The sequence below is a fragment of the Borostomias antarcticus genome, assembly GCF_949987555.1.
Source record: "Borostomias antarcticus genome assembly, chromosome: 7".
In the NCBI taxonomy this organism is placed as follows: Eukaryota; Metazoa; Chordata; class Actinopteri; order Stomiiformes; family Stomiidae; genus Borostomias; species Borostomias antarcticus.
In genome coordinates, this window is record NC_140240.1 from 28778346 (window position 1) to 28847886 (window position 69541).

At 49.2% G+C, this 69541-nt stretch overlaps 6 protein-coding genes across 6 annotated transcripts; 3 read left to right on the forward strand and 3 right to left on the reverse strand.

Annotated features, from left to right (window-relative positions):
• Positions 1 to 10413: 10413 nt before the first annotated feature.
• Positions 10414 to 14733, forward strand: cwc25 (CWC25 spliceosome associated protein homolog). The gene is made up of 9 exons (XM_084440629.1): positions 10414 to 10555; positions 11560 to 11732; positions 11843 to 12079; positions 12198 to 12267; positions 12349 to 12521; positions 12936 to 13002; positions 13544 to 13806; positions 14124 to 14291; positions 14399 to 14733. Exons 1-9 carry the CDS (start codon positions 10538 to 10540, stop codon positions 14511 to 14513), a joined length of 1284 nt encoding a protein of 427 aa, XP_084296755.1. The 5' UTR covers positions 10414 to 10537; the 3' UTR covers positions 14514 to 14733.
• A 399-nt stretch (positions 14734 to 15132) lies between these two features.
• On the forward strand, positions 15133 to 17404 carry psmb3 (proteasome 20S subunit beta 3). The gene is made up of 6 exons (XM_084440636.1): positions 15133 to 15253; positions 15787 to 15971; positions 16242 to 16349; positions 16575 to 16752; positions 16950 to 17044; positions 17219 to 17404. Exons 1-6 carry the CDS (start codon positions 15251 to 15253, stop codon positions 17265 to 17267), a joined length of 618 nt encoding a protein of 205 aa, XP_084296762.1. The 5' UTR covers positions 15133 to 15250; the 3' UTR covers positions 17268 to 17404.
• Positions 17405 to 17727: 323 nt separating this feature from the next.
• LOC311311017 (phosphatidylinositol 5-phosphate 4-kinase type-2 beta) lies at positions 17728 to 27773 on the reverse strand. The gene is made up of 10 exons (XM_084440630.1): positions 27201 to 27773; positions 24603 to 24700; positions 23996 to 24092; positions 23576 to 23728; positions 22500 to 22646; positions 21837 to 21875; positions 21515 to 21628; positions 20809 to 21067; positions 20334 to 20437; positions 17728 to 18921 (listed from the first exon to the last, which is right to left on the reverse strand). The coding sequence occupies exons 1-10, from the start codon at positions 27342 to 27344 to the stop codon at positions 18841 to 18843; spliced, it is 1236 nt and encodes a 411-aa protein (XP_084296756.1). The 5' UTR covers positions 27345 to 27773; the 3' UTR covers positions 17728 to 18840.
• Positions 27774 to 28631: 858 nt separating this feature from the next.
• LOC311311019 (polycomb complex protein BMI-1-A-like) lies at positions 28632 to 33403 on the forward strand. Its single transcript, XM_084440632.1, has 9 exons — positions 28632 to 28740; positions 29390 to 29517; positions 29688 to 29781; positions 30682 to 30737; positions 30955 to 31084; positions 31374 to 31416; positions 31594 to 31692; positions 31782 to 31862; positions 32187 to 33403. Exons 2-9 carry the CDS (start codon positions 29400 to 29402, stop codon positions 32562 to 32564), a joined length of 999 nt encoding a protein of 332 aa, XP_084296758.1. The 5' UTR covers positions 28632 to 28740; positions 29390 to 29399; the 3' UTR covers positions 32565 to 33403.
• Positions 33404 to 33617: 214 nt separating this feature from the next.
• LOC311311021 (uncharacterized protein) lies at positions 33618 to 38404 on the reverse strand. Its single transcript, XM_084440634.1, has 6 exons — positions 38305 to 38404; positions 37690 to 37806; positions 36826 to 36911; positions 36025 to 36118; positions 34512 to 34625; positions 33618 to 34254 (listed from the first exon to the last, which is right to left on the reverse strand). Exons 1-6 carry the CDS (start codon positions 38374 to 38376, stop codon positions 34069 to 34071), a joined length of 669 nt encoding a protein of 222 aa, XP_084296760.1. The 5' UTR covers positions 38377 to 38404; the 3' UTR covers positions 33618 to 34068.
• A 6413-nt stretch (positions 38405 to 44817) lies between these two features.
• LOC311311698 (protein AF-17-like) lies at positions 44818 to 62942 on the reverse strand (the record flags this gene model as incomplete). The annotated part of the gene is made up of 19 exons (XM_084441452.1): positions 44818 to 45069; positions 45910 to 45997; positions 46277 to 46641; positions 48126 to 48202; positions 48967 to 49149; positions 50079 to 50227; positions 50796 to 50862; positions 51082 to 51190; positions 51313 to 51524; positions 52408 to 53241; positions 53907 to 54060; positions 54220 to 54306; positions 54550 to 54669; positions 55306 to 55399; positions 55658 to 55761; positions 60786 to 60895; positions 61194 to 61248; positions 61918 to 61997; positions 62834 to 62942. 19 exons carry the CDS (start codon positions 62940 to 62942, stop codon positions 44818 to 44820), a joined length of 3249 nt encoding a protein of 1082 aa, XP_084297578.1.
• Positions 62943 to 69541: the final 6599 nt, after the last annotated feature.

The window sequence follows — 69541 nt, forward strand, 5'->3', positions numbered from 1 at the left end:
CGTGGAGGAGATCCGCCTCTACGTTCTCCGTTCCCCTCTGACTCCCCTCATCCTGGGCCGGCCATGGCTCGAGCAACACGTCCCCCACATCAATTACGGCACCGGACGTATACTCAGCTGGAGCACGGCCTGTTATGCCCGGTGCCTGCGTGCCGCCCAGACGCCCTCACTCTCTGCCCGTCCGGCCCCTGCACCCCCGGACCTCTCCACCGTGCCGGAGGTGTACCACGACCTGGGAGAGGCGTTCAGTAGGGACCGGGCCTGCTCTCTCCCTCCTCACCGGCCCTACGACTACGCCATCGAGCTCCGCTCCGGTGCACAACTCCCCGCGAGCCGCCTTTACAGCCTCTCCCTTCCTGAGAGGGCGGCCATGGACAGCTACCTCAACGATTGCTTGGCCGAGGGTCTCATCCGTCCTTCACGTTCCCCGGTGGCAGCGGGGTTCTTCTTCGTGAAGAAGAAAGGAGGGGACCTGAGGCCATGCATCGATTATAGGCAGCTGAACGAGATCACCATCAGGAACAGGTATCCTCTCCCCCTCATGAGTGCGAACTTCGAACCCCTCCAAAAGGCGACCATCTTCACCAAACTGGACCTGCGGAGTGCGTACCACCTCGTTCGCATTCGTGAGGGGGATGAGTGGAAGACCGCGTTCAAGACCCCGAGAGGCCATTATGAGTACCTGGTCATGCCGTTTGGCCTCACCAACGCCCCCTCCGTCTTCCAGGAGGTGATGAATGACGTGCTCCGGGACATGTTGGACATCTTCGTTGTGCTCTACCTCGACGACATCCTGGTGTTCTCCAGGAGCGCTGTGGAACACGTCCAGCACGTCCGCCTCGTCATCCAGCGTCTCCTGGAGAATCGCCTCTTCATCAAGGCCGAGAAGTGCACCTTCCACGCTCCCTCTGTGGAGTTCCTGGGACTCATCGTGGAGGGTGGACAGACTCGGCCTGACCCTAAGAAGATCCAGGCTGTCGTCGAGTGGGGCCAGCCCACCTCCCGGAAGGCGCTGAGGGGGTTCCTTGGGTTCGCCAATTTCTACAGGCGTTTCATCCGGGACTACAGTCGGGTTGCCGCTCCCCTCACGGCTCTCACCTCCCCTCTGCGTCCCTTCATCTGGACACCTGAGGCCAGTGCCGCCTTCGCCGGCCTCAAGGGGCATTTCACCTCTGCACCCGTCCTCGTCCAGCCGGACCCGTCCAGGCCCTTCATCGTGGAGGTGGACGCCTCCGACACCGGGGTCGGCGGAGTCCTTTCACAGCAGTCAGCAGCGGACGGCAAGATGCACCCCTGTGCCTTCTTCTCCCGTCGTTACGCCCCTGCGGAGGCCAACTACGACATCGGCAACCGAGAGCTGCTGGCTGTTGTGGAGGCGTTCGAGGAGTGGCGGCACTGGCTGGAGGGCGCAGAGAATCCCGTCACCGTCTGGACCAACCACAAGAACCTGATGTACATCAGGTCGGCCAGGCGGTTGACTCCCCGACAGGCGCGCTGGGCCCAGTACCTCGGGCGGTTCGACTTCCACCTCACCTACCGCCCGGGGTCGAATAACATCAAGGCCGATGCACTGTCTCGCATTCACGACTCTGAGGAGGACCCCGAGCCTCCGGGGACCATCGTCCCCTCGTCTCGGATCATCGGGGCCATCGTCATGAATGTCGAGGCAGTGGTCAGGAGGGCTCAGCGCGTCCAACCCTGTCCCCGAGGAGGACCCCCCAACCGGCTGTACGTCCCGGACAGCGTGCGGGCCCAAGTGTTGGGGTGGGACCACGGCAGCCGGTTCGCCTGCCACCCAGGGACGCACCGGACCCTCTCCTTCCTGCGCCGGCGGTTCTGGTGGGCCTCCATGGCGGCGGACGTTCGGGAGTACGTCGCCGCCTGTCCGGTCTGTGCCAGGAGCAAGACCTCCCACCAACCGCCGGCAGGCCTGCTGCGTCCCCTCCCTGTGCCCAGCCGTCCCTGGAGCCACATCGCGCTCGACTTCGTCACCGGTCTCCCTCCGTCCCATGGTAACACCGTCATCCTGACCGTAGTGGACCGGTTTTCGAAGTCGGTGCACCTCGTGGCTCTCCCCAAGCTTCCCACCTCGGCAGAGACGGCTGGGCTGCTGGAGCAGCACGTCTTCCGCCTCCATGGTCTTCCCCTGGACATTGTGTCTGACCGTGGTTCCCAGTTCACTTCTGGGGTGTGGCGGGCCTTCTGTGAGGGACTTGGGGCCACGGTCAGCCTATCGTCTGGGTACCATCCCCAGACCAACGGGCAGGCGGAGAGGGCCAACCAGTGTATGGAGGCGGCCCTCAGGTGTGTGTCTTCCCTCCACCCGTCCTCCTGGAGCCGGGACCTACCCTGGGTTGAGTACTCGTTGAACGCCATGGTCAACTCCTCCACCGGCAGGTCGCCCTTCGAGTGCTCCCTGGGGTTCCAGCCACCCCTGTTCCCGCTCCAGGAGGTCGAGGTGGCGGTCCCGTCCGTCCAGGCCCATCTCCGCCGCTGTCGGGGGGTCTGGAGGTCCGCACGCGCAGCGCTGCTCCGGGCCGCTGAGCGCACCAGCCGCTGGGCCAACCGTCGACACACCCCGGCACCGGAGTACAAGGTCGGTCAGCGGGTCTGGCTCTCCACCGCCGACCTGCCTCTCAACACCGACTCCGGGAAGCTGTCGGCCCGCTTCATCGGTCCCTACCCTATCAACCGGGTCATCAACCCTGTCGCGGTCCGGCTGGACCTGCCCTCCTCCCTGCGGCGTGTCCACCCGGTCTTCCACGTCTCCCGGATCAAGCCCCACGTCACCAGCCCCCTCGTGCCCCCGGCGGCGACTCCCCCGGCTCCTCAACTGGTTGACGGCCACCCGCAGTGGTCTGTGAGGAGGCTGTTGAAGGTCCGTCGCCAGGGCCGGGGGTATGTTTACCTGGTGGACTGGGAGGGCTTCGGTCCGGAGGAGCGGTCGTGGGAGCCCCGCTCCCGCATCATGTCCCCAGCTCTCCTCCGGGACTTCTACCGGGAGTTCCCGGTTGCCCCGGGTAGGTCGCCCGGTGGCTCCCGCATGGGGGGGAGTCCTGTTACGGCTCCGCCTCCGCCTGGGCGCTCTCCAGCTCCCGCCACCGTTCCCGCAGCGCGCACGCCACGGCCTTCCACTTCAGCGCACGCTCTGCGCGCCCTCCGACGTAATCACCCCCGCACACCTGAACACGGTTCCGCTAACGAGCTCCGAGGGAGCGGCTCACCTGCTGCCACTACTCATCCAATCACCTCCCCTATAAGAACCCGGTCTTCCCAACGTTCATCGCCAGTTCTTCCCTAAGATTCCGTGTGGCAAGTTGTGGTTTTCTGAAGTTCCCGTGCTAGTAGTTGTCATAGTTGGTTTTTTCCCTTTTACTCATTCTACTCTCCACTCCTCCAGATTCCGGTTTGTTTGCTGCTCTTTTCCTGGACTGACACACGGCTTCCCCGACCCATTCTCCCCGGGCCTCGACCTCGGCATGGATTACGTTTTCTGGACTTTGTTTGTTGATCGATTGACCCCTGCCTGAACTTTACTACCCTTTTGCCTTGCCCTCTGTACTGCCGCTTTATATTAAACCGCCCTCTGGGCTTGGAACTGTCCGTCTGTGTCCGTGGTCCTGCGTTTGGGTCAGCTAGCCAACCAGCCCCCTTACAGAGCACATACACATCAAATGAACATGTTATGGAGGAGGGAGGGAGATGTCATGTATTAGAGATAAAGAGAGGTCGACAGAGAGAGAAAAGTAGTTTAAAGAGACAGACAAGATGTGTGTGTGTCTCTGAGAGGCCAATTCCAGAACGTGTGTCCTCGAATCTAGAATACGGCAGTTCTGGAATGTTCGTTCAAGGTTCCAAAATGGTCAAACTAAACCGGGAACCTACGAGGGAGGGGAAGAGAGAGACGGAAGAGAGAGATAAACAGAGAGAGGGGAGAGAGACTCCTCTCCTTCCATCCTGAAGCACTGCGCCGACCGGCTGTCTCCGGTGTTAACCGACATCATACACACGCCAGGGCCTCTCGCTCCCCCCTGTTTCTGTTCAGTCGGACTGAGGGCCCAAGAGGGGCGAAGGTGAAGGGTCGCTCGGTGCCGTGTTGTAGCTGAGAAAGCGCTGCTCCTACAGCCGTGTTGGAGGCGTCACTAAGCCTTCACTAAAGACAGTCGCAAGTTACAGCTCGGTGTCCCAGCATGGTTATTATTTAGCATATAACACTAGTATTTTAATCTTGTGATTAATCATGATTAACCTATTATGTTGATTAACTCGATTTTTTTTTAAAAATTGGTTGACAGCACTAGACTATACTGAGAGTAATGACTGGAAAACTTGACGAATCCTAAAATTGCTCCCAATGAGCAGGCTAGCGCCTTGCAAGGCAGCTGGCCGTCATCGGTGTGTGAGTGTGTGAATGAGAAGCCATTGTAAAGCGCTTTGTCCATTAGGGTAGAAAGACGCTTAATAAAGTGTCCGTTTACTATCATTTCAATCGGTGAAACGTACAAGTGTACGCTCACACAAACTCTACCCATCTCTGATTATACACCGACATATCACACACTCCCTCGCACAGACACACACACTATTCAAACAAAGGATCCACGAATATGCAGTATGTACTAGGGCTGGGTATTGATTCGAATTTCAAGAATCGATTCGATTCCGATTCACAAGGTTCAGAATCGATTATCTCGATTCGATTCAGTATCGATTCGGTTAGTATTACTAAAACCTTTTTTTATTTTTTTTATTTTTTGCTGTAACCTTAATTACATGACTGCCAAGTTATGCAACACATCAATACTAGGGCTGGGTATCGATACCGATTTCCAAAAATGAATGAATGAATGAATGAATGAATGAATGAATTATGAATTCCTTCATTTATTCATTCATTCATTAAATAAAAGATCGATTTTGGGATTCTTGAATCGATTCAGAATCATTTGATTCAGAATCGATTCAGAATCAATTAATCGATTTTTTAAACCCAGCCCTAGTATGTACTCCTCTGACAGTCGTCTATCTCACCTGAGGTTTGTGGTTTGTCCTGGGGGGCTGCAGGTCTCTCTGCCCCCCCTCCCTGAGTGATGCTGGACTCCGCTCCACTCCGACCCTCCTGAGCTGGGGTGTGTGTGTGCGAGGGTGTGTTGTGTGTCGGGGTGTGTGCGCATGGGGGGCCGTCTCTGGTGAGGGCCGGCTGTTCTTCTGTCAGCTCCTCCTCCAGGTGCAGCTGGGGGGGCGGCCTGTTCCCACTGGACCCTGCTACCTCACTGCTAGGGGGCTGGAGGGGCAGAGGTCTATTATTACTCACCTGTGCTGTTGTAACAGGTCTATTATAACTCACCTGTGCTGTTGTAACAGGTCTATTATAACTCACCTGTGCTGTTCTAACAGGTCTATTATAACTCACCTGTGCTGTTCTAACAGGTCTATTATAACTCACCTGTGCTGTTCTAACAGGTCTATTATAACTCCCCTGTGCTGTTGTAACAGGTCTATTATAACTCACCTGTGCTGTTCTAACAGGTCTATTATAACTCACTTGTGCTGTTGTATCAGGTCTATTATAACTCACCTGTGCTGTTGTAACAGGTCTATTATAACTCACCTGTGCTGTTGTAACAGGTCTATTATAACTCACCTGTGCTGTTGTAACAGGTCTATTATAACTCACCTGTGCTGTTGTAACAGGTCTATTATAACTCACCTGTGCTGTTGTAACAGGTCTATTATAACTCACCTGTGCTGTTCTAACAGGTCTATTATAACTCACCTGTGCTGTTCTAACAGGTCTATTATAACTCACCTGTGCTGTTCTAACAGGTCTATTATAACTCCCCTGTGCTGTTGTAACAGGTCTATTATAACTCACCTGTGCTGTTGTATCAGGTCTATTATAACTCACCTGTGCTGTTGTAACAGGTCTATTTTAACTCACCTGTGCTGTTGTATCAGGTCTATTATAACTCACCTGTGCTGTTGTAACAGGTCTATTATAACTCACCTGTGCTGTTGTATCAGGTCTATTATAACTCACTTGTGCTGTTGTAACAGGTCTATTATAACTCACCTGTGCTGTTGTAACAGGTCTATTATAACTCACTTGTGCTGTTGTAACAGGTCTATTATAACTCACTTGTGCTGTTGTAACAGGTCTATTATAACTCACTTGTGCTGTTGTAACAGGTCTATTATAACTCACTTGTGCCGTTGTAACAGGTCTATTATAACTCACCTGTGCTGTTGTATCAGGTCTATCTCACCTGTGCTGTTGTATCAGGTCTATTATAACTCACCTGTGCTGTTGTAACAGGTCTATTATAACTCACTTGTGCTGTTGTAACAGGTCTATTATAACTCACCTGTGCTGTTGTAAAAGGTCTATCTCACCTGTGCTGTTGTATCAGGTCTATTATAACTCACCTGTGCTGTTGTATCAGGTCTATCTCACCTGTGCTGTTGTATCAGGTCTATCTCACCTGTGCTGTTGTAACAGGTCTATTATAACTCACCTGTGCTGTTGTAACAGGTCTATTATAACTCACCTGTGCTGTTGTATCAGGTCTATTATAACTCACCTGTGCTGTTGTAACAGGTCTATTATAACTCACCTGTGCTGTTGTATCAGGTCTATTATAACTCACCTGTGCTGTTGTAAAAGGTCTATTATAACTCACCTGTGCTGTTGTAAAAGGTCTATCTCACCTGTGCTGTTGTAACAGGTCTATTATAACTCACCTGTGCTGTTGTATCAGGTCTATCTCACCTGTGCTGTTGTATCAGGTCTATCTCACCTGTGCTGTTGTAACAGGTTTATTATAACTCGAAGGTGGAGCCCATAGCATAGGCGGAGGGATCCACTCCTCCTCCTCCGAGTCACTGAGCTCAGGGGGGGGGGGGTTCAGGTTCACCATCTTGGCCCAATCTAGACGCTGGACTCCAGACCTGCGACACACAGGGAGGGGGGAGATGGTGGTTCAAGTAGTGTTTCCCCTGCTATCACCTTGGAGGTGCGGCTACGCAACCTAGTTTTCTGCCCAGTCCCATTCCCGGTCCCAGCCTCGTTCCCTGTCCCCTTCCCTTGTGTCCTAGTTCCTCTGTCCTTGTGTTGGTGTCTTGTTTGGAATCTCTCCTTGTCCTTGTCTGGGTGATTGTCTGCACCTGTGCCTCGTCAGGTCTTGTTGCACACCTGTACGTTGTTCCTTGATTGTTCTCCCTGAGTATATATGCCCTCCTATTTGCTTTGTTCTGGGTCAGTTCATTAGGTGGGCTAGCTTGTAGAAGCAAGCTATTCCACCTATTCACTATTTCTTTCTTTCTTTCTTATAGTTCTCCCCAGTTTTTTGGCCCTCAACTACTTCTTCATACTTTGTACTAGAAACTTCATTCAAACTTTAAAATGTTCAGGATGTTTAGCTGTTTCCCGGATCCATTCAGATTTTTTTTTTTTTTTTTTTAATAGTTTTGCAACTGAGGCTTAGGGGGCAAACAATACACTTGTTTCGTTTATGTGTTACCTGGCTGGTTAGCTGTCATCACTCGGGCACTCTGGATGGGGAAAGGGCAGTGGAGGAGTAGCGCGCCTCCGTTTGTGTCGCTTTTCGCGTTTACCGTTGACAACGGAAGAGAGTGAGGGGATGGGCACGGTGTGTGTGTGGGGGGGGTCTGGCTAAATTACAACACATTTTGGGGCATTATTATTACACGCTTTTAATCGAGAATCGATCGATGTCACCATGGGCCACATACAGTAGGCCTACACTGTTAAAGAAAAAAAAAAGTAACTTTCAAAAGGGAACTTGCCTTGTCCAGAGGGCAAAGGCAGGTGCTCTAGCACCACCTGGTGTCTATCTGCACGTCCCTGCCTAGATAGCTATCTAGCTAACCGTGAGTGGTGAGGTCTGTTGTCACTTAGTAGACTTAAGAGTAACTTAACCAAACAGGCTATAACTTTTAGAACAAAACGTAGGAGACTATTCTGGGAGTCTCTGTTTAACACATAAGTTGGCTTATTGTCGGCATTTTTCGCGAATCCCCTTCGCCCCAAATTTTTTTCCATAGGGATTTTGGCTTCACAACCTAATGCCAGTGATGCTAACCTTTCGGCCTATAAAATGACAACATCTCACCTCACTACAAGCTAATATGTTTCTCCTTATTAGACCAATCTTGAGTATAAAGTTGCCTACCTTTGAAAACGAGGCTCTTGTCTTCTCTTCATCCTCTGGGTCAAAGTGAAATAGATGAAGTGGAGCAACTCAGGAGTTATAATTTGCAGGACCCGCGATCCCCGAACGACCTTTCTGTGGCGGAAAAGTATAACGGCGGGAAGGTTTGTTGAAACGAGCTCTGATTCTAACCAGGGCCTAGCCAGCTATGAGGTGACCGAGGTCCGGACCTAGGTAATTATTCTGGAAAAACAAAATGTTTTTATACATTTTGATACAAAAATAAATAAAAAGCAATTTCATAGAAAGGTCACAATATAAATGTACAGTCGGGAGTTGAAAATGTCCGGTAGTAGTGTCTGATGTTTGGCAACGGTAGCCTACTCCCCCCTGCATACAGCACTTGGTCCCGTCTGCCCATGGACTTAGGCGGCTTTGCTTTGAACTAAAGTTTGACGTTACTTGTCCAAAGCATGATGTGCGCGCTAACCTGCCTGGTGACAGCAGTGATGAGCCTGTGCCGCCGTGAGGTAAGACATTTACGAAGTTATTGCTTTGATATTGATTGATATGATTGATATCAAGATGAAAATTAGAATACGGTAATTTGAAAAATATATTTTAGGGTAAGATACAGGTTTGTTCAAGGTTTAGCAAAGAAATGGTTTTGGTATGAAAAGGGTTTGGATTCTTGTAGAGAGGATATGCCTAACTTGTTAGCTTAGTGGACAGATCATGTCAAAACCCAGCCTTACACTTCTAAACATGTCAGTTCTGTGTATGGTTCGTGTTAAAAACTCTTCTTCTGAACTTATAAGTTGAGTTAGCAGTTTATTCTCAATAACTGCACTTCTAAATGTCTTTGTTCTCCCAGCTGGAGACTCTTCTCAGCACGTCTCTCAGCTCCCTGCTCCAGGGTCCAATAGAGGACAAGGGGAGGCGTTTGTGGCGCAGAAGACTCAGCTGGGATCCAGCCACACCATGGCCTCCAGCTTCCCTCCACCACAGCCTGCCACTGCTAGCTGCCCTCAACAACAGCACAGGCCAAGCATCTCCACCTGCCCCAAGCCTAGCACTTCTATCTGCCCTCCACAGCAGGCTGGCTGCTCCAGCTATCCCAGGTCGAGCAACTCTAGCTCCCCTTGGCCTGGCATGTCCATCTGCCCGCCACGCCACCCTCCACAATCTGCTAGGACCTACACCTACCCAAAGCCTAGCACCACTATCCACCCTGGTCCTAGCACCACTATCCACCCTGGTCCTAGCACCACTATCCACCCTGGTCCTAGCACCACTATCCACCCTGGTCCTAACACCACTATCCACCCTGGTCCTAGCACCACTATCCACCCTGGTCCTAGACCATCTGTCTGTGGCACATATGCTAGCACCTACATCCACCCTGGTCCTAGCGCTTCTGGATATTACCCTGGTCCTAGCGCCTCTGGATATTACCCTGGTCCTAGCGCCTCTGGATACAACCCTGGTCCTAGCGCTTCTGGATATTACCCCGGTCCTAGCGCCTCTGGATACAACCCTGGTCCTAGCGCCACTATCTACCCTGGTGTTAGCGCCTGTATTTGCCCTCCACAGCAGGCTGATCCTAGCACCCATACTACCCCAATGACGTGGAGATGGAGAGCCTCTCCGTTCCGGACAGCCCGATGATCATCGATCTTGTTGATGAGGATGAAGTGGAGGACATGGAAGTGGACGACGACAGCACCTACACCATCTCTGGCTCCAGCACCGGCTTCAGTTTCTAGGCCCCGACCTACACAGTCTCTGCTCTGATCCAGAACCAGTCTGTCCTCAGCAGCAGAAAGAGGAGCTGGGAGGAAACGGTGGACCCCCGCAACAGAGCCGAGGTGGATCCCATCCCCAAGAAGAGGAGGAAGACCAGCAGGGCCAGCCGTCCTCGCAGGCGCTGGAGAGCACGATGAGTCACCACACCAGGAGGCGCAGGGACTTGTAGTACTAGTATATGCGCCTACAAAAACGTTGCCACTAGCACAGTGTCATAAGACCATACTTCACTAAAAAAGTGCGCTGTTCCATATTCCGTACGTCCATAGTGGCCACACTAAAGTAGACCACATAAACATATTTATTTGTATTGATCCAGCGGAAAATGACAAGTAGTGCGTGTGGAACCATTGGTGAGGATCGTGGTGGGGTAGAACAGCAATCTGTGTAGAACGCTCCGACCGGAAATGAAAATACCATAGCAGAACCACAAAACAGCAGAGAAGAACTCGTTGTCGGTTTTTTATTGACCATTGAACGACTTTTAAGAGTGTAGTTACACTGTAGCTATTTTATTCATATTCAAATCTTGTTGGAACGAGAGGACAACCGTTGTCAAGATGGGAGGAGGTGATCTCGTAAGTATTATTTCGATAGACTAACATTGAGCTAGCATTAGCTAACTAGCTAACAAGCAGATATGTTAGGCGAGCTCAACACGCTGGTGATTTGATGATACTTACTAGTTAGCTAGACAATCTAGCTGTATAACTTATTCCTTTACTTTATGAAATATTACGCTCACACTAGCACTACCGTAAACGTGTCACGTCAGAACTGTATTCTCTATTTCTCTAGCAATAACGTCAACGTTAGGTCAGCTAGCTAAAGTAAACTAGCAAATCTGTTTACCTCACCAAAGTTGGATTTATGGGAATGAATGGGCATTAACGGGAGTAAACTAGGAAACATAATTTATTCCCGTTAATTCCCATACATTTCCAGTTTATTCCTGTTAATTCCCATTAATTCCCATAAATCCCCATTGGGAAGTTTGTGAATATTCCTGGAATTTTGCAACCCTAGTGATAAGTTGTTGCTAATGACGAGATGTTACTTAGGTCATCGCATACTCACGCTCACACACACACAGACATACACCAGTCCTGGGCTCAGATCCCCTCACCCTAACCCGGGTCCGTATCCTTTTCCTACCCCCTCCCTACCCCAACCCCTGCCTCTATCTGGGCCCAGGCACATTCACGCACACACAGACATACACCAGTGTTTGCCAGGTCTCTCCTATGATGTTTTTAGCCTCTCTTACTCTGAAATGTAATTTAATGTAATTTATTGCTTTATAAATGTTCTTAGCCGGTAGACAAACATACTCCAGGAGCTTGCTCGATCGCCTTGTTGAGAGGGGTCAGGGAAGAATTTTTACAGCTCACTTTTCTGGCCCCCGGGTGATACTGTTTTTTTTGCTTCCCTCTGGAATATGTAGGGGTGGGTCGTATGCCCACCTCCCTTGTTCTCTGTAAAGCGCATTGTGTTGCCTCTGGGTATGAAATGCGCTATACAAATAAAGCTTTGATTGATTGATTGATTGATTGATATTATATTTTCTCACCTGCTCTGACAGAACTTGAAGAAGAGCTGGCATCCCCAGACTATGAAAAACATTGAGCGCGTATGGAAAGCTGAACAGAAGCACGAGGCCGAGAGGAAGAAGATCGAGGAGCTTCAGAAGGAACTGAGGGAAGAACGAGCTCGAGAAGAAATAACGAAATTCGCACAGGAGACGGGGGCTCTGAAGTACGTCTCGCTAGCCTTAAAATACCTTTGCATCGATTATCCACTTGTTGCTGTGAGGTGAAAGGTGGAATTGTTGTTCTCGCTACATACTTGATGTGTTCCTGTTTCAGGAAGAAAGATGACCGGCTGGACTGGATGTATCAGGGCCCAGGTGGGCAGGTGTCCCGCGACGAGTACCTGATGGGCCGCCCAATCGACAAGCAGATCACTGAGCAGTATGAGGAGCAAGAGAGCGGACCGTCCACCCAGACGGGCCTCCTACCAGGCTCTATCTTCAATCCCACCACCCCGGCCTCCAACCTCGACATGGCCGCCAAGATCAGAGAGGATCCCCTGTTTGAAATCAGGTTAGCCATCCACTGTGGTTCTGCTCATGTATGCACAGTTATTCTACAACGAGGTCAACGTGATCAACTGTGTGATTAAAAAAAGAAAAGCTAAATACTTGCTGTTCCTGTTGTCAAGGAAACGCGAGGAGGAGAAAAAAAGGGAGGTGTTGACCAACCCAGTGAAAATGAGGAAGATCAAAGAGATGGTAAGCAATCAATTTGTGTAGATTTGAACATTGACCTGTAATACCGTTTACCATAGTCTAAATGTGAATTCCCTCCCACAGCTGCGACAGAACCTCGAAATGAAAGACAAGAAAAAGAAGAGGAAGAAGGACAAGAAAGAAAAGAAGGAGGAGAAAGAGAGGAGAAAGGAGGAGGAGAAAGAGAGGAGAAAGGAGAAGAAGCACAAGAGAAGAAGCAGGTCTTCAAGCTCTGATGAAGATGACAAAAAACACAGGTAAGGTTTCTCTGACGACATTGATTCTTGGTGTGTCTCTTCAGAAGCAAAAGTGATGTGAAAAATCTGATTTTATGACCCTTATTTTACGACGGTAGTTGACGGAAAAGCTTTGTTCTGTTGGAGCAACAACCACACAGGTCATAATCCCCCATACAGAATATATACATACGTACACAGCTGGGCACAGCTGGTTGACTGTGTAGCAGCCAGAACACAACCCACCCATCTGTCCCTCAGCAAACTGGGATATGAACCAGTGACCTTTCGGTTTCTGCCCCTCTTCTCTGGCTGCCTTGCATACTTATCTTTCTTACAGTACCAAATACACATATGAAATGATACTGAATCAGAATGAAGGATTGAACCTACCACAAGGACCTGAGGAAAATGTGTGACTGTGTCCTCTCTTAGGTCTGATTCAAAGGAGTTTTCCGCAACCAAATCCAAGTCCCACCACGGCCCTGGCTATGGGCTTCTGGTCAGTATTATTCTCAGTGTAGTATTGATATCTCAGTGTGCCATGAATGTTATACAGTTTCAGCAATCCAACAGTTTCACCTTCTTAATCCGATTACTCACCGTTAGTCTCTCTCCAGACTCAAATACTATGTTGAATTGCTGCACGCCACATGCTACATAATAGAGTCTGTTCTTCGCCGCTCAAGCTGGTGTTCTGAGGGCGTATCGACGGGTCAGAATTGAGAGTGACAGGTCGTAGCAGCAAATGAGAGATGCTAGCCCAGGTTAGATGGGCGGGGCATATCTATGGATGGGAGTGCCTGATCGCGAAAGTCGTTACTGATTGGTTTGGCAGGGATTCCTGCGAAGCCAATGAATTGCCAGGATTTCAGCGCCAGATTTTCGCATGAAGTGTCCCAGACCCAAAGAGAGATCTGCAGTAACGCAGATCTTACGTAGTTAGCGTAGCTTATGCAGTTAGCGTAGCTTACGTAGGGTGAAAGAGCTCTCACGGGTCTGGCGTTGAGACTAACTCACGGTTAACTTGCGTTTCCCCCTAGCTTCCGGCAGGGAGGCATTCCCAGTCCTCGGGAGCCCCCCGGCACTCGGGGCGCCGTTCCCAGGAGAGGAGCCGCTCCCGGTCACCCCAGAGGACGGACGGGGACAGCCACTCCTCCCAGAGGACGGACAGGGACAGCCACTCCTCCCAGAGGATGGACAGGGACAGCCACTCCTCCCACAGGGCGGACAGCAAGGTCCAGCGCAAAGCCCCCAGCCCCCAGAGAGATCGCCACCACAGACACCAGAGCAACAACAACTCCAAGTAAGCGGAGTCCAGTCCAGGAATACGACACTTCCTTAATCAGCAACACATCTTCACTATTTAGTTTCTTCAATTCTTTCTTTATACTTTATTTATACTCGTAAAGCACTGAGGTTTCCCTCATTTACAGTGTTGACAACAGAACAAATTATTAAATAATAATAATCATTATTATTATTATTATTATTACACAATCTCCCGTGTCTCAATATTTCCACCCTTTTATGGGTTTAAAAACGTGTGTGTGTGGGGGGGGGGGGCATGTTTGTGTAAGGCTGTTCATGACTGTAATACAGTGCGACTGTTTCTTTCACAAGACGCCTGTCTGCCGAAGAGCTGGAGAAGAAGAGGCAGCAGATGATGGACTTCGCCAAGCAGAGAGACGAGGAGAGAGAGAACAACGTCCAGACCTACAAACGGCAAGATGAGATCGAGAAGGAGAGGGAGGGAAGCAGAAAGCATGACCGCAACGCTGGCTTCATCCAGTAAGTGCGACGCAACACACACACACACACACACACACACACACACACACAGTTCATAGCAAAAGCATGCAACCCTGGTCATCTAATACTGTCCGTTCCTCCTACAGCAACATGAAGCTGGAGAGTGCCTCCACCTCATCCCTGGAGGACAGAGTGAAGAGGAAGATCCACTCCATACAGAGGACCACGGCCTCCCTGGAGAAGAACTTCATGAGGAGATGAGGACTGGAAGAAGGAGGATAGACAGAATGACTGAGATGAATGCACACTAGCTAGCAAGCTACCACTCTGCAATGTAGACACTGGTTGTTGGGACAGCCACAGCACACGTCAGTCACAGATACAATGTAAATGCTCTGTAATGATACGACCAAGCCACCAGGCTCATTCACCACCAGCAAACCTCGATCAGCGACGTAAGAACAGAAAATTGTACAGTATATTGTTTTCTCAGTAATGGTTGAAACTATTAGTACCTTTTATTACACACAATCTTTTTGTAAATTATGTTTCTTGAAGATGTTTTGTTTCTTGAAGATGGTTTATGTCTCTTAATAAAGTTCTGCAAGAGTTTGGGACTAACTAGATTGGTCTGAGTTATTTTTTACTGTGTTTAGATTAGGTATTCCTGCACTCAAAATGAAAGTGCTGAATTTAGTGAGCATTAGGGTCTGATTAGGGTAACATGCATTTGTTTCACTTTGGCACGCTCCAACCAAACTTAATATACTCTGACGTTCCTTGCAAAAAAATGGCCAATGACAGCTACTGGTGGGGGCGTTCGTTTTTTTAGTGAGCCAATCAATGTCTAGTATGGGATGACGTATGAGATATCAAGGTTGTCTGAGCTCGCTAGTCTCAAATCGTGTAGTCACCGTGGGATTGGGTTCTGCCGTCATTCAAAAGAACGATAAACCAGATAATTCAAAGGATTGGGAAGACACTTCAAGTCATTTACAATGGTAATATGAATATACTGACAAATGTGGTGTTGAAATGAATTTCATTTGCTCGTAAATTTCACAAGGGTTTGTAAAACTAAGCCGAGAGTTGCTAGCTAGCTCTCAACCGGCTAGCCACTAGCTAGGCTAGTCATATCTAGCTAACATTGCCTTTGAAATACTATGATCACTTCATTGAACTGGGAACTTTCATCTCAATCAGTTGCTATAGATAACTAGACACCCCCCAAACCCCAGAACGATCTATGGATTATGTTCCCTGAAGCTAAGATGGTCAACTATGAAGTGAGCTAGTCTAGCTAGCTTGCTAACGTTAGCATATTGTGCTAGTCACTGTAACTACTTCCAGTGCCTAATGTTGTCACTGATGGATGTGCCTGGTTTAGCAAGCTAGCATAGATTCATTGCATTAACCTGTCTTTTTCAAAACTATTAATGGACTGGGACAATACTCGGGCAATGGCAGGAGTCACAGATGGACTAGCCCTTTCCCAGCCATCTTGGGCTAACCTGTCTTTCTTCCCTCCTTGCAGTCTATTATGTCCTATAACGGGGGCGCCGTCATGGCGATGCGGGGGAAGCAATGCGTGGCCGTGGCAGCTGACAGGAGATTCGGTGTGCAGGCTCAGATGGTCACCACAGACTTCCAGAAGATCTTCCCCATGGGAGATAGGCTCTACATCGGCCTGGCTGGCCTGGCCACTGACGTACAGACAGTGTGAGTGGTCTCAGTCTGGGTTCGAATCTCTCAGGCTCGTGTTACTACCTGACTGGTCCCTTATGCCATGGCCGCAAAGTCGTCGGACTATTGTCAGTCCACCTGGTTAGAAACTCCTCAATACCAGCCAGATAGTAACACAGTCCCGAAAGGGGCTAAGTCTGGGTCTCACTCACTCCATATCCCCCCTCGGCAAAGGCCCCTGTGATGAACATTTAATTCAGAGTCCAAATGGATAAGTAAAGCATATTTGTCGTGTGTTCCCTTCAGATCCCAGAGGCTCAAGTTCAGGCTGAACCTGTATGAGCTGAAAGAGGGTCGCCAGATCAAGCCCAAGACCTTCATGTCCATGGTCTCCAACCTGCTGTATGAGAGGAGGTCAGCCTGCTGCCTGGACGCTCTCATTAGCTTGGGATCACTCACACAGACACACACACACATTCACACACACACTCACACACACACACTCACACACACACACACACATTCACACACCACTACAAATATGATGTAGTAACACACTTTTGTTTTACATGATAATATACTCTGCACAACTGTGAAACAATGTCTCATTTAATACCCGTCCTCCTATTCATGGATCAGGTTCGGACCGTACTTCATTGAACCCGTGATCGCCGGACTGGACCCCAAGACCTTCGAGCCGTTCATCTGCTCCCTCGACCTGATTGGTTGCCCCATGGTGACGGAGGACTTTGTCGTGAGCGGCACATGCTCAGAGCAGATGTACGGCATGTGTGAATCCCTGTGGGAGCCTGACATGGTAAGAGGCGAACAAACGTTTGACATGAGTCTTGCTCACTGGTAGCTCCTCCCCCATTCAATCACACTTTAATTATGTGTGTTGAAAACCCAACCTAATGAAACAAGTGTCTAGCGAAGTAGTACAGATGCGCAACATCTATAAGAACACTCTAACTCCTCATGGGGTGTGTGAACGACTGACCTTGACCCCTGCAGGAGCCCGAGGACCTGTTTGAGACCATCTCCCAGGCCATGCTGAATGCAGTGGACAGGGACGCAGTGTCAGGCATGGGAGTGATTGTTCATGTTGTGTAAGTCCCCATTTTGACAGTCATCTTTTTTCCGCATAGTATCCTTTTCTGATGTCTTTTTAGTCTGGGAAATGTTGATTTTCTGTTTTTTGTTGTTGTCTACTGCAGTCCAGGGTGTTAATATGTTACAAATGCATAGTATTTGATTTTCTTTTCTGACTTTCTTTCCGGCAGTGAGAAAGACAAGGTCACCACACGCACCCTCAAGGCCAGAATGGACTAGAGTTCTCTCCCCGACGTTGCTTCTTCATCCACTCTCCTGTACCAACACTTTTTTTGTATAAATTCTAAAACCAACAATTGTACTGTTCTTTTTCCTATTGAAACATTGTTGAATAAATGAATAGGTGTTATAATACCTCGGATGCGTCTTATCCTTTTTTTTATTGGTGGGTAATGAGTGAATTATGAAAGCGGGTTTGATTCATAAAAGCCAGATATGTCACAGGCGCCGACCTCAGCATGGCAGGTGTCCAAGTCATTTTGTGATGAGATGGGACACTTTACATAATGTAGTAGTTTAGAGGTAGAATTGATACCAATTAGCATCACAATCAAGAACAGGAAATTGTCCTATGCTATTCAGTATATCAAATTGTCTTCTCCATTAATTTACACTTCACACCTGCAATATTAACTATGGTATGTAATGTTTTGTCAATTAATTAATCCCAAAACACAAACAAGATAAAACTCCCTTTAATATGCAATGAATCATTTTCAAGTAACTTCTGTTCTAATGTCTGTTGGTAACAAAACAATACTGTATACAAACACAAAAATGCTACATTAATGTAAACAAGATATAAAAATGATTCTTATGGTAATAAAACAAGTATTTGCTTTAGAATTCCCCTTTTTTATGTGAATTTCTTTTTTTAACCAACCTCCAAGTTCACGGTTAAAATTTCAACAAAAAAATTCAAAACAATATGGCAACATAACATTCAAACACTTGTTTTTTTTAGTCACAATGCTCAGATGCTAAGTTCAGTGGTTTGACGTTTTGACTAACTGGTGGAGTCCTGTACATTTTCAGCCATGCATTTTTGATACTGCATTAATTTACCTAATAAACCCATATATATTAATTTACCTCCTGCGTTGTCCAATTATGTATTGTGTTAGTTGTAGTTCTCCTAGCTGTCCAGGAGGTGGAGTCCATCAAAGCCTGCTGGCCAAAGTTTAGAAATTCATGCGATTTAACCATAACCATCTGCATCTGTGCGAGAGAGGGAGGGAGAGTGTGTGTCTTGTCTTGTGTGTGTGTCTCTGATAAAATAATAATAACAACTACATCAACGTGAACGGAAATCGAACAGACGGTACTAACAGACTCTTACTGCTGAAGCCGACACACTCGTCCAAGGCATTAGTGAGACAGTTACCGTGCTGGCGTGAGGAGGAGAACGGGGAAGCAGAAGGGGGCGTGGGAGAGGAGAGGGGGCAGGTAGGGGGTTGTTCTTCTCTTTTCAGATATCGCGCCACGCTTCCTGTGTAGGACATTCAGATTGAAGAGGCAGGGGAGGAAGGGAGGACAGGTAACCATGGAAGGGGGGAGGGGGGGGCGCGTTGCTTTTTTCCCAGAAAGAGTCCGGCGCCGCCTCCCTCACTGTGGGGCAATGTAACAACCTCGTCTCTGTGCATCCTTTTCTTTCAGTCTGTCCGTGATGGGGTACCAGCGGGGGTTAGGGGCGGGGCTAAGCCGGGGTGGCAGGAGGTGGGTCGGGGGGGGGGGGGGTCGATGGATCGATGACAGGTTGCGATTGGCTGGGGGGGTTAGAGGAGAGATGATTCTATAACAGGATGTTGGACATGAACTCAAAGAATCTTTTGGAGTACTGCTCTGGGTTCACGGTGGAGATCTCGGCCCCAGCCTGGGGGAGGAAGCACAAAGAACAATTTTCAGAAGGCTTTCAATTGCCGATGTTTATTCTATTTTATTTTAATTCTCCCTTTTGTGCCAGGGAAACAAAGAAATGAAGTGTTATTTAATTTAAATGAAGTGTTTGTTAATTTGAAAGCAAACTCCACGTGCGTTTGCGGCGTTACGTCACGGATCTTCTCCGAATCTGCAGCTGGGTAGGCTACGTTTTGCGACAAAAAAAAGCCGTAATTGTTGCGACAACATCGGCCACTACCATCGGTGAATGTCATTTTATTTGCCGATGGGCCGATGGCAGTCAACAAGGCCAACATGGCCGATGCATCGGTGCATCCCTACTTTCAATGCATACATTATGGTTATCAGTGTTGATAGATTCTCTACATGATAATCTAGCATCTCTGCAGCCTCCACCCTTGGCCCTAGTCCAGGGCTGTTCAGCCAAATTGTAAATGGACTGCATGCCTTTCTACCTTAACGGACAAAGCATATCACAACGGCCTCTCATTCACACACTAATGGCGGCCAGCTGCCATGCAAGGTGCCAGTCTGCTCATTGAGAGCAATTTGGGGTTCAGTGTCTCGCTCAAGGACACTTCCGACATGGGAACAGGAATTGGCGCGGTTCGAACCGCCGACCCTGCGGTCGCTGGACGACCCGCTCTACCTCCTGAGCCACAGCTGCCGGGCTGCCGTTGGGTTTCGAGAGCTAGGGCTATCAATGGAACTCGGAAATTATATTCGAAAATTAAATAAAATATATTAGATTATTGGTATAATTACATTTTCTATAGAAAGTGATATTGAAAGTAATGTCAGGGACACTTGAGCTACTTGTTTCATGTCTGTCTGACAACATTCAAGGGTTCACAGGATTTGAACAGCACCCAGTCAACATGGGTGACGGTTAGTGCAAAAAGGGTCCCTGTATTAGCCCTGTAGCCTAGCCAACTGAAAACAATACGAGGAATAATGCATTTCTTCTTCACAATTCTGAGAAGACGCACTCAGATTTGACAGACGTGCCGGCTATGGTGAGGTATTTCATAGATAGATTAGACAGACAGACAGACAGACAGACAGACAGACAGACAGACAGACAGACAGACAGACAGACAGACAGACAGATAGATAGATAGATAGATAGATAGATAGGCTGTTGAATGAATACTAACGTGGAATGTGTTTTGGCAGGGTCAGAAGATAAGTGACTCTGGAGGCTGTGTCATGTGATGCACGCTGCTTTGTCCAATAACGAATTGTCACTTTAAAAATTGAGCGGTAGCCTACTAATCGGATATCACATTTTAAAAATGATTTTAGTGCATTTTCCCCCTAAAGTCGACAACTAGTCCAAGTTCTAATATTTATTCGACAGCCCTATCGAGAGGCTAGCTTACTCACCCCGTGTTTCACAGTTTTGGCAGCGTGTGCAGCTTTTTTCTTAGCGTCGTAGTGCGTGAGGATGTCGATGATCGCCATGAAGTAAACCTCCTTCTTCACAGCACCTACAACAAGATGGAAGACAGGGGATGTGAATATGTCAGCGCCGTTACCCACCCCGTGCTCTCGGGAGTGAGGGTGCGCGTCCACCGGCGAGCTGTCGAGCTGAGCTTAGAGAAGGCGCTGTTTTCTCGTTGTTTACAAAGGGTGATGAGCTCTAGGGCACTTAGCCTCGCGTCACCAGTCTCTCCTCGGGGAGGAGAGCCTGGTATCTATTTACTTCGCTGCCTTAAGCCCGCCCCCTCATCCGGACACACCCTAGTCCATCCTTCTAAAGGGCATGTATTATGAAATCTGATCGATTTCTTCACTCAGCAACAACCTCGACACTTCCCTCAACATTTTGACGTCTGGGGAAGTAAAGGGACTCTCTTACTGTCATGGCTCTTGATTGCGTAGACGTCCACGGAGGGGTCGAACTCGCCGGGGCCGAAGAAGCCGCCAAAGTTGAGGGGGTTCCCGGGGCTGTCCGGGGGGGTGCCGAAGGAGCCGGTGAGCGCCCCGCCCGCCCCGTCGTTCTCGTACTCCTCCTCCTCCCCGCCGGCCTCCACCTCCATCTCCTCCTGCTCAGCTCGGTCCACGTCGTGGATCCCCACCAGCAGGCTGTAGTCCATGATCTTCAGAGTGGCCAGGAACTGACGCGGGGTAAACAAATATGGACGCCGGATGTGAGGTGCAGCGATTAACTGAGGTATTACCGCGGTAACAAGCGGGAGTTGGGTAGCCCAGTGGTCGGAGCGCCTGACCAGCGGCCGAAAGGTCACCTGCTCACGGGCCAGTCCACTTGACAATCATTGCCTAACCTACATGATTTGTCGTGTTTAATTATCTTATTTTCATCTACTTATTTTTATATACTGTTTTTATTTCTTTTTCTATAAAGCACAGTGTGCTACATTTGTTTGTATGAACAGTGCTGTATAAATAAAGTTGACTTAACCCGAGTAAGGCACTTGAGCCCAACACCAACTCAAAAACATTGTAAGTCGCGTAGGATAAAAGAGTCTGATAAATGACCAAATTGTAAAAAGAGGAAAAAAAGGTAATTGTAAATGCTAATGACCGCCAGTGTGATGGCTCACCTCTACATCACGCTTCAGCTTCTCCAGGAAGTACTTCTTGTTATCATCTCCTATCTGCAGCTTCTGGCCCTCATTCAGGAAGTCGTTGTCTTTGAACGTGGGGAGCTCCTTGGCCTAAAAAGAGACAGAAATATTAAGTTCCATTATCCGGCGGCTGTTTTTTGGCCGTATACATTCCTGCAGAGGTACAACCGGCTAATTAGTACTTTCAATAAATCTCTGGGCTTGAATTTGAATCGGCACCGTAAACAAACCGACGCTGTAAAAACAACAACGGTCCTGTCGCCATACCAACACAGCCCGCTCCTCAGATAGAACCCACCTTCTCTTTGTCGCTGGCTTCCCTCGAGACGGTGGATCCCTGGAGGGGAGAGAGAAGCGCAAACGTGACTTTAAGAGCCGTGACAACACAACTCTCGCGTCTTGACAGCGCGGCCATAAAACTGTCAGGGACCAGGAGAGCAGAGTGATTCACCGCTGGAGGGAGGCGGTCGGGGAGATGTCCGTTATGATTGTGGGGGGGGGGGGGGGGGGTTTCGGAGCCGAGGGGCACGGTGTCACCTGTTCGGGCATTAGGGGGCCGGGCGAGGCGGAGGTGGTACGGGGGCGGAGGTTCTTACCCTCAGTCTCGCGGTCTCGATTGTGAGAACTCCAAACCAGAGCCAATCATGATTTCGGGTAACATTTTCCATGTAAGTATGGGAAACTCTTCCTTTATGGTAACACATTATAAATATAATACCAGTAATAGATTATTTCCGTTAGTAAGAGCATCTCTCTGTCGTTCGGGTATATCTGTACATCTTCCACCACAAGTGTGTCACAGCCTACATAAACACCCCATTCTCCCAGCATGCCTCGAGTGCGCTGCCGGCCCAGAACCCCCCAGTCAGGTTCTGGTGGAAACGAAGCGCCGATTCAGTCAGGAAACAGGAAACGGCGACCTGATAGAAGCGAGCGCGTGACGGAACGCCGCGCCGCCTACCTTCAGGTCGTACTTGCGGTGCACCGTGAGCCGGTGGCTGAACACGTTGCGCGTCACCACCATGTAGGTCTCCACGCCGTCCACCGTTAGCCGGTACATGCCCAGGAACTGGGGGAGCAGCGTGCTGCCATGACACTCCACGATGAACTGGAGGGGGGCCGGGAGGAGGTGAGGATGGAGGGAGGAGGAGGAGGGGGGCCGGGAGGAGGTGGGGATGGAGGGAGGAGGAGGAGGGGGGGCCGGGAGGAGGTGGGGATGGAGGGAGGAGGAGGGGGGCCGGGAGGAGGTGGGGATGGAGGGAGGAGGAGGAGGGGGGCCAGGAGGAGGTGAGGATGGAGGGAGGAGGAGGAGGGGGGAACCAGGAGGAGGTGGGGATGGAGGGAGGAGGAGGAGGAGGGGGGCCGGGAGGAGTTGGGGATGGAGGGAGGAGGAGGAGGGGGGCCGGGAGGAGGTGGGGATGGAGGGAGGAGGGGGGCCAGGAGGAGGTGGGGATGGAGGGAGGAGGAGGAGGGGGGCCGGGAGAAGGTGGGGATGGAAGGAGGAGGAGGGGGGCCGGGAGGAGGTGGGGATGGAGGGAGGAGGAGGAGGGGGGGCCGGGAGGAGGTGGGGATGGAGGGAGGAGGAGGAGGGGGGCCAGGAGGAGGTGGGGATGGAGGGAGGAGAAGGAGGGGGGGGACCGGGAGGAGGTGGGGATGGAGGGAGGAGGAGGAGGAGGGGGCCGGGAGGAGGTGGGGATGGAGGGAGGAGGAGGAGGTGAGGATGGAGGGAGGAGGAGAAGGAGGGGGGGCCGGGAGGAGGTGTGGATGGATGGAGGAGGGAAACAGAAGAGAGCAGAGAGATTAAACTAAAGTATAGAGGTTAGGAGATAAAAGGTTATTGGTCGATACATGATGGATGAGACAGATTTCTTTATTCAAACCACTCGGGGGATCGCTTGTCAAGTCGTCTGGAGCCCGGTCTAGAACCAGCGACTTGTCGGGTTACTGGTCGGACGCACTGACCGTTGGGCTGCCTACCGCCCCCCCCCCCTAATTCACTCTCTTTATGGGAGGGAGGGAGGGCGGGCGAGCTGTCACCTGGTGGTACTTCTTGAGGATGTTGTGCATCTCGGCGATGTCTTCGCTGGACACGGTCTTGATGACGAAGCGGTGGTCGTAGCTGGACAGGAAGCGGTTGCCGAAGCGGCCCTGGGAGTCGCTGTTCAACGGGGCGCTCCTCGTCAGAGAGTTCTGGACCGGCAGACGGGGGGGGGGGGGGGGGGGACAGGGACAGTGAGACAACTGACGTTTGTCCTGTCTGAGAAAACCTCTTAATCTACCATAACAAATACCCTTTCACGACAAAACAATGAATTCATTCAGTCTATTCATTTCGCCCTCGACAATGAATTTCCAATGAGGCGCGGTTCTTTGAAGAACCATCTGCCAGTTCCTCCCGGTTCTACGGAACCGACTTAAATCCTTCCTTCCCCCCGGGCGGAAGCGACAAGGCCTCACCTGGTAGTCCTGGTCGTCGATGCAGAACCGTTCCCGCAGGTTCCGGAACACCATCGGGCAGTACTCTTTGAACTTAAAGCGACTGGGCAGGTTCTCTCTGGGAGGGACGACAACGTCACGGCCATAAATCGTCATGGGCGTAAATACAGTGTTTATCTCTTTGGCTGACGTACTGACAGCCGACCCCGCGGCAAGACATTATTATGGGCTTTATGGAAATGTGAGGAACGCTAGTAACGTACTAGGGCGGCCGTCATGAGGTTGATTTGCATTGCAAAGCTGACCAGCTAGGTGACAGGAGTCCAATGGCTGTTTTGACTACAGCTCCGTCTTAGATGATACTACCGAGGTAGGGTCAGACCATAAAAACACATCTCATCCAGTTAGAAGAGGTGTAGAGGATCCTTTGACCCACCAAACCACAACTCTGGGTCTTTTTGTTAGCGCAACATAATGGTTCATATCCTGACATCTATTTCAATTCAAAATGGAGCGCTTTTACAGAACGTCTACAACTACCTGTTGTCCCGAGTTAAAATGCGGGTTTGTCTAATGTGGGTGCAGTGACAAGACAGAGAGACAACACAAACGCCACAGAGATACCTACTTGTTAAATAGGTGGTTGTCCACTTTGATCTTACTATAAGATTTAAAATCATCTGGCATCAGCATTACTGGTACAGGCACGTTACTTAATTCGTTGATCTGAAAAAGAGGGGAGGAGAGACAGGAGAGATCAGAACAGACCAAGGCAGGTGTGTGTGTGTGTGTGTGTGTGTGTGGAGCTCCCTGATCCGCCCGACTCGCACGAGACCTCAAGTTTTAGCAGGCTAGATGACGGTGTGTTTACCAGGGACAATCATTAACTCTAAACCAACGCAAACTGACAAGCGAGTCTCTCCTAATCACTCCACTGATCTAATCTTCTGAGACATGTCGCTGACTGTAGGAGCCGACTGGTTGGTCTCTCCACATACATTCATCAGGAAAACATCCACACAGGGAAGGAGAAAGACAAGCAAGGCGTGGAGAGGGAAGTGAATCAAAGCAAAATAAAGATTTGATATATATATATATATATATATATATATATATATATATATATATATATATATATAAAAGATTTAATATACATGTATTCTCCTGGGGATATATAGATATATATATATACACACACACACACCCAGGAGGAGAATACATGGTGCTAAAATTGGCGGGAAAGTTGGAAGAACATGTAAATCAGAATAATATTGATAATAATAATAATAGGATGTTGTCTGGTTGGTCTGAGATGAGCCTCCAAGTTGATGAGGCCGTCGGTCAGAGACGGCCATTCCACTGTGTGACGTGACAGGATGCGTGTGACAGGCCGTCCTCGTCTGAGACGAGACCCGCTCTGTCTGCGTTGGACCCAGACGGCGACATCGGTGTTGTTATTGTTAGAGGCGTACATATCGATAACAGAAATATACACTGGATATCCAAACTCCATGATGGAGGATTGTGTCACTGGGGGGTTGCAATTCTGTGCTTGAAGGCTTGGATCACAATCAAAGCAGTTATTCTGAGGGATGAGGTCTTTATCACTAAGGGGTTTTGTGTATATGGCAGCAGTGCTAAATAATGCAGTGTGTGTGAAGCTGGAGTCCTCCAGCTTCAATGACTAGGGTGTTATTAAAAATGTGTTCCATCTCGTTATGACCGAATGAGGATAGAGCTTTGAGTGGAAGTCTGCCTGAAATCACCCACACCTCAAATCTGTATCCCCCCCCCCCCGCCCTCCCACAACTTGTTCATGGGTTATCATTATAGATTCATGAATGTATGCAAGCATTCTAATTGGATTATCAATATGGCTTTATAGATTTAAAGCAGGTTATGCCTTTTTTATGCCAGTCTAGCAACCCCAGCCAAATGAGAATATTCTTCACTATGATCTGCATTAATTCATACCGACTCTGAGCTTTCATATCGAGCTAAAAAGATAAAGAAAGGCGACGTGTCTCATTGGAAGGTATGACGTTGTAACGAGTTTGGCTCGTATGTGATGCCGGTTTACAACAGTAGACTTGACCGAATTGAGAAAAACGCAGCAAAAGATAGAAGAGAAGGTGTTTGTGTGCAATACCCCCGTAGTCGTGACCGCACAGAAATCGGAGATGGGAGATCAATCAACGCGTCGTTATGTTTATTCAAACCCAGAAGGAATCCCAAACCTCTAACGCGGAGGGTTATATTCCCATTAAGGACGCGGAGGGTTATATTCCCATTAGGGACGTTGCTCCAGGCGTCAATATAGCGGATGGTGCGCGGCAGGGTGTCCGGGGGCGTTTTCTGCATCCCCAAGACGAGATGCACCTGACTAACCAACCCTTGCATCATGATCACCCCGCAGGCCTGTGTTTTCACACAGCCGTGCTTCGTTCTGACTTGAAACGAGAATACCTTGAGCTCAGCCAAAATATGAAATGTGTCGCTCTATAAATAGGCCGGTGCTGAAATAGTGTCGTGTTAACATTCCTGAATGCATGTGCAAGAGGCTCTAAATGCAAGATTGCGGTGCGCCTTGTGTCCTCTGGTGACGGCTGTGCCCCGTTAATGCCGCTGAAACAATAGACAGCCGGGCTGCAGTTGTGGCTCACTGGAACCTGCTGCTGCTCACACCCCTCCCTGTTAGCACCCTGCGCTGCACAACGACTGCTGTCTGCAAAAGAGGCAGCGAGCAGCCAAACCCACGACTTCCTCCCGAGCTGACTGCATGTCGTTGTTCACAAAAGCAGAGAATGCATCCAGCCAGTGAGCCAGCCAGTGAGCCAGCGGCATCTTGCCTCTATTGTTTATTGTAAATGAGCTCGCGGCTAAGACTTTTGACATTCGGCGTCACAGCTGCACGCGCTCCACCTTTCAGAAAGGCAGCACGCGACCTGCGACCCACACGGCTAGCAGCGCGAGCGGGTTGCACCATTAGTGCTCGTGGAAAGACGGGAGAGCGCGTGCAAAGGGTTAGCCGAGGGGTTAAGAGGTTGGTCAAGAATTAGACTAGTCAAGTACCTGGCGTGCATCCATGCATTAGACGACGGCGGACGTGGCTGCAAAGTTGGCTTGATATGAGGCATCTGGCTAGTTAGCAAGCTAACATTACTAGCCAATATCAACCCAATCAAAACAAGCTTGCTAACTTGGGAGGAGAGAAAAAAATATTTACCGTATGGTTGACACCCCACATTAAAACGCTGAGAATAGGCTCACTTGCACGGAATAGCTTCACTTTCTGTCCTATAAAATGTTTCTTTTTTGTCTTCGTTTTGCTAGCGCTCACCGGCGCTACGCTGGTGCAGTTGGATGACATGTCTCTTGGTCGGACTATGTAGGCAACGCAAGACTAGAATCAAGCACGCTTGCAATTCACCCTTCAAGCAACGATATTTGAAGTTAAGAGCGTAATATTTATAAGTGCATTATGTTCGCCGTCCAATTCGTGGTGTCTTTGAATCCAATTCGATTCTGTTGTAAATCAACGGGATTGCATTTTGCGCCGTCACCACCCTTCCTCCCTCGCAGGCCACGGTTCAGTCCGGACCAGCTGGCATAGAGAGCTAGCCGGCCATCAGGCTCCAGGCAAGGTGTCCTTTAGCTGAGCCCTAGTCTTCGTTGGGGTGTAACGAATGTCTTGACGCGTGGCTCCTCTCCTTCCTGGTGTCGTCTGGGGACCAAAACGATGTGTGGTGATTTATTTGAAGGTTAGTAATCCCATTATGATACGCCTGAGATTGTTGTCACCAGCTCTGGGGTCTCTTCAAGATGGCGTCCAGACGGCACATCGCAGTGAAGTGCGCACCCAGGAGGTGGAGCGTAGAATTGCAGGCGCTGTTGATACCTGGGAATTCAAGGTGTGGATATATTTATATATAGAGTTAAAACGGCATGCAGGCCTGCAAGTAAATGTTTTAACGACAAAAAAATAGTGCAAAAAAAAGTATACATTGCTGAGAAAAGTTAACATTTTCTACTCCGGACTATCTGGTGCATAAATGATCCAGTCAGAGACTGCTTTGTAATGATGTAGTAGTAGTAGTAGTAGTAGTAGTAGTAGTAGTAGTAGTACAGTAGTAGGAACTTTATTGAACCCCGGGTGAAATTGCACTGTTACAGTATCAAAGAATGGAGAGGTAATCAATCTTCCTAGGTGAAACCTCTGTGATCTGAAGGCATCAATGCATAACTGAGAATAAAAACACATAACTATGAGTATAACATTTGAATGCACTGTACACACACTATTAGATAATTAATATCAGTCTCCCCAAACAAAATTTCTCTAGAAAAGGAACATGGCAGAATACTGTTTATAACCCATCTGACTAAATCAGATATCTACAGTATTACAGAGCCGAGACTAGGGGGCGTGGTTGTATGGTCTGCCTGCGTGCATCTTCTGGGGGGGCAACCGAAGCACAGTTGTCAAATATAAAACTGTAACTTAATATTCATCGTGGATAATAGTGCGTGCAGGTTTGTAGTTATAATCTATACATAACGCTTTGGCAACTTGAGCAAAGTTTTTTTTTTTTATCCTGTCTGGCCACTGAGCAAGGCGACAAAATAATATCACGTGACCGCAATGGGCAGTCCTCTGACTGTGCTGAAAAAAGCCATTTTCTGGCGCTGCTGCAAATTCTAACCAACTCAAAATTATTTACCTGGATTTACGTCAATAGGAAGGGGTTGTTTTCATGTCAAATCAGGTAGGATAAAATCATATTTTATTCTTGTTCACTCAACGCAATGCACGGGTTTGCGAGAACACATCCCAAGGTGCACGGTGTCATATTTGGATTCTCCCTTGTTCGTCTCTGATACAACCCCGTCAGTGAATTTAAGATGGCTGCTTTGTACCCCAGTGTTCTTTTCGGGTTATATTCCCCCCTTTAAATGGCCATTGCCCTTGTGTGTTTTCTTGCTAGTATAATCGACTAATATACGAGAACGCACGGGTGAACCAGTGTTCTTTGTAGGGCCCCTGATTCTGTACACTTACCATGCGATGCACGAGAGGCCACACAGGGCCAATTCGGGTCTGCTCTGTGCAGCACACACTTCCCTACGTTTATTACCTTCGCAAAATATTAATTGGGCACTGAGAAAACCGCAATGCCATTAAATGTCTCTGGCGAGGTTGTGGCAAGAAATGGCATTGAAAATGCACCATTATAAGTCTGTTAGCACAATGGATATTGATTGTTTTCAAAGGACACATGGAAGACAATGTAGCTACGTAGCTGTCAGAGTGGAGCGTGTTTTGCTGTCAATTACACGGCAATGGTTACAATAAACAAAAACAAAATGTTCTTCTCGTCTCCTTCTGTTGTATAACGTATTTGTTTTCTTCCGCAGCTCCTTCCAGATGGATAAAATGCAACCCAACCGTATTAAAATCACAGACCTGAATCCAAATCTGATATGTCCGCTGTGTGTGGGGTACTTTATAGATGCCACAACCATCGTGGGCTGCCTGCACTCATGTAAGCTCCCTCCCCCTATTCTCCCTGATATGATTCAACAGATGATGTAGTGTGCACTTAATCTAACATGCCGGGTATCACATCTGGGGTCTGTTACATTTCAGATTTGTGTAGGATTAAGTTATTGGTCCACCCTAAAGCAACAGTGTCTGCTTGTCCTCTCCCTGCAGTTTGTAAGACCTGCATCGTTACCTTTCTGGAGACAAATAAGTTCTGCCCCAGGTGTGTCCAGGTCCACAAAACATGCCCTCAGCTCATTATCAGGTAAGTCAAATACCACGTTTAAGTTTCAATTTTCCTGAACTGTTTGTGTGGCTGGCCAATTCCCCCTAGCTTGGTGAATTTTATCCTGATCTCACAACTTCACCTGTGTTAAACATGAAAGTGATACAAGACATGAGGTCAGTGGTCTGTCTGGCTGACCAGGCTACAACGTCCCCTACAGATAGAGATTTAGATAAATAGAATCTGTAAAAGCACAAGCCTGTGTATTATGTGTTTAGAATCCATGAAAGGGAGTGGGAAAGCACACATTTCAGATGCTGCGTTCCAGTGCACTAGGAAATAATGTATTTTCCGTAATTACAAGCGGGAAATTATGAAATAATTCTGCTTTTCTTTTGGCCCGGGAAGGCCTTATTTATGCAATACTGCGCAGGGTTTAAACCAGAACACCCCTCCTCACTTGTTCTTCCCACTTGGGAATAATAATACTGTTATACAGTTATTACAGTAATACTGTTATTAGCATTTCTGTCTTATTTGTGTCTCATTAAATCGGTTATATACAGTATTCCCCAACTGTTAATGTTCGCTACCTCTTTTGTACGCAAAATACCACATAGTGCATTATCTACTGATTTGGCAAACAAAGCTAGCTAGCGTCCATCTTCGTTCCTAGCTGTTGTTGTGTCTACTGTAACGGGGCTACCTCGGGAGTGACGTCGTTCTCCGTCACACCCACCTCCCACTCCACCACTTCCCAGCCAAAAGCAACGCTGCATAACGATGATACCAGAGTTTCCAAAGTTGTTACGCCGTCACAACTGGTAAATACGATATTTCCGAGGCACGCTGGAACGCAGCAAGAGAAATGAAGGGACACGGGGTGTGAATCACCGACTGCTTAGCAACTAGCTTGACGATCTGCGTTTCCTTTCTCAGGGCGGACACAACTCTACAGGACATTGTATATAAGCTTGTTCCTGGGTTATTCAAAGGTAAGGACATATCTATGAAGGTGGTTGAGTTTCTAACTGTATTATGCAGTATGGAGACCCAAAAGGGCCAAATCCAGCCTTAAAAGCAATGCTGAGAGTACATAAAAAAGTAGATTATAGGACCATAGATGATGATGGAAACTGAGTGGATCCTTATCAATTGAAATGTGTCTCACAGAAATGACGTTGTTGTTGTTGTTGTTGTTGTGTAAATCAGACGAGATGAAACGGCGGCGGGACTTCTATGCAGAGAACCGCGTGCTGGAACCAGGAGAGGTGGTGGAGTCCTTCAACATCGCCGAGGACGAAATCATCAGTCTTTCCATTCAGTTCTACGAGAAAAACAAGTGAGTTCCTGTGTGTGTGTATGTGTGTGTGTGTGTGTGTGTGTGTGTGTGTGTGTGTGTGCGCAATGCCTCCTTGAAGCTACTCTCAGAAAAGCACATCCCATAAAGAAGTGAGTCACCAACAATGAATGGAAAATGATCCGGTCTCGGTGGAAAGACCAAGTCTCATTTGTGTATTTTAGGTCAAACCGTTTATTTTTTAGAGTACTGTGTGTTTAGTTTGGCTGTCTGATCTTAGACCTTGTCATCAGTTGTGCATACTCGCGCTAAGTTTGTTATTTGCCCATAGAAGTGACAGACAACCGCAACCTGCAGACACAGAGGGAGACAAGGTGAGCCTCTGCTTCAAACATAATACCGCCGTATGATGTGGTACCTGCACACGTCAGTATTCACCTCCCCAAGTCTTCTTAGTCAAGCAATTGTTGACTATTGTTGTTCTCTCAACCCCTTATCGCCTCTAGTTTAAATATATTCTAACTACACCCTCCCTTCCCTTTTCTTTTCAGTCCAATGGCAAGAGATTCTTGCAGTGTCCGGCAGCCATGTCAGTCATGCACTTAGCCAAGTTCCTCCGGAGCAAAATGGACATTCCCAGCAGTTACAGGGTAAGTTAGCCTTCTTCTTCCACGTACTTCCCGCTTTTCTCATCGGCTTGAGTTACTGATCTTTCGTGATGCGTTTCTCCTTTCCGAAGGTCGAAGTCTTGTACGGGGATGAGCCTTTGAAGGACTACTACACCCTGATGGACATCGCCTACTTCTACGAGTGGAGACGAGTGAGTATAAACAGTCACATTTTTTATTTCTGCCGAACACTGTGTCAGTTTAACTCGACATTTGAAATGCATGGTGTACATCACACTGGTTATCACACATTGTACAGGGGAGTCCACGAGTTACAGCTTTGAACTTATATTTAATATACTTTTTTTAATTTAATTTAAATGTAAATTATATTATATAATTATATTATTAATTAAATATGAATTAATAATATAATTATATGATATAATATATATTAATGATATTTGTCTCTGCTGAGGTGTTACTGTATGCGTGGAGCCTGTCCTCACCGTCCTTCTGCCTGTCCTCGTCCTCAGACCGGTCCCATCCCGCTGCAGTACTGGGTCAAGCCCACGCGGAAGCGTCGGAGGCCCTCCCAGTCCGCCGCCCAGGCCCACTCGGACGGCGTCAACACCAGCCACACCTCCGAGAGCGACTCCCCCAGCGACAAGGTCCACAGCCCGGCCGCCCCGCCCCCCAGATCCTCGCCGCTGCCCGGCCCCGCCCTCCACAGCCCCGCCCCCCCCCTCCAGAGCCCCAACGGCACCTCCGACCGCCCCAGCAACGCTCAACGGCTCCCCCTAGCGGCCAAGTCTAGGAGCAACACTCGGAAGTTGACAGTCAACGGCAACAGTTCTGGTACCGCTACTGAGGAGACCAGAGGGGACAAAGGAACTTTGCCACCCCCGACCTAAACCTACACACCCTAGCGACTGGGAGGACAGTGAAATTCAATTGCCCCCAAATATCAGTTGCCCCTCCATGGACTACAGGAGCAAGCACGGAGTGGGAGACAACGGTTAGACAAGAGACTAAAGAGCAGCCAAATAAGACATTTGTAAGTGTGTGAGTGTGTGTGTGTGGTTATGTGTGTTTAGATTAGAACAATACACACATACACAAAAAATGTACAGTACGTATCCACCGTGAGCATGTGTGCATACATATGTACAAAGTATCTTTTATACAAGATGTTATCGTTTTGTATTGTATATGCAGTAGGGTCCCTCATTTCCTTCTCAAACTTAATTTGGCTCAAATATTACTTAAGACAAAATGCCGAGAGCATTGCGAGGTGAATTACAGCATCTGTTGACTATAAACACAAACATTTTTTGTCTTCCGCACATCAGAAATGTGACTGACAGCATAAACGGTTCCGCTGGTTTTAATGGCACAAGCCCATTGACAAACCAATTTCATTGCACTTTCATTGAGTAAAATTCACAGTATACCATAGTTGAACTTTCATGTGCGCTGCACTTAGAAAGGCATTGTTGTCGGGTCGATACTGTATTTATCAAGCCTCTAGCACTACATTTGCCTGGAAAAAAAACTTCAATGTTGGTCATAATGAGAGCTAATGTATCTGTGTTTTTGAACTCAAAGGGATATGAATATTTGACCATGTAACACTGTTGTAATTTCCATATATTCTGACATTCCTTTTAATTTCTTTTGTCCATTCTGTGATATTCTACGATGGTCAGCCATATGTGCATGTTTTAGGTTATTAAAATGTTTACTTACTAGGTTTGGATTTCTGCGTCCCGTTCTGATTTGCTGAAACAGCAAGGGTTATCTGACTACCATGCATCCACGTCTGCGGCATTGCATTTTCTTCATGAGTGGAAAAAAAAAAAAAAAAAGCATTTATTTTTCATCCATTTAATTTATTTTCTCAGCAAGTGGAACAAACGTTGAGAAACCGTCTGTTATAAACAAACATTTGGAGCAAATCACCTGCAACAACTATAACACAGCAACCACCCTAACTACTGGATTCACCCTGAGATGCAATTCTTTATTTCCACAGCATTTAAATCTGTAGTGCACATCTGACCTAGTTATGAGCCAAACACTTAACTGAGCAGTGCAGCAAATCATAAAACAATGTCAATGTGAGATTTGCTAGGGATTTGATGTGTTAGGCCTACTCAAGCTAGGATCCATCCATCAGGCATGCTCCCAAACTGATCTTACAACTCATGAATAGTCATTTCAGCTCTGTAGGATTTCACTGTCAGTGATCCAAGTGAAGAGACTCATCCCAAACCGGTTCTCAAGAGCGGTTCTCCAGGAAGACCCAGGCTGGACTTTAAATGTGAGACCCATCCTGATCTCGCGAGCTCTGGCACTCGTCAGGTCCTAAAAAGGAACGGAAGGATTCTTAACACGCAGCCTCGCGCCGGCCCTGGTTCAAGAGTCGGTCTGTTCCGGCGTCGGGGCGAATTTGATGAAGTCCTGCTTGTGTGTGCCGTCGCAGTACGGAGGGTTGCTGGTGTACTTGCAGCCACACAACCAGACGGTCTCGTCCTTCTCAGCCACAAAACGCAGAGGCGCGAAGCCTGGGGCTTTGGTCTTATGAGATCCATCACAGAACGGCTGGGGAGAGGAGAGGAAGAGAGAAACGATACCTCATCAGAGAATGATACCTTATCGGTTGGGCTTCTATTTGCTTTTCTGTGGCAAGACTGGGAGAAGCGAGTGGCTGGCTATAGCGACCGTCGCGATTGCATTACTATGAATGCATGTCGCATGCCCACCCTCCCATTGCTCTCTGTAAAGCGCATTGTGTTGCCTCTGTATGAAATGCGCTATACAAATAAAGTTTGATTTGATGTCACTCGCGCCTCACTCACCTGTTTCTTGCTGTGGCCACAGGTGCACCATGAGTAACGTTTCCCGGCAACTAGGTCCACCTTGAAAGGCTTTTTGGAAGCGATGACCGGCTCTGGGAGGGAGGACAGACGGGCCTGTTGAGAGGGACACAATACAGCTTCATCACCACCCGCTTTAAGAACTGAAATTCTTCTTCTGCTGCTCTCCCTCAACTCCCCCCCCCCCTCCCTTGTACAAGTTGGCTTTTCCCTGTATTATTTAGGACTATTTGTTAAAGTTAAATATTTCGTCAACAAAGGGTTAGTAAAGGCAAACATGTAATTGGTCGTCTATTGAACTAGCCAGCCATTCTAGCAATATTCTGTTCATTGATAAACTCTTGCCGCCCGTATCAAGCTGTCATTTGGGGGAATAAGGCACTACAGCCCGTGTTACACATATAGCCTACATGTCGTGTTTCCACCTCCGGGTTTTGCCGTCTGCTTACCCTCGGAGCCGTAATGGTTAATATCCAAGGATGTCTCAAGGTTGTGGTGCCCCACTGGCGCACTGTCTCTGATAGGATCGTCCTCATGTTTCCAACCCTGTTAAACGGGGCGTCTTGCGGTTGTCAAGGGGAACGGACGCTGCTGCTCTTCTCAATGCGCGTTATTAATAAGACCAAACAAAATCTGTTGCACAATTCATCATCTGAGCGGTTATGTATCAGTTCAGGTTACCAAACGCCGACAGACAACATGCAGCTAAAGCCAGGACAAACTGAGATTGGACAGCAGCCATGTATCCCAAGATCCCAAGTCATGCAGAGGTTCCTTCCGGAATAGTCACGTGGCTCTGGTGACGCGAGGCTAGTCCTTAATCTTATTTCGATTGGTTACTTTTTGGAGCGTTTTTTTTTCATGATATAAATGTGTACTGTAGAGTTTCTGTATCATTTCATAATATTGCAGGAAAGCTTTGAATCTTCTCTGAAATTAAATAGAACTGCTCCCTGCAGTGTGTACACCGAAGAGCAGGCTACTGTACAGAGCTTAGCATAATCTATTATATATATAAGCCTTAACCGGTCACTTAGAAGAAGAATCGATCTCGATGGATGGATGGATGGATGGATGGATGGATGGATGGATGGATAGATAGATAGATAGATAGATAGATAGATAGATAGATATATATGAACTTTTATTAATCCCTGTGGGGGGGATTTGGGAATGTAAGATATTACATTACATTCATTTGACTGTTTTTAGCAGGCCAACATGAAAATACTGACAAACCCAGGCACTCTTCAATATATAGACTAATATAAAATGTTTAAGAACTTACACAATATATATATTTTATTTTTTTTAAAGTTTATCAACACACAGAGAAAGCTGAATGGAATTCTAATACATTCGTACTAATACAATCTAATACAAAAACTATTTTCTCTGAATCATTTAAACACATTTTTCACTGACTTGACGATATCAGTGAATATGACTTTAAAATGTGTACCATCACAGTACGGAGCGTTTTTGGTTTGCTTACAGGCACACAGGATAAGCGCTCCGTCTTTCTCTGGAGTGAAACGCACAGGAGGGATGCTGGGCGCTTTAGTCCGGTGGGTTCCATCACAGAAGGGCTGCAACAGGGGGGGAGGAGGAAGAGATTCAATTATCAAGTTTAATCGTACACATACTCAAGTATTACATACTAGTACATACTAATTACATGTGTTATGAAGGCTCAGAAGCTAGTATAAGTCTGGAGGCTTTGCCTTACTCATTAAATTTAGCGCAGAATAAATTAGATTGGTAGAGTAGTTTTAGTGTACTAGTCCCTCCCCCCGGTCTAGTATAATTTCTCATTCAAGCATGGTTTATAGAAGACCCCCCCTCCCTTGTTTTATTGGTTGTTGTAAAGCGAGACGTCATCGTCTGACATCACTGCAGGAGCCTATGTCATTTGGTGACGTGTGCTTGACATTGGCTGCGTTCCAAATCGCATACTTCTACTTTTTACTACCAATACATACTATCAATCAATCAATCAATCAATCAAAGCTTTATTTGTATAGCGCATTTCATACACAGAGGCAACACAATGCGCTTTACAGAGAACAAGGGAAGTGGGTATACGACCCACCCCTACATATTCCAGAGGGAAGCAAAAAAACAGTATCACCCAGGGGCCAGAAAAGTGAGCTGTAAAAATGCTTCCCTGACCCCTCTCAACAAGGCGATGGAGCAAGCTCCTGGAGTATGTTTGTCTACCGGCTAAGAACATTTATAAAGCAATAACGGCTCCTCCCAATAACGGCTCCCACAGCTGCCCCTAGAAAGTACGTACTTTGCACGCAGTATGCAGCCATAGTCTCGCGGGCCAGACGAGTCGACTTCCGGTCCGGATTGTCTACTACGTCTGGTATTCAGGCGCTGACATTTTGTTGAAGGAAGTTGGGGGAAAAACGGGCGGATATCCTGTCAATATTCCGTAGAGAGTAGTAGACAGTCCGGACAGGAAGTGATGCGTTTTTTTTTGGACTTCCTTTTACAAATTCTAAGCGGCTGAAGTCCGCGTCAGCTCCGAGACTAGGGCAGCCATGGCTTTGTGGTCTATATTTGAATCACTGCACTTTACAAGCCCTGTCATTCACTGTCCGGGAGGGGTCGGCCATGGTCTCTCTTTTGAAAGAGGACTCTGCAGACCGCCATCTCCGATCTAGACCACGCGCACATCATTCATCATCCATGCAATTCGGACTCGGACCCCCCACAAGAGAGAGCTCCAAACTGGTGCCATATTAGTTAGGATATTTAGACATTAGTTCAGATCATGGTTTGTTGTGTATGTTTATTGTGTTTAGATTGTTCTGTTTATTAAAGTTATTGTTTGTTCCCCCGTCCACATAATTGATAAGGCCATAGAGGGTCCCCTGTTGATGGTGACCAGTCCCTTTTAGTTTAGACCTAGGTTTAGTTAGTTAGTTTAGATATAGATATTTAATATAGTATTTACTATAGGATTTCTACCCCCCCCCCCCCCCCCCCCAATTTTCAACCATGGCCACAACTTGTATAATTCCCATAAAATCCTAAACTACAACTATAGGTCATTATTGATTATATGACAATGCCCTGACCATCGGTCATCACAGACATTATAAAGAAGATTAGAAATACATCTGTAGACCCCATCTTAGTGAGTCCTCACCTGTTTCTTGCTGTGCCCACAGGCGCACCAGCTGTAGCGTTTGCCCGCAGTCACCTTCACCCTGTACGGCATCTTGGCAGCGACCACAGCCCGGGAGGAGTCACTGGAGTACGGCATCTGAGCAGGGGGTGTAAGTTGGTCAGCCACTCAACAGAAGGCTATGGGCTTGAGCGATGTATTTTAAAGCTATGCCTCTTGTAGGCCTACCTAGGCTATGTCTAAAACATGTTTAAAGTTGTCTTAAAATAAAGGACTATTACGACTTGGCAATTGTGATTGTTTTACAGGTAGATCGGCCACGCCCCCCCAGATCTAACACGGATCAAAGTCTACATTAGGCTAAGGCTACCCTAAAGATCTCACAAAAGGGACGTTGTGTGTAATGTAGAATAGTTGGACTTTGCTTAGATCTTGAAAGCCGATGATACTATGAGGAAAAGTGAAAGTATGCATGGGAAAGGCTGATGTTTTTCTCAACCATGGCGTAGGCCTAGCCTACCTGATAAACAACTGATAAACAAAGTCGCATGCCCTAGCGCCTATATGTTGGCTAATATGCTAGGCTACCAGAGCCATCTAGCTGGGCGAAACGACTTTTCTATGACGTTAACCTACGTGGAAAGCGGGGAATGCAAGTCGAGGTTGTCTCCGCAAGGTCCGCATAGCTCCGATAATCAACACGTTCATTGCTTCGTGAGTCTACTTTAGTTTCGACTTCCTATAGCAAAAAAACTAGACCAGGTCAAGCCAGGCTTGTGGGCGGATACCGGATTGTTTAGCTGAATCCCAATCTGAGTGCGCAAACCGCACTTGTGGCCTGAGGCCTGAGCACTTAATTGACGTCAGCTGGAAGGGCCAGAGGGTGCAGGGCCGTGAATTAAATGGGACAGCACTCCCCAGTTTCGCTCAATGCCCCTCCCACTTTGTTTTCATTGGCTGCCGCGTTCCTCCGACGCAGAGGCTGCTCTGACGCTCCCTTCAGCTCTGCAAATTGACCGATTGACGTCTGTTTTAATTTAATAATAATTAAAACATTAGGTTGGGTGGGATATGTTTGCAGCATGTGGATTTCAAGATAAATGTTGTGTTATCTGCAAATGTCATCATTTATGTGTGATGCACTCGGATCATGACTCGGATGCACTCAAGCACTGTGTCACATGAGACGCGGTGGGATGTGGGTATTTTCTGCTCCTTTCGGTAAGTGCGGTTAAAGTGCGCAAAATGGCGGCGTGGCGCACTTGTGGACCTAGCAATTCCGTTTTGGAACTACCCTGAGCCCTTGTGGACTTAGCGGGAACGCGCATGTAAGGCCACAAGGCCGCGAGTGCTCTGCACTTTCGCCTAAGTGCGCGATTTGGGATTCAGCTTTTCTCTCCAGGACTGGTTAGTAAGAGGACAGAATCAGCTAGCCATGCCAGATCTGCCAAACTTCAAGAAAGTCTTAGGGTGTTCACACCTACACATTTGATCCGTTTGGAATCGGACTATCGGACCAAAAAAGTTTGCTCCGCTTGGTTTGGAGAGGTGTGAACGCGTATTCGAACTCGGTCCCCGGATCAAACAACCAAACCATGGTCCGCCTAAAAAGCAAGGACTCGGTCCGCTTCGAAAGGGACCATGCTTCGGTTCGCTTTTGGTGTGAACGCGCATCGGACTGTCCGTAGGACCAACTGATGGGACGTGGATTGACCCATAGGCTCCTGCCAAGAAAACGTTCATATAATTTCTGATTAATTATTTGATTAATGGTAGACATCTGTATTGTAAATCACTTTCATGTGACAATAATTTTATAATAACGTTCAAGATTGAAGAGATTCAATAACAATATGAAGACATTCCCAATATTTTGACTGACAAGGATAGCTAGAGTAGCCTACAACTATGGTTACCCTAAGCTCTGGTCGATTAGGCCTACGTGATGACATTTGACAGATTTGTTGAGTAGCCTAATCCTTTACAAGTGCATTGTAATCAGTGCATACATTTTGTGAAATAGAGACACTGAACCGCAATCAAAATGTGAGATTTCATTTTGCCCTGGCGCAGCATCTGGACACACAGACATCACAAGAAACGGTGCTAAAACTGACTGATAGATCAATTGATCGATAGATTGATTGAAAGTTCCTAATCCGTAAAATCGCTCTTCAAAAACATAATTAACCATCCACGTTACAGTTGTTTGGGGAGGGCACTTTCTCGAAATCAATAGCCTACAGCCTTCTTTATGCACATCCCAGGACAGATAGAATTGTCATCCTCTCAATCGAAAGGGGTGTTATATCATATTTGGATTACAATGCAGACATAATCTGGTAGCCTACTTGGTGAGTAGCGCAAATATTTGGCTATTAGTGCATCACTATGGACCCTATAGAAAATTCTGATTTGGCTGTGGACACGTTGTTTGTTGGTGCGTTGGTGGTAAATGGATTCCAATATACAGCAGGGGACTGACATGCGGTTAATGATAGATTTTCCGTCGTAATTTTTCTAGCCAATAGATGACCAACATGTACGACCGCGTGACATTTGTTTACATGTGTTGGTTCGATTACACAAATAACCTTGTGAACGCGAACCAGACCAAAAAAAAACTGCAACCATGTTGCAACTTCACTCATTTGGTCCGGTCCTTGGTTCGGACTTTCTGGTGTGATCGCAACCTTAGACTAGACTCGAGTCACCAGAGCCTGGTTTCTATGCATTTGGTTTCAGGTCTAGAGCCCCCTAGTATCCTGTAACACAAATGCCAAATCGAGCAGCTTAGTCTCGCCAGTCACTATGAATTAGAATAAAACACAGTTGTAGCTACATGCGTTGCAAGTTGAAATGCGAGGACGAGGTGTGTTATGATGGAACTGTGATGCAAATCCAGGATTTGTCTGTTCACATACCACTCTGCTTTGCTAGCTCTATCTTGGGAGTTGTGAAACGAATACTGGCCTAAAACAATAATACTAGGGAGTAGGGAAAAGAATAATCCCCCAAATCTCTAACAGTGATAACATCCTAACGTTAGATTTGGGTGGAAGGACTACTGCCCTCTTGTGGTGCCAACAGAGAGTGCAGCTCGCCAGCAACAAACGACGACTAGAGCTACCGAGTGAGTGACCATGCAACATGCTGGTCTTCGGCATCAGCCCAAAAACGACTTTCTCTTGACTCTCACAATCAGTAGGCTAATCCAGATTCAAGAATGAATAATCCGGCCATAAATGTAGGTAGTTTAGCCCTAGCCCACCTCGTCTGTGCCAGCGAGGATGATGCAGAAATATGAATTAGATCATACCAGTTTATCTCCTTGGTGGTCTAGGTTAATATAACAGCTAAAAGGCTAGGCCAATTCCGATATTCGTAACTGACCAGTTTAGGAGTGAGAGGCGTCCAGGCGCTATTGTGAAGAAGCAAATGCATGTAGCTTAGCTTTAGCCCACACAAATCATTTCTTTTAATTTTTTTGGGGGTTTTAATGTTGGTTTCACTTTTAGAGTTCAGTCACAGGGACGTCCTCGACATTAAAATCATGCCCTCAAGGTGTTAATAGCCTGTATAGAAAAAAAATCATGTGAACGATCTTGTGGCGTTATGATGTCAAGAGGCTATAATAATGAACAAATCATTTCTCGCGGTAATGCTTCAAACCCAAGAGAACATGAAAATCAGCTCAGTAAAATACATTTATTGACAGAAAAATGTTCAGTCGACTTTACTGGTCTTTTTTTTTTACTTTACACAAAAATATCAAAATACTTTACAGGGTATTTAATCTTAATATCGGCAAATTCATTTTCATTAATTCTCTCAGTTACACTGTACAGTGACAAATCTTTTGTCCTTTTTTTAAAATGCTCATTCCTTTTAATTTCCTTTACATTTTTTGTTCAGAAAACAATGCATTTTAAAACTATGTGTAACCCATTCCCAGGGAGGGATTAGAACCCGGTTTAGGAGGCGGACGCGCTGACTGTTGCGCCAATAGAGACGTCCCTCTTGGAGGGACTGTCAGCGCTCCTTTTGAGGAGTGAGTTTCACCAGCTACCCCACGTTTCACTCGGTTACATATGCATAGCCTAGTTTTGACTTGGTACTGTTTAGCGACAGAATTGAGACATGCATTTCATGTCTCAATAAGTAGCTCTTTTTCCATCTAACTTCATTTAGAGACAGGTGCTTAAATATGTTGTTACACATAAAAGATACACTGAAGAACAACATACATAACATGGATTATCTTTGTTACACAAACTTGAAAGCTTAAAAAAATTGTGTCTTTACACAAACACATTTAAGTATACAATCGGTACTCACAACAAAATAAAACAAAATATTAAAAAATGTACATTTCATTGGGCCCAAAAAAACGCCCCAGTGCAACATGGGAAAGATACCCTTTCAAAATTCCTTCGCAGACCTCTTTCTTTCAGTCTAACGATCTCTTGGACATTTTCTTTCCTAGATTTCACCTTTATTGTACAACAACTCATAAGGACGTACTTGGTAAACTGCGGACCTCCTTAGGAAGTCATGTCAACACACTGGAATAGGCTTATGGGTAATCAACACAATGGAACATTCTCCTATAGTCGTTGCTACAGTATTTCACCGATTAACAAAGTTGCTTGAAGTTCTTCACTGACACCTATTTATAGAAACAGAACGATCTAGAACTCACATGTACGGGAGATCACTATCAAGAGCTTGCAAACAGAAATGTAGAAAAGTGTTCAAAATGTCCTTTGTCTTACAAGGTTTGCGATGAGTAAAAACAACGTGTGGCTTCACAAAGGAAGAGTAGGCCTATTCCTCACCTTTTCACTAACAGTGAGACTGAGGACATTTACGAGTGGCCTACATTAACAAATGAGCTAGATAGAAGATCATAATCAGTGCTTATAAAACACACAGGAAAGCTGATGAGCACAAGAAAAAAATAAGCTTATCATATAGTCCGAGACTTCACATAATGTGTTCAGGGGTAACATCAAGGAGGCAGCTCAGTTGTAGCCCCAACATAACGCTGCCAGTTCAATGGCATCACAGGAGTCTGTAGAGTTTATTTTGGTCAAGTTTGAATTCTGGCCATGATTTTATGGAAACTGTTATGTGAGCCGAATTACGTTGCACTCTGTCAAGTCAGTGCTGTTTGTGTCATGGCTGTTTATGTCTTTTGGGTGGTGACTGCTCACACCGTTTCCTACGCCGTTACTATGACAACAGCATCATGTCAGGCTGTACTGTGTGTCTTACTTAGACGTTACCCTCTAAAACAGGCCATTGTTCTCGGTTCTTTAAAAATAAATCAACATAACATTGCATCCTAAAACAGAATTACAAACGGTCTGACTCGTTAGATATCACTACAGTTAGTCACATGATGTGGTTGTTGATATCGTCGTTATTTATCAAAAGGTTTAAACGGGTAGCGAGTATGTGTGCCTCCTCTTGGTACCCAGCATAAAAAGAGACTTATCAAACGAAGAAGACGAGAGAATGTGCCTTTAGGCTCTTCAGATGTCTCCTTCGTTACATCTAGCTTCATTAAATCTAGCTTCATTAAATCTAGCTTCATTAAATCTAGCTTCATTAAGGCATTAACTATTAACAGTATTGCTAAAAGAACAACTAGTTTCCAGGCATTAAAGGAACATATGTACAACAGAAACAAATAGAGAAACACTTCAGGAAAGAGTGCAAAATATGTCAGTCCCAGTGGCCTATAGAGTACCAAACGTCCTTTAGAACGTACTACGCAGATGGCGAATTTGCTCTGTCGGCCGCTAACAAGCCAAGTACAGAAGGGTTTTGGAGACAAAATACATTTCTGATTGACATCGTCGCAAAACTTAGAACGACGTTCAAACGTTTGGTTTAGTTTGGTTAATCTCGGCAGTGGCACAATACAGTAAGTTCTCTACTGAGGCAAACCTGGCACACGATGCCAGTCTCTACAGAACAGATGCCTGCCTGAGGCCGTCCCGGGACACACGTTAACGTGGGACACTGGACACCACAGAGCCTGGAGGGAGGGAGGACTATTACGGGAAGACACATACTGAGGAAGACATTTTGGACAAACGGGTGGCAGGCAGAGGTCTATGACAATGTTCTTCATCCCCGACCGTGGACGGGTGAGACGGATATAACCGGTTCCGCCGTGAGAGAACCCAGAATGGATTACGGAGGGTCAGTGCGGTCCCAAGTTCTAAAGGTCCAGATACTATCCCAGTCGAGTCGTCCCCGGAGTCCTAATACTACGACGGACGTCAGGATACTCAACAGATATATGACCTTCAAGAAAGCAGGGTCTATGCCCCCGCCGCCTATAAGAGCGAACGCCATTGGTCTAGTTAACAAATTAGTGCAATTTTATAAGAGACCACTATATTCATGCTCTCTGAAAGCTGCCTACACACAAAAACCGACCGGAGGAAAGTCCCCTCGAACGAAAGGAATACAGAGCATGAAAAACACAACTGTTTAAGTCCGTTCCATTATACATTCATGAAAGAGGGATGAGAGATGAGATAGAGAGAGAGAAAGAGAGAGAGAGGAAGAGAGAGTCTTATAAGAGATTAAAGGTGACCTTAGTCCCTGATTGAGCAGTTCAGTATCAGTCATGTTCCTTTTTGACAGAGACCGCTGCTCCAGTTCAAGAGGAAAGAGAAATCATCCGTTCTTTTCTCCACCCTTCTCTCCCCCTGACTGAAAAACAAACACAGAGATCCAATTAAACCACTTCGAAACCAACAGACATACTAACATGTAATCTTGATCTTAATCTTGGATACATGTTTGTTTTATGTGTCTTAATGTGCTATTTAAAAAATCTCTTTGTTTATATTGTATATTTTTGATGGTTGCATGATCATCTGTGCACCAGTTTCGGCCTTAACACCCAGTTGAAAATTAGCTTTAAGCTAATACTGACATATTTATAGTCATGTTTCAATGTGTGCTGTTGATTAATATGTACTGTCCCTGTACAAATAAAATCGTAAATAAATAAATCAATAAAACTCAGTGTCCGGCCTTTCATAACATCCATTTCATCATCATCGCACCCCTTCGGGCGCTGAAATATCGTAAATCGGGACAGCGCCTCGGGGAAGTTGAGCGTCGCTAATTCGCTAATTCGACGTCCGCCGCCCGGCTCACCCCCGGCTTGAGAAGTGCGTTGTCATGCAGGCCGAAGAGCGGGATGCCCTGGCCGCCCTGCAGGGGCGCGGCGCCGGCGGAGGAGGGCAGCAGGCCGGACGACTGGGCGATGAGGGGCGAGGGCGGCGTGGAGCCGAGGGCCACGGCCTGCGTGAGGCGCTGCAGCTCACGCTGCCTCTGCTGCTGCAACATCTGGTACACCACCACCTGCTGCTCCTGAGAGAGAGAGAGGGGGGAGGGAGATGGGGGGAGGGAGGGGGAGGAGGAGGGAGAAAGAGAGAGGGGACGGGGGGAGGGAGAGGGGTGGGGGGGGGGGGGGGAGAGGGAGGGGGGAGGGGGGGGGGAGAGAGAGAGGGGGGAGGGGGAGGGAAGAGAGAGACAGAGGGAGGGGGCGGGAGAGAGGGAGGGAGAGAGAGAGAGAGGGGGGGAGGGAGGGAGATAGGGAGAGAGAGAGAGGGATGGATGGAGAGAGAGGGGGAGGGAGAGGAGGAGGGAGAGAGAGAGGGAGGGGGGAAGGAGGGAGGGAGGGAGGGAGGGAGAGAGAGAGGGGGGAGGGGGAGGGAAGAGAGAGACAGAGGGAGGGGGCGGGAGAGAGGGAGGGAGAGAGAGAGAGAGGGGGGGAGGGAGGGAGAGAGGGAGAGAGAGAGAGGGATGGATGGAGAGAGAGGGGGAGGGAGAGGAGGAGGGAGAGAGAGAGAGAGGGAGGGGGGAAGAAGGGAGGGAGGGAGAGAGAGGCAGGGAGAGAGAGAGAGAGAGGGGGAGGGAGAGAGAGAGAGAGAGGGAGGGAGTGAGAGAGAGAGAGAGAAGGGGAGGGAGAGAGAGAATGTAAGGGCAAGTCATTGGAACTTCGCACTTCCATAAATTGACCTGTTAACTGTGTTAGTAATAACAGCGTGACAATCACTGTTATTTGAAGCGTGTCCCATTCTTTACACGAATCAAGCACACGCAGGAAACAAACTGTGTGTGTGTGTGTGTGTGGGTGTGAGTGTGTGTGTGTGTGTGTGTGTGTGGGCATGTGTGTGTGTGTGTGTGTGTGTGAAGGCGGTTCCTTACGGGGCTGAAGTGCTGAGAGGTGAGGAACTGCTGGAGCTGCTGTTGCTGGAGAAGAAGCTGCTTCTGCTGTTCAGACAGCAGGGAAGACCTGCGACACACACACACACACACACACACACACACACACACACGCACACACACACACACACACACTCTGACTCAGGCGGACAGCCATAACAATGGTTACTGGTCATTCTGTCTGCGGTCATCAGTCAGAACCCACCAGACAGACTGTAAACACGTCAACAAGCCGTCAACAAACCAAACAACCCAACAACAGCTGTGGACCATCAAAGACCCGGCGCCGTCCGCGTGAACGTAAACAGATATGATCGGCGGGTCAAAGGTCGTGTCTCACGGTACTCACGGGCTCAGGCTCTTGGGCAGCTGCAGGCCCGGCGCCAGCGACCCGGGGTTGAGGGGGGGCGGCTGGGGTCGGAGGGCGGGCAGGGCGGGCTGGGGGACGCCGGACGCGTTGGCCGACTGCATCCCCCCGTTGAGGCCGCCCAGCACGCCGTTCAAGTTCAGCTGGGGGCTCCCCGCCAGCGACGCCATGAGCCCGCCCACCGCCGGAAGGGTGGAGCCGCCGGCCTGACCCAGGCTCTCGCCCAGGCTGCGCCCCAGTCCGTTGAGCAGGGGCTGGCCGAAAGGGGCGGGGCTCTGCTGAGGGGGCGGGGTGCTCTGGAACGAGAGGGAGGAGCTACTGCGGGAGGGACTGCCGGAGTGGAGGTCCTGGGGAGAGGGAAAGGAACGAGCATTTGATCGTTAAGTCGTAAAAATGACGCTGACAAAACGTTCGGTCTCGTGATGCAGCAGCTTGCAGATAAGTCTACGATTACGACCTCAAAGGGGGTTCAAAGGTGGGAAATCTCTCTAGAATGACAAATCACACCTATCTACGGTGGCCCCCTCTCGCGAGACTTGCCAAGCATCGCGTGCAGTGCCACGGTCCGCTCACGTGCACCTCGCTGACCTCAAAAACCTCTCTGTGGGATTTCAAAATAAAAGTCTTTCAATGTCCACTAAAACACAAGGTGTTCCACTCAGAATCCCATGTTTCCAATCACTAATTCCCCTTCAGACACATTCTAGAGAACCCCAGGTAGATGCAGTTTAAGTGCATTTTGAACAGGAATAAATCTTCAAGCTGATTCTCATCTACAGTCAGAATAGTTCGTTGGAGGTGATGTTTTGAATGGTGCATTTTTACTGATTCAGAGTTTGCTGTGGGTCACAGATTTAATCACTGATATTTAATAGATGGATAGATAGATAGATAGATAGATAGATAGATAGATAGATAGATAGATAGATAGATAGATAGATAGATAGATGGATGGATGGATAGATAGATAGATAGATAGATAGATAGATAGATAGATAGATAGATAGATAGATAGATAGATAGATAGATAGATAGATAGATAGATAGATAGATAGATAGATAGAGGGTATAAACGGGTTCTCACATTGAGATATAGAACTGACATGTATTCTGTCCATGTTAGTTCTTCTATCTTTTCTGGCTGTTTATCTTTTCTGGCTGTTTATATAGTCTGTCTGTCTACCTGTCTGTCTGTCTGTCTGTCTGTCTACCTGTCTGTCTGTCTGTCTGTCTGTCTACCTGTCTGTCTGTCTGTCTGTGTCTGCCTGTCTGTCTACCTGTCTGTCTGTCTGTCTGTGTCTGCCTGTCTGTCTGTCTGTCTGTCTGTCTGTCTGTCTGTCTGTCTGTGTCTGCCTGTCTGTCTGTCTGTCTGTGTCTGCCTGTCTGTCTGTCTGTCTGTCTGTCTGTCTGTCTGTCTGCCTGTCTGTCTGTCTGTCTGTCTGTCTACCTGTCTGTCTGTCTGTCTACCACTTCTACCTCTTCTGTCTGTCTGTTTCAACCCTGTGTTAAGGTCTTGTTTATCTCTGATACTGTTTTTTTGCTTCCCTCTGGAATATGTAGGGGTGGGTTGTATACCCACCTCCCTTGTTCTCTGTAAAGCGCATTGTGTTGCCTCTGGGTATGAAATGCGCTATACAAATAAAGTTGATAGATAGATAGATAGATAGATAGATAGATAGATAGATAGATAGATAGATAGATAGATAGATAGATAGATAGATAGATAGATAGATAGATAGATAGATAGATAGATAGATAGATAGATTGGTTGATTGATTGATTGATTGATTGATTGATTGATTGATTGATCTATCGCTGTGGGGAGACCCACCTCAGAGGAGGTCATGAAGGAGGTGTCGTTGAGGAAGCAGCTTTTCGACAGGGGGCTCTTACTGGTGCTGAGGTGGTCTGGAGAGGCAAGAGGCACAGACACAGGGGTTCAGACCAGTGCAGGGAAATCCATCACACACACACACACACACACACACACACACACACACACACACACACACACACACACACACTCACACACTCGCTTTCTGTACCATACAGACAACACACCAGGGCTTTGCGTGTGTTCTTAAGGTGGGCGGATATGACTGTCCCCTCATGTGAACTGACTGAGACTGACCAGAGCACAGCAGGGGGAGGAGGAGGAGGAGGAGGAGGAGGAGGGGGAAGAGGAGGGGGAGGAGGAGGAGGCGGAAGAGGAGGAGGAGGAGGAGGAGGGGGAGGAGCAGGGGGAAGAGGAGGGGGAAGAGGAGGAGGAGGAGGAGGGGGAGGAGCAGGGGGAGGAGGAGGAGGAGGGGGAGGAGGGGGAAGAGGAGGAGGAGGAGGAGGGGGAGGAGCAGGGGGAGGAGAAGGAGGAGGAGGGGGAAGAGGAGGGGGAGGAGGAGGAGGGGGAGGAGGAATGGGAGGAGGAGGGGGAGGAGGAGGAGGGAGGGAGGGATTTAAATCAAATCCATACAGAATGTACATAATCTACCCAGACCCTAATCTATCCCATCCCAGCTAGTTTCATACTTATAGAAAAGGTTCTTATTGAGTCATCTGAGTATCACAGTTTTAGTATCTCGCAGCCGGCGGCAACATTTCACCGCCACGGTTACGCCGCGCGCCGCACGCGACGAACAAACGGAATGTGGAGTCCCGTTGAGGGGGCGGGGCCTGACCGTGCATGGAGGAGAGGAAGCCGACGTGGGCGTGGCCTGTGAGGGCCTGGGGGGGGAAGGGCACGGCCAGCTCCACGTTGAGCAGCTGCAGGCGCTCCCTCTTGGCGGTCAGGCTGAGGATCTGGTCCTGGAGGCGCTGGTTCTCCTGCTGGAGGGAGTGGAGCGACTGGAGCATCTCCACGACTGGAGGGGGGAGAAGGGAGAAGGGGAGAGGGGGGGGGGGAGGGAGAGCGGGAGGGGGGGGGGGGGGGGGAGAGGGAGAGGGCGAGGGGGAGGGGGAGAGGAGGGGGGAGAGGAGGAGGAGGGGGGAGTAAGGGGGGAGGGGCGAGGAACAAGTATTACGACACGTCGGCGGCGTTCTTATTACCACACCTCTGGTACAGTGAGTCACGTCTCATTGTGCTATTTTATACAGCGAAGCCAATAGAGAATCCATGTGTAATCGCTGAATGATGACTCACGCCGTCACACCTACTCACAGTGAACTTTGAACCCTGGATGTGTACAGATTGTCAGAAGTGGGAATATACGTCGAACAGCCTAATAACAGATCAAACGGCGAGTTTGCGATACAAAGAGATACAAACTGTCTCTCGTGTCGTTATTCCACGAGCTGTTCAGTAAAGACGCGCCGACAACCCTCACAGAGTCACGGGTTGTGAAATATTAATCACTCTTATCATTGAGTCATATCACTGTGGGGATACAACTAGCTTGAGGAAGCTACACCAAGAGCTAAGACTAAGTTCCACTGATTTAATTTGTTCTCCGCATTTGACCCATCCCCTGGGGGAGCGGTGAGCAGCAGCGGTGCCGCGCTCGGGAATCATTTGGTGATGTAGCCCCCCAATTCCAACCCTTGATGCTGAGTGCCAAGCAGGGAGGCAATGGGTCCCATTTTTATAGTCTTTGGTATGACTCGGCCAGGGATCGAACCCACAACCTCCCAGTCTCTGGGCGGACACTCTAACCACTAGGCCACAGAGCTATATCTCTCAGTGCTCCTCCTCCCCCCTTCGAGAGTTTGGGAGAGGCGTCCGTTCTGCTCTAGATGGCCGTATTTCAGAGGGAGAGTGAGGGAGATCATGGCGCGGGTTCGAGGGCCCACTCACTGTTCACGCCCATCTCCCCGTTGCCATGCTTCTCCAGCAGCAGCTCGATGTGGGAGCTGGAGGGCGGGACGTTCTCCGGGCGACCCCTGACCCCGTGACCCGCCACCTCCCTCTGGTCGAACAGCAGTGGGAGGCTGCTCATTGGAGACCTGTGGGAGGAGGAGGAGGAGGAAGAGGAGGGGGTGGAATGTGATAATGAGGAGGAGGAGGTGAGGTAGACAGGAACAAAAATGTTTTTCCTACCTAGAATCTTTTGGGTTGCCTCTGAGATAATTCATCTCTTTAAAGCATGGGTTCCCAAACTCCATCAATGTGGGCCTCCCCTCTGAAAACAGTGACACACCCGCGCCCCCCCAACCCCCCAAATGTGTCCATTATGCAAGGCAGCGTTAGCTAGCCCATAACGTTACACAGCTCGGTGGCACCTGCTGCTAGTTAACGTATATGCCTGCGGGGGGAGGCTCTCTCTGCACTATCTATATACTTTAGTATACATCACTCCCATTATTTATTTTGATTTTCTGACCTTTAAAATCACGTTTCATTCATAAAAACCATCAAAAATATATATTTTTTTCCCTTTTTTTTTTTACTAACCATCCCTCCGTGCCTCCCCTGAATTTCTTTGGGGCCCCCCAGGGGAGGCCCGCCTCACAGTTTGGGAATGCCTGCTTTAAAGGAAGCCAGGAGAGTAGAAACTACAGAAGAAGAACTCACTGTGAAGATAGACTCTCTCTAGGGGAGTTGCCTTGACACGGGAAGCGGCAGTCGTCCAGGTCTGACTCTGATAGGAGACAGAAGAGAAGTATTTGAGTGTGTGTGTGTGTGTGTGTGCGCGTGTGCGTGTGACCTTCAGTGTAATGTATGTAACCGCATGGCAGCTGTGTTTGTTTGTGTGTGTTTGACCTTCAGTGTAATGTACAGTATGTAATCGCACGACAACTGTGTGTGTGTGTGTGTGTGTGTGTGTGAGTGTGTGTGTGTGTGTTTGTGTGTGTGTTACCTGGCAGTGAGGTCTGGGCTTGGCTCAGTAGTTGAGGGAGTGTAGAGAGGCAGCTGCTAAAAGGCTGGGAGGAACTGAGACAGTAGGAAGAGCTGGATCCCGGATGGACCTACACACACACACACACACACACACACGCACGCACACAAACATGTCGACCACACGTTTCCATGTCAGCGAAGCGCTCGCGACGGCGAACAAAGTCGTGGCGGCCGTTCGCTCCGAGGGTACCTGGACGGCGTGCGAGGAGGCGTTGACCGTGGCGAGGGACAGCGCGGAGGCGGCGTGGGACGCCAGGAGGCCCGACGAGAGGGCGGAGCTACACACGCCCCCGCCCAGGGACAGGGGGGCGCTACACATCCCCCCGCCCCCCCCCAAGGACAGCGTGGTGCTACAGACCCCCCCGCCGAGAGAGAGGGGGTCCTTATGGCTGGTGTAGATACCTGGGGGGGGGGGAGAGAGGTTGGGGGTGAGGGGGGAGAGGTTGGGGGGGAGGGGGGGGCAAGGGGGGAGAGGTTGGGGATGAGGGGGGGTGAGGGGGGAGAGGTAGGGGGGAGGGGGGGGCAAGGGGGGAGAGGTTGGGGGGAGGGGGGAGAGGTTGGGGGGGGGGGAGAGGTTGGGGGGGGGGGGGGAGAGAGAGGGGACCGTCAGACGTTTTTGAAAGAAACGGAAGGAATACAGGTCACACACACACACACACACGCACATCTCAGTTGGCGGCGAGATCTTATCTAGAGCAGGAAGTCACGTTAGTTACGAAGCAGAAACTGGCTTCGCTAGCAGGAGCCGAGCACAGATTACCCCCTGCATACTCAGCACACGCTCAAACACTTTTGGGGGGGGGGGCTGGTTCTACCACAGCGTCTACGATTACGCAAGCTGCTATGTGTAGCTTATCCAATCGCGCCCCTTACAACGAATCGTGTGGTTTGATATCTGTGGTATCTGGCAAACTTTGAACAGGTGCAAAAACAAACTATCTATCTGGCCCTGGGTGCGAGTTACATTTACATTTTACATGACAGTCATTTAGCAACTTTTATCCAAAGCGACTAACAATAATTGCATTTAACGTAGGAAAAGCCAATGTACTACTTGCCAGAACTCACAAGTGCATCTCCTTTCTGAAACAAGTGACTAAGAGCATAATCTAGCGCCGAGTGCTTCCTTGTTACTTTCGCCACTCTCACATCCAAGTGCGATCGCACGCCGACAGCCAAAACGCTGACTGGTTATCACGAGTGCACATCTCGCGGAGCGGACCCTCCCACACACACAGGATGAGGGTTACCACACGCCCACACACACACACACACACAGGCTCACCAGAGCCCAGCAGCGTGTTGGCACGCCCCGCGGAGAAGCTGTTGGAGGCGGATGAGGAGGAGGAGGAGGTGGAGGAGGAGGTGGTGGGGGTGATGGGAGGTTGGGGGGAGGGGTAGTTGGCGTGGGGCAGGCCGGCGGCGCCGGGGTAGAGCGAGGAGGGGGCCAGGGGCGGAGGAGGCGGGGCCGAGTGATGTTGTTGTTGTTGTTGATGGTGGTGATGGTGATGCTCCTCGTCCCTCCTCTCCCGGTTCTTGCTCCCCCGCGGTCGCCCGGGACCGTGGCGGCTCTTCTTCCCGCCGCGGTGGCGCCTCTCCCTGGGCGGTGGCGGCGGCAGCGGGGGCGTGGCCTTGCCCTCCTCCAGGTCCGCCTCCTCCAGGATGGGGGGCGTGGTCAGGTGCGACGGCCTGCAGGACTTGGACGGCTTGTGTTCCCCGGAGGGGGCCTTGCGGACCTTGGCCCCGCCCCCCAGCCCCGAGGAGGAAGTGATGCGCATGATGGAGCCGAAGGTGGAGATGGTGACCTTGGTCTCGAAGGAGCTGGCCTCGCCCTCCGACCTCTGGTGACCCTGTGACCCGTCCACGGGGGTCAAGGCCGGGGGCTGCAGCGAAGGCTTGTGGTATTTACTGTCCTTCTCCTCCTCCTCCTCCTCTTTCTCTTCCTCCTTCTCCTCCTCCTCCTCTTCCTCGACCTCCTCCTCCACCGCCCGCCTGGTGCGCTCCTTGCGCTCCTCGGCGCCGTGGTCGTCGGTGGCGGCGCCGCGGTCGTGGTCGCGCTCCAGACGAGACGAGGAGGAGAACTGGTGGAAATCCTGAGTGGAGGTGAGGGAGCCGGCGCCTGGAAAACAACGCAAACAGATCATACCCAGACAACTGCTATACTAATAAAGTTTGATTTGATTTGAACGTTACAGCGCAAAACCACTTTCGGTCCATCGTCCTTTTCAGTAAAAGGGACACATTTACAGAATGCCCTCCCGACTGAAATAAAAAACAGAAACTGATCAGAAAACGTTATGAAAAGGTGAAATATTGACTAAAACCAAACCAAACCTGTGACCACTGATTATCCTAACACACATGCACATAAACACATACTTTTAGATGAGAGCACACATGCACAGACAGACATTCATTTAGACCGTACGACACACACACATGCACACAGACACACACACACACCTACAAACAAACACAGACTGTAATGTGGTGTAGCTATTATATTGTGCGATATGTATTGTATGAAGTATTTTAATACTTATTCATGTGCCAACCTTTATATTTGTATTTTCGTGATAATGTCATGACCATTTAGTAGAGTAAATGAGAGTAGAAATAGAGTAGAAACGTCTAACCAGGGACAATGGTTGCAAATTAGCCTGTCTATAAACCCTACAGTATATGCATCTGTATGAAGTTTCTAACCTGCTACAATGTTGTTTGCATCGTCCCTGACAAATAAACTTTGAAATAACATTTTTAAAACCGTAAACATGTGGGTACCGGTGTTGAAGGGGCTGGATGAACAGGAGGAGGAGGAGCAGCTCTTCCCCGCGCTGCCCGGCTTCTTGCTCCGGTGGCCGAGGCCGTGCGTGCTCAGCCTCTTCAGCTTGCCCTCGCCGCCGCCGTCCTTGTTGCCATGGTGACCGGACGACAACTGCGTCACGGCAGAAAAGGTGGGTGGTGAGAGGGGAGGGGGGGGGGAGAGGGGGGGGGTTGAATTAGGTCATCGCTACGGAGGGAGACGAAGCTCAGAAAGCGCGGCGTTCGGACGGCGGGTGATTACCGGAGTCCGACGGGGTTCGGCGGCGGTTACCTTGTCGATGCCGGCGACCAGCGAGGACCCCAGGCCGTCCGAGGACTTCTTGTGCCTCTCCTTCTGCCTGCTCTTGTCCTTGTGGCTCTGAGGGGAGCCAAAGGGAGGGGATGATGACGTGACGGCACTCACACACACACACACACACACTCACACTCACACACACACACACACACAGACACACACACACACACACTCACACACACACACAGACGGGGGTCGCGTTCGTGACGGCGAAGACGCATGGCGAAAACGAACGGAAATATAGGAGCAGAGAGAACCGATAATACCCCACGACACACACACACACACACACACACGCCCCCTCACCTTCCTCTGGCGGTGGTGGTGGGAGCTGTGCTTGTCCTGGGAGGGGGAGGTGGAGCGCCCCCTGGGGTGGCTGAAGGAACTGCCCGTGGTGTCTCCGCCCGAGCGCTGGATCTTCTTCTGCTGTTGTGACCACGCCCACACAGAGACCACGCCCACACAGAGACCACACCCACACACAGAGACCACGCCCACACAGAGACCACACCCACACAGAGACCACGCCCACACAGAGACCACACCCACACACAGAGACCACGCCCACACAGAGACCACACCCACACAGAGACCACGCCCACACAGAGACCACGCCCACACACAGAGACCACGCCCACACAGAGACCACACCCACACACATAGACCACGCCCACACAGAGACCAGAAACAGGCGGTCAGGACGTACAATAACACCGTCTATACGTAGCTATAAGGCTAACAGTATACCTTGAGGGGCGGGGCGGGGGGGGTGGGGAGGGACAGCTAGAGAAACAGCCAATGGGAATCAATTTTCAAACGAGGCTTGAGGGGTTTCTGCGTTATTGCTTTGTGAAGTTGTATCTAAATAAATGTTAAAACCTCCTCGCCACTCCTAAGGTGCTTGGGTTCGGGCGTTCTCTCTCGTGATGTGAGAGCGGAACGAACGCGTATCGCCGCCTGTCTTCTCGACGGCTGGTGTCGCTTTGAAACGCTTCCCCCCCCGGACTGCCTGTCTTCTCGACGGCTGGTGTCGCTTTGAAACGCTTCCCCCCGGCCTCTTACCATCTTGCTGTAGTGGTGTTTGCAGTAGCCGCAGTATTTCACGTTGTCGGCATCGGGCCCCTCCTCCTCGCACAGCAGGCCGGCCATCTGGGCGCTGCACACACACACACACACACACACACACACGCGCACGCGCACACACACACACACACATGCACGCACACACACACACACACGCACACACATACACACACGCACACACACACACACACACCACGCAAGACATCAAAAAGTCAGACCGGAGAAAAGCCTCAGCTGCACACACGCACGCACGTACAGAGTGCACACACACACACTACACACACACACACACACACTACACACACACACACACACGCACGCACACACTCACCAGGTGACGTGGAAGGCCTGTCGGCAGCCCTGCCTGTTGCAGGTCATGCAGGCGCCGCACGCCGCCTTGCTCTCCCTGCCGTGGTCCTCGCAGATGTAGCAGGTCTGCCGGGAAACGCCGCCGGAGGGGGGGGGGGGAGGGAGGGAGGGAGGGGGAGGGGAAGACGGAAAACAGAGGTGAGGGGAGGAACGAGGCAGCCGGACGCGAACCTCGTCCTCTCGTCGGCGTCGGCGCGCCGGGTCGACCCGGAGGGGGAGTGGCTCGCGGGCGCGACAGGACGCCGCCGGGGGAGAAGATCTGGATTCAGGAACCGGGATGGTCTTTATTGAGAACGCTCCGGGGCTCCATGTTCTGCTGTTACTGATAGCAGATTGTCCTGAGATATTCTGCACTCCCCTGATACAAACCGCCCCCCCCTGATACATACCGCGCCCCCCCCCCCCCTCTCCCCCAGGCCCGCATTACTGAGGAGGAGGGGGAGGGAGGGGGGGAGGTTCTGTCTGGACAGGGGAGAGGGAGGGAGGGAGGGAGGGGGGGGAGACAAGAGGCCCAGCAACAGGTGCTGGACAAAGAAGCAGCCGGCTCCTTATCTTCCTGCTTCACCCCTCACTACTCTCACCACTCCTCCTCCTCTACCTACTCTCACCACTCCTCTCCCTCTCCCTACTCTCACCACTCCTCCTCTACACTCCTCTCACCACTCCTCCTCCTCTACCTTCTCTCCTCCTCCTCTCCCTCCTCTCACCACTCCTCCTCCTCTCCCTCCTCTCACCACTCCTCCTCCTCTCCCTACTCTCACCACTCCTCCTCCTCTACCTTCTCTCCTCCTCCTCTCCCTCCTCTCACCACTCCTCCTCCTCTCCCTACTCTCACCACTCCTCCTCCTCTCCCTACTCTCACCACTCCTCCTCCTCTCCCTACTCTCACCACTCCTCCTCCTCTCCCTACTCTCACCACTCCTCCTCCTCTACCTCCTCTCACCACTCCTCCTCCTCTCCCTACTCTCACCACTCCTCCTCCTCTCACTACTCTCACCACTCCTCCTCCTCTCACTACTCTCACCACTCCTCCTCCTCTCCCTACTCTCACCACTCCTCCTCCTCTACACTCCTCTCACCACTCCTCCTCCTCTCACTACTCTCACCACTCCTCCTCCTCTACACTCCTCTCACCACTCCTCCTCCTCTACCTCCTCTCACCACTCCTCCTCCTCTACCTCCTCTCACCACTCCTCCTCCTCTACCTCCTCTCACCACTCCTCCCCTACCTACACTCCTCTCACCACTCCTCCTCCTCTACACTCCTCTCACCACTCCTCCTCCTCTCACTACTCTCACCACTCCTCCTCCTCTCCCTCACTACTCTCACCACTCCTCCTCCTCTACACTCCTCTCACCACTCCTCCTCCTCTACCTCCTCTCACCACTCCTCCTCCTCTCCCTACTCTCACCACTCCTCCTCCTCTCCCTACTCTCACCACTCCTCCTCCTCTACACTCCTCTCACCACTCCTCCTCCTCTCACTCCTCTCACCACTCCTCCTCCTCTCACTACTCTCACCACTACTCCTCCTCTCACTACTCTCACCACTCCTTCTCCTCTCACTACTCTCACCACTCCTCCTCCTCTACACTCCTCTCACCACTCCTCCTCCTCTCCCTACTCTCACCACTCCTCCTCCTCTACCTCCTCTCACCACTCCTCCTCCTCTACACTCCTCTCACCACTCCTCCTCCTCTACACTCCTCTCACCACTCCTCCTCCTCTACCTCCTCTCACCACTCCTCCTCCTCTACCTCCTCTCACCACTCCTCCTCCTCTACACTCCTCTCACCACTCCTCCTCCTCTACCTCCTCTCACCACTCCTCCTCCTCTCCCTACTCTCACCACTCCTCCTCTACACTCCTCTCACCACTCCTCCTCCTCTCACCACTCCTCCTCCTCTACCTACTCTCACCACTCCTCCTCTACTCTCCTCTCACCACTCCTCCTCCTCTACCTCCTCTCACCACTCCTCCTCCTCTCCCTACTCTCACCACTCCTCCTCCTCTCCCTACTCTCACCACTCCTCCTCCTCTACCTCCTCTCACCACTCCTCCTCCTCACACTACTCTCACCACTCCTCCTCCTCTACCTACTCTCACCACTCCTCCTCCTCTCCCTACTCTCACCACTCCTCCTCCTCTCCCTACTCTCACCACTCCTCCTCTACCTACTCTCCTCTCCTGATGGACTCTCTCTCTCTCTCCTAATACACTCTGTACTCTCTCTCTCTCCTACTAGACTATATACTCTCTCTGTCTCTCTCCTAATACACTCTGTACTCTCTCTCTCTCTCCTACTAGACTACATACTCTCGCTCTCTCTCTCTCTCTCTCTCCTAATAGACTGTACTCTCTCTCTCTCCTATCCTAAGAGACTCTGTTTTGTCTATCTCCTACTAGACTACATACTCTCTCTCTTACTCTCCCTCCTCCTGCTCTCTCTCAGCTCTCCCTCCCTCTCTCCCCTCTCCCAACATCACTCTCCCTCCTTCTCCCACTCTCCCCCTCTCTCCTCCACCTCCCTCCTCCTCCCACTCCCCCTCCCTCTCTACCCTCCCCTAAAGTGACTCTACCTCTCTCTCCCTCCTCTCTCTCCTCCTCCTCCCACTCTCCCTCCCTCTCTCCCCTCCCCTAAAGTGACTCTACCTCTCTCCCTCCTCTCTCTCCTCCACCTCCCTCCTCCTCCCACTCTCCCTCCCTCTCTCCCCTCCCCTAAAGTGACTACCTCTCTCTCCCTCCTCTCTCTCCTCCACCTCCCTCCCTCCCTCCTCCCACTCCCTCTCTCCCCTCCCCTAAAGTGACTCTACCTCTCTCTCCCCCTCTCTCTCCTCCACCTCCCTCCTCCTCCCACTCCCTCTCTCCCCTAAAGTGACTCTACCGCTCTCTCCCTCCTCTCTCTCCTCCACCTCCCTCCTCCTCCCACTCTCCCTCCCTCTCTCCCCTCCCCTAAAGTGACTACCTCTCTCCCCCTCCTCTCTCTCCTCCACCTCCCTCCCTCCCTCCTCCCACTCCCTCTCTCCCCTCCCCTAAAGTGACTCTACCTCTCTCTCCTCCACCTCCCTCCTCCTCCCACTCTCCCTCCCTCTCTCCCCTCCCCTAAAGTGACTCTACCTCTCTCTCCCCCCTCTTTCTCCTCCTCCCACTCCCCCTCCCTCTCTCCCCTCCCCTAAAGTGACTCTACCTCTCTCTCCCTCCTCTCTCTCCTCCACCTCCCTCCTCCTCCCACTCCCCCTCCCTCTCTCCCCTCTCCTAAAGTGACTCTACCTCTCTCTCCCTCCTCTTTCTCCTCCACCTCCCTCCTCCTCCCACTCCCCCTCCCTCTCTCCCCTCCCCTAAAGTGACTCTACCTCTCTCTCCTCCACCTCCCTCATCCTCCCACTCCCCCTCCCTCTCTCCCCTCCCCTAAAGTGACTCTACCTCTCTCCCTCCTCTCTCTCCTTCACCTCCCTCCTCCTCCCACTCCCCCTCCCTCTCTCCCCTCCCCTAAAGTGACTCTACCTCTCTCTCCTCCACCTCCCTCATCCTCCCACTCCCCCTCCCTCTCTCCCCTCCCCTTAAGTGACTCTACCTCTCTCCCTCCTCTCTCTCCTCCACCTCCCTCCTCCTCCCACTCCCCCTCCCTCTCTCCCCTCCCCTAAAGTGCCTCTACCTCTCTCTCCTCCACCTCCCTCCTCCTCCCACTCCCCCTCCCTCTCTCCCCTCCCCTAAAGTGACTCTACCTCTCTCTCCCTCCTCCCACCACTCCCTCCACTCTCCTTTGTCCGAAAGCTGTTAGCCACATGTGACGGTGGGGCAGAGAGATGGCATCTGGATGTATGTATAAAGAAGAGTACGGGGGGGGGGAGGGGCCTATCGGTTTTCCCTGTCCACTGGGGGGGGGCTGTGTTTTCCCTGTCCACTGGGGGGGGCTGTGTAAGAATGCGCGGAGCTAATCTGGACGAATGGCTCCTAGATCCTGGGGCTGCACGCAATTTACTGTAGCCGACGCTGTAACCCGATACCGGCTGGCATGTGCACACCGGGCACACACACACACACACACACACACACACACACACAGACAGACAAAGACTCTCTCTCCCCTCTCCTACTCTCCCTCCTCCTGCTCTCTCTCTCCCTCCTACTCTCCCTCCCCTCTCTCCCCTCTCCCAATGTCCCTCTCCCTCCTTCTCCTGCTCTCCCCCTCTCTCCTCCTCTAAAGTGAACGGAGATGCACTCTACTGCAAATGTGTAGTAGATCCACATACATTCTGTACGTACACACATGCACTCGCTGAAAAACAAAGGCATGTCAGTAGATAGCCCATTGACTCGTCTGGCGACGTACTGTAATGCAATAGCATAAGAGCTTCCATTCAAAAAAAAAAAAGGCGGTAGGTGGAATATTGATTTTTCAGAACGGGCGTCACTCCAGACAACCATTACCCAGCATGCAGTCTGCAAGACCCTGGATCCTACCCTATCCTCACCCTTCTAGACGAGTCAAGCAGTTCAGAATCCCTCCAGAGGTTACACACCTGTGACCAGAGCGCTCAGCTAACATAACAGCTACAATCCAAATCAATCCATGGTCAATTTCACAACATTGCCTCTCAACATACTTGACCACTGGAGCTAAGAGATGCTGTCATAGGTCGTTCATGTAAAGTGAGAGGCCACATGAAGGGGCGAGGTAGGATACAGGAAGTGACGTGGTGTGGTACAGGAAGTGGAGTGTTGGGGTACAGGAAGTGTTGTGGTGTGGTACAGGAGGTGTTGTGGTGTGGTACAGGAAGTGACGTGGTATGGTACAGGAAGTGTTGTGGTGTGGTACAGGAAGTGGCGTGGTGGGGTACAGGAAGTGGTGTGGTGTGGTACAGGAAGTGGCATGGTGGGGTACAGGAAGTGGTGTGGTGTGGGACAGGAAGTGGCGTGCTGGGGTACAGGAAGTGGAGTGTTGGGATACAGGAAGTGGCACGGTGTGGTACAGTAAGTGGTGTGGTGGGGTACAGGAAAGGGGCATGTTGTGGTACAGGAAGTGGCGTGGTGTGGTAATGGAAGTGGTGTGGTACAGGAAGTGGCGTGGTGGTGGTGTGTGGGACTACCTTAATGTATCTCTCGTGAGGGACGTACTGCAAGACGATGGGCTCCATGGTGAGGACGTTGGCAAACTGCACCTCTGGGATGTAGAGGGCGCACACCACGTGGGCCCAGCCTGTTGGGGAGACCGGCGTTCGTGTCAGAGCACACACACACACACACACAAACACACACGCTTGCTCGTACCAAAACAAAACACGGTACACTTCAAAGACCAGCTATAGTGGAAAGATATCTCAACACACCCAGTCAACTGCCAATATCAAATTATTTGGCCGAGCTATCGGCCGCCAGACCTTGACCTCTCCGAATACGTCAAAGATCAAATTGAAGACGTCTGGACGACAGAGGAGGAGAACGTGGGAGGGTCAGGGGGATGAAAGAGAGGAGGGGAAAGTGATCCGTTTATGTACCTCCGCTGTCCGTCCTCTTGAGGGCGCCATCTTTGTGAGGGCACAGCTCGCATCTCTGAGGCACAAAGACAGCAGACCTCAAAACTGGGACACAACACCGATGGGCGACATTGCCTCCGTGAGTGACATCAACATATGGTTAACATTGATGCAGTGGATACAGTGAAGGGATTAGATATTAGATACTTTACATCCTCTTTAATGACTGCTAGTGTAACATGGCTGGTGTAAAACTGTGAAGTGAGCTGTGAAAAAATATGAAGTGAAATAAGATATATCATGTGGTCTATTCAACATACCGGTCATCTCATACAGTAAGTCTGCGGTAGGCTAGTTAGATGGATTGGGCACGATACTAGAGTTATCTTTACTGGAGATTTTACTTCTTGTATATTTTGTACTTTAAAGTACTTTCTGTACACCTGTAGACTGTATAGTTTGCCTTTTTGAGACTTTATTGTACTGCTCTTTTTGTACATTTCTGTGCCAAACTTGTGTTATATTGTATTGTTTTGTGTATCTGTCTGCAATAACAGAATTTCCCATTGAGGATAAATAAAGTTTCTATCTATCTATCTATCTATCTATCTTTCTATCTATCTATCTATCTATCTATCTATCTATCTATCTATCTATCTATCTATCTATCTATAGTCCTCATGTATACTCGCAGATGCTCATATACTCTGGTAAATACGGTACATGCTGTAGCTGCACCACTCACCACCCGCGCTGCTCTCTCCTGTGATTCACACTTCCTGCAGAACCACGGCCCAGTGGGCACCTGGACGATGCCGTAGCATGCTGAGATACACAGGTGTGCAGAGACACACACACAGGTGCACACACACACACACACACACACACACACACACACACACACACACACACACACACACACACACAATCAGGTAAATATGTCTGAAAGTTGTAGGCCATCGCCCACAACAGTCATCAATAATTACAGTGTTATAACAGAATCCCGAGTATAATAGCTTCTTCTTCTACATCGTGGTACAGTGGAAGATTCAGTTCAGATTAACATACACTGTTATCATAATCATAGAGAAAGTATTTTTCAGTAAGCTATGTAAATGTAGCCCAAAGATAGGGAACTTGAAGGGGTTAGTTTGGGCATCCTACTGCCCCCCCGCAAGGGTTACTTGGGAACAAAGTTGAGGCTATCCCCCTATCCTATTCAAGTGGCCTAGCAAACCGCAACTTCCAACATGAAAGAAATACATCGACAAAAAAGTAGCCGATTTTTTTGGCGACATAACAACGCGACACGGCAACACTATTTCGACTCAGCGACACATAATATCAACAAAGCCAGGGGATACATTCAGGAAACAATGTATCCGCGGCCCTGCAAAGCCAGCTTTATGCAACTGCAGATGTAGCAAACGGGCTACTGGCGGTGCGTAACTTTGTACAGAATAACAGCCACAGGACCGAACCGGCGCCATAAGACTTGGGATGTCATTTTTCATGTCCTGTCCACGGATCACACGCTGGAGGAAATAACACCCCCTCCCATACATAAACACAGACAGACGGGCACGCACGCACGTCGCGTAGCACCCCACCCTCCCCCCAAACGCGGTAATTACATTGTAAAAGACAGCGAGTCTAGTTACCTTGGTGCACAGCGACGCTGCACCCATGCCCATCACAGTACACAAGCGGGTTCTCAGCCCAGCCTCGCTCATCCGAACACACGCAGCAACCTCCAACCATTTCCCGCATACTGGTCCCATATGGTTATTTACTCGGTTTTGCGACGACTAAACCTCGCCAGGGTGTCGAAATGTCCCTGACTTTAAGGGCGTATCAAGCATGGTGTAAGTCGGTGGTCGTGCGATCTAGTGCCATCGAGAATGAATCTCAGCGTGGGGCTCACGGGTACAGCGAGTTTTCCGTGATGTCCTCCCCGTCCCCAGTCGAATCGATGCTGTGCGCATGCTCGCACACGCTGAATACAATCAGTCACACTTTGCTTGAAGGTGGCAACATCTTTCTTTCTCTACGTGCGTCTTTAGTTTTCTATGCTCAGTAAAATGTAACGTACAGACCTTTAGTTCCTTAGATACAGTATTGTACCAGAGAAGTATTTGGGATTTATCTGTCCGTAATATCTGTCCTTCATGCGGATGTCAGGGCTGGGAGGATAAAGCAGACCCTAACAGTGGCTGCCTGCCTTAGACGCATTTAACACATAGCGCCATCTTTTGGGAACCCTCTCCAAAACGAAATGTCCAGCAGCCTAAAATCAGCACAGTTCAAGAGGGTCATAAGCTTTCATGCCGTTTGGTCAGTCACATAAACTTCTCCATACAATGTATGAACAGAGAATCTTAAATTTCTGGACATGGCAATGATCTGCTTGAAGAGTATTAAGCTAAGATATATGCCTAGTTCTACTTTTCTATGATATCATAAATAGGCTATAAATATAGGCTATATGTTCTTCAATCTAATGAATCAACAACAAAAAAGGGAAATGCTGTGATAGACCTATAGGCTATAGTCGGATGAATACGATTAATTAAATTTAGCGTTGACGTTTCTAAAATTGATTATTACATTGTCCTTTTTAATTTATAACCTATTAATTACTCATTAATCTATGTTCCATTTCAAAATATTGTAATGGCGGTTATGACATCACGACCTCAGACACTTAAATAGGCCTATAGCTAAATTACAGGGGGAAAAAAGATCAATTTGGCTCCATGGCAACCAACAATTTACTTGAATTAGTTCAATGAATTAGTTAAATTAAGACTTTGATATTCAATTACCTCAGAATCAGGTTTATTTAGGGTAGGTTTTCACAAGGAATTTGCTTTGGACTGGTATAGCACAAGATAGACAGCAATAGACAAAGTACAAGGACAAGACAGGACAGTGCAAAAGACAGAACAGTGCAAACTACAGGACAGTGAAAAAGATAATAATATAAAACTTTTAGTTATTAGCATAATTTTACATACATTTAATAGACAGGCATTGCAGGAAATCACATGCATTAATCCAAGTTGGATTGCCACATGTGTCGGCAAAAAGCAATAAGGCAAATGCAGTATGATCCTATGCAATGCAATCCTATATACAATAGCCTACAATCGAAATTCATGCGCAAATGAATGCTGCAGGGTGAGAGGGGGACACGGGCCTTGATGATGAGACTGGTTGCAGTCGAGAAGAAACTACCTTTGTGCCGAGAGGTCTTGCTCCTGATGGACCGCAGCCTCCTCACCGGAGGGGAGTGGTTTGTGGAGTTGGTGTCCGAGGCGGGATCGGTCGGCCACAATCTTTCTTATCCACTTCAGGGCCCTGGAGGCGTGCAGATCCTGGATGGATGGCTGTTTGCAGCTGATCAACTTCTCAGCAGAGTGGATGACATGCTGCAGTCTGGCCTTGTTCCTGGCTGTGGCGGACTAGATGGTGATGGAGGAGGTGAGGATGGACTCAATGATGGAGGTGTTTAAGTGATGGAGAAGGTGATGATGGACTCAATGATGGAGGTGTTTAAGTGATGGAGAAGGTGATGGAGGAGGTGAGGATGGACTCAATGATGGAGGTGTTTAAGTGATGGTGGAGGTGAGGATGGACTCAATGATGGAGGTGTTTAAGTGATGGAGAAGGTGATGGAGGAGGTGAGGATGGACTCAGTGATGGAGGTGTTTAAGTGATGGAGGAGGTGAGGATGGACTCAATGATGGAGGTGTTTAAGTGATGGAGGAGGTGAGGATGGACTCAGTGATGGAGGTGTTTAAGTGATGGAGGTGTTTAAGTGATGGAGGAGGTGAGGATGGACTCAATGATGGAGGTGTTTAAGTGATGGAGAAGGTGATGGAGGAGGTGAGGATGGACTCAGTGATGGAGGTGTTTAAGTGATGGAGGAGGTGAGGATGGACTCAATGATGGAGGTGTTTAAGTGATGGAGGAGGTGAGGATGGACTCAGTGATGGAGGTGTTTAAGTGATGGAGGTGTTTAAGTGATGGAGGAGGTGAGGATGGACTCAATGATGGAGGTGTTTAAGTGATGGAGAAGGTGATGGAGGAGGTGAGGATAGACTCAGTGATGGAGGTGTTTAAGTGATGGAGAAGGTGATGGAGGAGGTGAGGATGGACTCAATGATGGAGGTGTTTAAGTGATGGAGAAGGTGATGGAGGAGGTGAGGATGGACTCAATGATGGAGGTGTTTAAGTGATGGAGGAGGTGAGGATGGACTCAATGATGGAGGTGTTTAAGTGATGGAGAAGGTGATGGAGGAGGTGAGGATAGACTCAGTGATGGAGGTGTTTAAGTGATGGAGAAGGTGATGGAGGAGGTGAGGATGGACTCAATGATGGAGGTGTTTAAGTGATGGAGGAGGTGAGGATGGACTCAATGATGGAGGTGTTTAAGTGATGGAGGAGGTGAGGATGGACTCAATGATGGAGGTGTTTAAGTGATGGAGGAGGTGAGGATGGACTCAATGATGGAGGTGTTTAAGTGATGGAGAAGGTGATGGAGGAGGTGATGATGGACTCAATGATGGAGGTGTTTAAGTGATGGAGGAGGTGAGGATGGACTCAATGATGGAGGTGTTTAAGTGATGGAGAAGGTGATGGAGGAGGTGAGGATGGACTCAATGATGGAGGTGTTTAAGTGATGGAGGAGGTGAGGATGGACTCAATGATGGAGGTGTTTAAGTGATGGAGGAGGTGAGGATAGACTCAGTGATGGAGGAGGTGAGGATGGACTCAATGATGGAGGTGTTTAAGTGATGGAGGAGGTGAGGATGGACTCAGTGATGGAGGTGTTTAAGTGTACAGGGCTTTGGCAGGTTGCACTTCTTCAGCCGCCTCAGGAATAACTCCTCTGTATAGAGGAATAACTCCTCCTCCACTATCTTTAGAGCGTTGAGCTTAAGGTTATTTTGTCCGGACAACAGATGGTCAGTCTCCCATCTGTAGGCGGACTCGTCCCCCTTAGAGATGAGCCCCATGAGGGTGGTGTCGTCCACAAACTTCAGAAGCTTGACTGGTGACTGGAGGTGCAGCTCTTCGTGTAGAGGGAGAATAGTAGACCTTTCCGGCACTCATACAGTTAATGGTTGATCGCTCAATTCATAATAATGCATTTTGACAGCAGCCAGTTCTTTTCAGTAGTTATATTGAATATTCAGTCGAGATCACTTTAGTCAAAACTGACCTATTTATTTTACAAAAATACAGCATATGAATTTTGGCGGTGTGCTCTGTTCGGGGGGCCCCCTGCCTTCCACAGCATGTGGAAAGCGCGTTAGTAGGGGGAGGCGAAATCTAGATGTTCCCCCCCTCTGGGCCAGCTTAGCCCAGAGTGCCGGAAGAGGGAACGGCATCGATTTAGCTCCCTGCCTCTATGACGATCAGAGTGGGCTGCGATCGGGAAGTCGCTCGGAGGTAACTCAGCCCACTAAGACCGTCAAAGAGAGCCACAGGGGGACTGCTGTACATCATAGTCCCTGGCCTCCACGGGCCGACGCTTCGTGGAGTTCCGAGTACAGCCTAAAGCCTCTGCCTCCATGGTGACCGGAGGGACCGCTGGATGGCCCTTCAGAGATGTCTCGGCCCACGATTACCACGGAGAGCCACAGAGACTAAGCAAGTGAAGTTCCACGGCTTCCACTAGCCGACGCATATCGGAATACCAGAAGAATGCAGCAATACCCCCGGAACAGAGAGCAACGATGACAACAGAGATGACATCGACAGAACACAGGTGGAGCAGGGGAGGAGGTGAGGCGAGCACGCAGATACGAGCGATCAGCAGTAATGGCAAGAGCGAACAATAACATGTTTCGACAGCTTAAATACATGCACTCTAGCGTGCTGGACCAATCCTATGACAGCGGACAGTCAGCTGGTAGGTTGCGTCATTACGGGGTGTAACTGATTAGCCTCTGCTGATTTGCCCAGCGTTGACGTCCGTGCCTCACCTGAAGTTGCGTCGGAGACTTCATTTTTTATTGTGTTTATTTTATAATTTCATGGGCAATGCTGTTTCATGGTTGCTAAAAGTATAGGCTTATCTTATCTCAATCAACAGGCCTGCAGCCAAAAGTTTGGATTGGAAAGCTCCCAATACCCAGTGTGACCATCACATGAGCTGAGTAAGCTGCCACAAAGTTAGACAAAGGTAAGACTGTGCTATTGAACTACTAGTGGTGGGAATACCCCTATGCACAGGAATATAAATAGCTCTCATCGTTCAGGGAAATAAGTTGTAAAAAGGCTGATCCCCTGGGTGTCTCAACCTCATGGGGCGGAGAGAAGTCCTACGAGTGGAGTTTCGTTTTTTTTCCAGAATATTTCAAACTGTTAAAACTTAATTGCTTTAAAAATACCAAACCGAGAGAGAGAGAGAGAGAGAGAGAGAGAGAGAGAGAAAGAGGGAGGGGGGAGAGGGAGGGAAAAAAGATTTAAACATTTTCATGTAAAGGCTTTGGGGATGTTATGGGTCCAGTGGGTGCCTTGTGATAAAGACAAGAGACCACACACTTGTCACAGATCTCATCTCTCCTGTGACTTCAATTCTAAAACTAGCTTAATGTTATTCTTATAAACACAAGCTATGTACAGCCAAAGGATGCAAATGACCAAGGGGAGGTCCCGACATTCTTTCTCCTCCTGGAGAAAAGAGGGTGTCTGGCTGTTTGGCATAAAGGTATGGGACAACATCAATTTGTTTTCTATTCAGAAATCTTGTGTTCTATTCAGCAAGAACACAGAACCCCAAATTGCTCCCAATGAGCAGGCTGGCACCTTGCATGGCAGCTGCCACCATTTGTGTGTGAATGTGTGTGTGAATGGGTGAATGAGAGGCCATTGTAAAGCGCTTTGGATGAAAGTGCTATATAAGTGCAGTCCATTTACCATCTAAAGTGATCTTGCATGTAATGACCTCACCTCTCTCTTTCTCTCTCCGTCTCTCACAGTTAAACCAGGACAAAACTGAAGTATTGATCATTGGTGAAGAAGATAAAAGAGAGAGACTATCGGTGCACTTAAAAACTATCTGTCACTGAATACCAAATGTCAGGCCAGAAACGTAGGTGTCGTGCTGGACTCTGATCTTAGCTTTGAGGCCAGACCGCCACTGAGGTTTCCCGTGACACTGACTTTAAACATCTCTGCCTCTGAAAGTCGTCGCTAGAGCAGTGCCTAAAACTGACCAATCAGAGCCACTGCCTACATCTCCAATGGTGTGAAGGACCTGCCTTACCGGATGATGTCGTCCCCCTATCTTCGTCCCTAACTGGAGTGGAGAATCAAAACAAAAGAGAACATTCCCCGTCTCGTTACAAAGGGCCGCCCCATAGACTTGGGACTGGTCCTGCAATGTAGTTTTATTTTCAATATCTCAAATCATTTCCATCCACTTTTAGCAATGAAATCTGGACGAATGTCTTCAGTCTCTAGTTCCGCAGTGTTTAGAGACTGACCCGTGAGTCTACCCATCAGAAGACCAGTGCCTCAGCTGGGGGGCCTTGTGAAGGGTACGGCCAAGGTCGGTGATGTTACCACCAAGAAGGTCCTGGAAGCGCATTGTATTGCCTTTGTGTATGGAATGCGCGGTATAAATAAAGTTTGATTTGACTTGGTCTGGAGGGAGAGCCTTCTCAGAAGACTCTGAAGTACCAGGATGTTGAGACTCTCCTCCAGGGCTCAGACACCGATGGCCCCACAGCTCCCCAGTGTAAGACGTGATGTTGACTCATGTATTTTGAGAATTACTTTTCCATTACGTCTACGCTTTCGATCTTACTTAAACTGGGTGATATTAAAAGTAAGACGTTATTACACTTTAGATTTCTGAGATGTGGCGTGAAACAGTTACAGGACAGAAAGTCTGGCTTGCTGTTGTTGTGGTTGTTAACTATTCTCCCACTGTTGTGTTCGGTGTGCTCATAGACGACCGAGGACGCAGGCCAGCTCAGGCCAGTGCAGCAAGATTGACAGAGTGCAGTGGTGAGTAAGGACTTGGGGGATTTGATGTAATGTTTCTGAATGAGGTCAACATTGTTTTCATACACCACACAGGTTGACCCCTGCGACCTCTGTGGTAAACACTTTCTGTAGACACATTAAGGTGGCAAGGCACGGGGGAAATGTATTGATTGTGTTTTACAAATCCTGTCACATCACCCCCATCCTGGCTGCCCCGCGCTGGCTCCCAGTGCACTATAGGATCAACTTCAAGGTCCTGCTGCTTACCTTCACAGCCCTCCGTGGCCACGCCCCCATATGTGACCTCATCCACGCTCACACAACCAGCCGGTCGCTGAGGGCATCCGACCAGGGGCTCCTGGCGG

Coding starts and splice junctions, on each gene's coding strand:
- cwc25 (XM_084440629.1), top strand. Junction 12,080..12,197: donor GATCCCCTGTTTGAAATCAG/GTTAGCCATCCA, acceptor CCTGTTGTCAAG/GAAACGCGAGGAGGAGAAAA. Junction 12,268..12,348: donor TGAGGAAGATCAAAGAGATG/GTAAGCAATCAA, acceptor TCCCTCCCACAG/CTGCGACAGAACCTCGAAAT.
- psmb3 (XM_084440636.1), top strand. Junction 15,972..16,241: donor GCCACTGACGTACAGACAGT/GTGAGTGGTCTC, acceptor TGTTCCCTTCAG/ATCCCAGAGGCTCAAGTTCA. Junction 16,753..16,949: donor CCCTGTGGGAGCCTGACATG/GTAAGAGGCGAA, acceptor TGACCCCTGCAG/GAGCCCGAGGACCTGTTTGA.
- LOC311311017 (XM_084440630.1), bottom strand. CDS start 27,344: ATGTCATCCAACTGCACCAGCGTAGCGCCGGTGAGCGCTAGCAAAACG. Junction 24,093..24,602: donor GACAACCACCTATTTAACAA/GTAGGTATCTCT, acceptor CGTCCCTCCCAG/AGAGAACCTGCCCAGTCGCT. Junction 23,729..23,995: donor TCGACGACCAGGACTACCAG/GTGAGGCCTTGT, acceptor CTGCCGGTCCAG/AACTCTCTGACGAGGAGCGC.
- LOC311311019 (XM_084440632.1), top strand. CDS start 29,400: ATGGATAAAATGCAACCCAACCGTATTAAAATCACAGACCTGAATCCA. Junction 31,417..31,593: donor CAGACACAGAGGGAGACAAG/GTGAGCCTCTGC, acceptor TTTTCTTTTCAG/TCCAATGGCAAGAGATTCTT. Junction 31,693..31,781: donor ACATTCCCAGCAGTTACAGG/GTAAGTTAGCCT, acceptor TCCTTTCCGAAG/GTCGAAGTCTTGTACGGGGA.
- LOC311311021 (XM_084440634.1), bottom strand. CDS start 38,376: ATGAACGTGTTGATTATCGGAGCTATGCGGACCTTGCGGAGACAACCT. Junction 37,807..38,304: donor TTGCATTCCCCGCTTTCCAC/GTAGGTTAACGT, acceptor CCCCCTGCTCAG/ATGCCGTACTCCAGTGACTC. Junction 36,912..37,689: donor GTGGGCACAGCAAGAAACAG/GTGAGGACTCAC, acceptor ACAAAATGTCAG/CGCCTGAATACCAGACGTAG.